The following is a 69308-nucleotide window of genomic DNA, read 5'->3' as shown; positions in this document are numbered from 1 at the left end:
CTTTTTCTTTTTTAATTTTTAACATTTATTATTTTTTATTCGGTTAAATTACTTTTATGCCCCATGAAAAATGTCACTTACAACGCATGTGACTCGTTTTGGTTTAAAAATCGATAGAAAAAGTAACGAGCTAGCCTATTTTTGCAGGAAGTTAAGGGCATCATGCAAATTTTGAAAGGTTAGGGTTACATATCCAAAAGGACCCCATGGTTCAGGGGCTAATTGCATGGATCTCTTTTGAAATTAAAGACAAGTAGCAAGAAGGAGTTCCTTCATCTAACTTTACGTTTCTATTTTATCCATATAATTTATATTATATTGTTTAAGAACCGTTAGATCAATAACATAATTTTGAACTTATACAAGAAAACTATCCACTCCCCCAATTGGCTTTCCTCTGTTTTCTCCTCGTCTCATGCGCAATTAAACGAAAAATGCTTTCCGCGCATAGCGCTGTTATATCATTTTTTATCAATAGAAAAATATGATTGGTGTCAAATTTAAAAGGAAGACGGGATGATATACCAAATATTATTGTGAGAAAAATCAATAAAATGTCGTCTCAGATTGGTACCTCCATATATAATGTAGATCAAACAATCACCGAAAAATTTCTCCATTTTAAAGGAGGGAATATCAATATATGAACTGTATGAGAATGTGGTAATTACCTGAAACAAATAGGTTTGAAATTCGACTTTCTTTATTTCTCTTTCCTTACTCGTAAAATATCCCCGCGAAATCTTCATGAGATATCGGTGGAAATATTTACCTATATAGTTTTTTTGAATTATTATCTATTTATTTTCCAGTTTTTTTTTCCTTCAATAAATCTTTCTTCTTTCTTGGTGCAAACCTTCTAATTCCCCTTTTACTACCAAAATTCCAATTTAGCACCAAAGACAGAGTCACTAAACGAGGAGAGTTCATCAGGTCGAACAGGCGGAGGCTGTCTGGAATCCGTGGCTTTGGTCTGGTACCGCTCCGCCATTCGACAACGTCAACGGAGTATCTCATCATCATGTCGGGAAACAGAGAACGCACAATGTTCATCGGTGAGCTTGCTCTCCTCAAGATTCTCCTCTTTCTCCCTTCTTGCTAACTGACCCATCTGCTAATTTGCCCAGCTGATCTTGTTCCCGTGGACTGTATTTCCTGGCTGGTGATAAATCAATCCAGGGTCGCGATTGTTTCGTGCTATCATACCAAAGCCCTAAACTTTTCTAGGGATAGCCGGATCTGTCACGAATTTGCCGCGAAATTTCGCGTCTTTTGTCTTGGTTTTGATTATCTTTCCGTTCCTCTGAGCCAAATTGTTGCTGCCCCACAACTTTGGGATTAGCGGTTGGCGTATTATTTTCGCTAGAGCAATTCTTCATTCTTGATTGTTACAGTCGGTGTTATTATCGTGGAGAAGTAGGAACTGGAATTTAACCGAGAATTGATCTGTGCGGGCCCGAGAGGTACCTTGTTTGGATACTGTCTTCTTCGTTGCAGTTGAGATGCCTGACAATCTTGTTTTGAACTGGGAAGCTGCCAATGCTGGGAGGGTTCTTATCAATTAGTATTGGGGATTGTATCATCTAGGACTAATTGAATTACTTAGTACAAGACAAGTGATCAGATTGCTGCTTTTACATGATTTTCATGGATTTATGTGTTCTAAGATACTGATTTGTTTGATTTGGGTATCCAGTTTCCTTTTTTTCTTTTGGCTTAAATTATTGACCATATTATTCACTGCGAACAGGTAATTTAGATGAGAGGGTCAGTGAGAGGGCGTTGTATGACATTTGCATACAAGCAGGAAGAGTAGTGAACTTGTACATTCCTCGAGATAGGGAAACGGACAGGCCCAAGGGTATTGCGTTTGCTGAGTATGAATCTGAGGAAATAGCAGAATATGCTGTGAAACTATTCTCTGGCCTCATTACTCTCTATAATCGAACGCTTCGATTTGCAGTATGTCCTCCAAATCTCACTTGTTGCTTGCTTCTCGCTCTTTCTTGCATCATGTCCTTTAAAAGAATCAGTACAAGTATGGAATTTCAGTCGCACGAGGCCTGTAGGCCTATTGACATTACTCTAAGAGGGATTACATTGCAACACATAGTCCGCTACTGTATTTGTGATTCTTTGATCTTTTAATGATGATGGTGCCATTTTTATTGCACAGCATCTTTTTTCAATGGTTGATAGAGTGCTTGTGCTTTGTGTATCTAGCAATCATTCTTGCTTTATAATTCTGTCTTCTTGAGCTTGACGGCGCCTTATATCTGTAAACAGATTTCTGGTCAGGACAGGGCCTCATCAAATGTTTCTGCTGCAAGCACAGGCACGCCCAACCAATCACAAAATTTGAGGGCGCCAACTGTGCAAAGTGATATGACGGAGAATTCCCAGCATCCTGCAGTGTTATCAACCCCATGTAGGTCAATGCCCTCTAGAAACTATTCTGAAGGTATCTCTCTCTCTTCCCCTCCACCTGCTCTTTCTCTTTACGTGGTTTGTTGTTTTCATTACCAAGAGTGCCTTGCTTTAGTTTAAGCACCTGTTTTTAATTCTTCAACTTAGTGGGCAGTACTTTCGTCCGTATTTGTTTATAGTTGCCTGAATGCTGAATAGAAGGTTTTCAATTGAATTCAAACTTCCTCAGGTGTGACAAACGAACCTGATGGTCATGGATCCCATTCCTATGGGCATAATTATGATTACAGTCGGAGAGTTTTTGGATCAACCTTGGATAGCAGTACCCGCACTAGATCAAGTCGCAATTAATCAAGTAACCCAGTGTCTTATCCCCCTTACTAGAGGACAAATTTGTTAATTTAGATATCCTCGTAATCTGTCCCTCTTGAACAGTACATGTTTATTTACAATCTCCTGTAAGTCTTGTGCTTGTGCTTTAGTGGACTTAGTTGCTCTTATCGATGATATATCCACCTTAATATGCTAACAACTGTTATGTACAGAACTGCTGTAATGGCTCTATGCGAAGATTGTGAACTACTTGATATCTTTTGCTTAGGCAATCTTCGTTTTAACTTAACTCTAAAAACATGGAGGAAATTTTTCATTTTGATTCGGGAACTCAGGTGAATGAGTTGATTCTATGTATTTTTCTCATTTGGGTGTGTTTGTTTTTTGAAAATTTTTTAACTCAACTCAACTCCACTTATCTTCAATTCAACATCACAATCATTACTTTTTTTTTTCATTTTTAAAATTTTTTTAACCATTCAATTCAATTTTTAATATTAAATTATCTCAACTATTCATTACTTTTTCACAATTCAACAACACAATTATTACTTAATCATTACTTTCTCTCAATTATTTATTACTTTTTCTCATTTTTTCTCATAATTCAACAATACAATCATTACAAACAAATTAAAATCAAAACTCAACTCTAAATCCAAACGCAAAACTTCTATCCTTTGAAAAATTAACGGTACAGTTATCCGTTAATGGTCACGGGGTCTTTGTCTATTAATTCCATACTGCAAAATGGCTGCCAACCCGTTGCACTTATTTGCTGTCTGACAAGAAAATATGTGTCTTTTCGGTTTTGGAACTTCCAGTTTTTCTACCTCTATTTCATTTGAGCCAGAAGATCATGTTTTTTATACATGCCTTTTCAATCGAATTATAAAAAAATCTGAAATTATAGAGAATGCTGCTTGTTGTGTTTTCCAACTCAAATAAGAAAGATTAGATGTTGTGAGGACTCATTATACATCTTTGCTTTCAACCAAGGAAAGATAAAATTTGTGAAATTAAAAGTATTGATAAAGCATAGAAATTGAAGTTCTTTGAGAAGCAAAGACAAATAAAACGTCAAGGGGACCCTTTTTTAAAAGATATAAGTGGACATTAGTATCCGAAACTCCTTGTTTAGGCGGTTATGGTGTTGTCATCCTTTACTTTCCTCAGGGTGTATTTGATCAATAATGCAAACTGATGATCGAAATTCCCTCAAACTTGCTACATGACATTGACCATCACTTTGAATTTTCTAGATCAGTTTTCTTTCTCAAAACTAGGGGTGACAATTCGTATTGTATCGTATCGTGTTTTTACGTGTCATGTCTAAATGAATTCGTGTCATCGAAGTCAGTACCCGTACACGACACGATTATTAAACGGGTCAAGTTTCATATACACGAACATGACATGTTTATATCCGTGTCAACCCGTACACGACACGTTTAAACTTATTTATCGAAATATGTCATAATCGGTACACGTATCCATACACGACACGATTATACTTGGATACCCAGACATGTTAATACAACCTGTTTATCCTATCTGGTTAACCATTCAAAATTAGGGTTAGTGGAAGGGTATTTTGGTAAATTCAATTAGACGGATTGACATATTACACGATTAAATAATACGATTAAACACGTCTAAATAAACAGGTATAATTGTGTATAATTGGATTACACGGGTTCAACTCGATAAAATACGCTTATTAACCGTGTTTAAACGGATTGGATCCGTTTAGACCGAATACTAAAAATGTCCAATCCGAACCCGTTTAACTTCGTATCGTATTCGTGTCGTGTTATCGTGTCGTGTCAGTTATTGTCGGCCCTACTCAAAACACGGTAGGTATCTTCCATTTACTCAAAATAAAAAAATCTGAAAATTTTGTCATGCCCTCATAAAAATGAATTTTGGGTCCAGTGCTTTGTATCTGTGCTGAGCATAGCAATGAGAGATTTCCTTTTGCTAGAAGTGTAATATTTCAATTAACTTAATAGATTAGGGCGGGTTGCTTGCCATGCCCTTACCAATTAATACATAAGCTTCCTACAATTTTGCTTGCTCTTTAATAGGCTGCTTTCAATCACCTAATAAGAGCACATCTATTTACACTTGTTTGATGGTGCTCAAGTTGAGTAGATTCCTGCAAAGTAGGCCAAAGGTCCAACAATGGCAGCATTAATGTAAGTAGCGGGTTCGGACTGACTATAGTCGGTTCTCTCATCCGAGTAGGCATCATTCTGATTTGGGCCCCCAACGATTGCTCCAGTTAGGATGTTGGGGTTCGGGTTTGAAGTATAGTAGCCCTGTTGGAAGCCTCCATCGCATCCTATTGCCTGTGGGTGGCTCGCCTGTGATGGCAAGGATGAACCTCTGTGGTGAATCCTCCTCGGGAAGTTCGCTCCGTAGCCTACCATGTACGACATCTTCTGTGGGTTTACTCCTAGTATGTAGTCCACCTGTATATAGATATTAATCAGACAGATTACTTTGGTGAATCCTAAGAAAGACCACACACACACACACAGAGGGACAGAGAGAGAGAGAGAGTGATAGGTTGTTTACCTGTTTCTTGGCAAGGTATTTTAGAGTACTTGGGGTCACCACCATGTTGCCGCAGCTAAAGGTGTGTTTTGCAGAGGACATATACTTGGAATATGTGGTTATTAGGGATGTTATCGATGTAACATACTGGAGGTTGCTTGCACTCATCTTATACATTAGTCCTCCTGTTTTTCAAAACCAAAGTGGGAAGTGATAACTTCAGTACTTGATCAAATATTTGTCAGCTTGAAATTAACGGCTTGGTTAGTAAATGTTCAAGGAGAGCTGAGTAAAAGGGCAGGCAGAGGTTCCTTTCTTTACCGGGGGTGTACTGTGTACTGGAAGAGGGAGAATTTGGCAGAATACGGCACATGAAATCTTCGGATTGTTGTCTGTACTGCTCGAAATTACTGTCCTTGTTCAGCAATGCTCTCTGCAAGAAAGGGATTCTCCTTTTGTTACCAGAAGTCGATGGGGAAGAGGACTGCACTTATTTTGCACAATCTGTGTTCAGGGTAGACTTGTACATGGTACGTAGAATATTACCCGAGATAGGAGAACGTATGCTCCTGCATATTTGTTGTCCCAGCTGAAGATGTCGGGAGAATCGTTTGCTCCCAAGGATTTGATGAAGTTGTAGTAGTAGACACTGTTCGTGGCTCTGAACAGCCATGCAGCCCCCCAAAGCAGCTCGTCCTGCAATTTTAATAGTAAGAGTCGAGGGTGGTTCTTGCTGTTTGGGATTCCAAGTTTATCTAACTGCCAGTTTTATTATAGGGTGATGTATGCGTTTACCTTGTAGCCAGAATAAGAGCAATAGAAAGGGCAAACAGCGTTGCCGAGGGAATCGCTGTAAGCGCCCCTATACTGTATTGCAAACTCCATCACCTTCTTTGCAGTCTTCAGCAGCCGAGCAGAGTACTTGGGGTCGGCCTTGCGGAAGACCAAGGAGGCAGCAGCAAGAGCTGCTGCAGTCTCTCCAGCCACATCAGAGCCCGGGTTGGAGGCAGATACAGAGTAGATGCTCCGGACAGTGTCCATGTCCTCAGGGCGCTCCCAGCAGTGGTGGTCGGCATTGGGGTCCCCGACTCCCACGTACAGCTTCCCAGGGGTGGCGGTAGCGCACTTGAGGAGGTAGTCGGTGGCCCAGCGGATTGCTGCCCTTGCATTTGGAAGCTGGCTCCCCAGGCGCTTCCCGTACTCGAGCGTGCCCCATGACAACATCGTGGTTGTGTACGCCATTGGGAAGTTGAACTTTACGTTGTCCCCTGCATCGTAGTAGCCTCCTGATAAGTCCACCTGCCCATGCCATGCCCGGTGCAAAATGTTAAGGACCATGCAAATGTTGCACTCTTTCTTTATGTATTTAGTTATATGATCAAGGGAGAGGTGGTAGCCCCCTAAGGTCTTGGTTGCCTAACCTATATTTCGATGGGAGTTATTTCTCGTGACCTTAAGTAAGGTTCAAGCTCGAGGCCATTAATATCGAGTTTTTCCATTTTGTTTATCGTTATGCCCAATCTAAGCTGACAACAATGTTCAAATTGATAACTGGTTCCTGCTCCATGTGGTAGGGGAGGAAAGATAAGCGCTTGCTGGAGTGGAAGTGAAAGGCTAAGGAATAAGCGCAATGCGTGCAAACTTACTTGGGCAAGATGGCCATCAGTGAGGCCGGAATTGGACCTCCAGCTAACTAGCTGGTTAACCGGGAGCCTCCCGGACCTCTGGCCTTGGAAGAAGAGTATCGACTTTGCGAGGGCGTCTCTGTAGTTTGGGTTGCAGTGGACACAACCAATCACATAAGCGACAACGAGCACCAAGAGGACCCACGAAGAGGAGGCTGACCTGCCCATATCTCGGCTGGCTAGCTAGTGGACTACTCAAGTCCGATAAGAATCTATGTAATGTACCAACTGATTAGGGCTTTTTTTTTTTTTTTGCTTAATTTAGGTTATGACTTTGGATAGAGAAGAGAACCCTTTATATATAGATTTGGATTGGATTAGGAGGGAAAAGAGACCCAATCAGCATCCGCAACCAATGGCTTTATTGAAATCACCCAAGTCTTCATTTCTAAGGTTTTGAGTGATTCAAAAGTGGATGAGGGGTTATGAATTTGTATAGTTAATTAAAAAAGAAGAAAATTTTGAACTCTTTCTTGTCACTTTATTACGAGAAAGAATGCGATCTATCTAAGATTCTTTTTTCTTGACTATCTTGTTTAAGGCGTGTTAATAATTGTTACTAGAGTAATTAAACGTGTTTTGTTAGTTAAGCAACGTGCCATGGCATGATGACTGGATAAGACATTACTAATTGTGTTTGGGGTGGGCCGACCGGCGCATGCAAACATGCAATCTTTAACAAAGGGATCAAGAAACTGTCTCCAACCATAAAAACCGCAAAGTTAACGGCTACTGCTTTTGAAAATAAAAATGAAAATTTCTTGGTAATTATTGTAAAATGCTTTTATTATGGGGTTTTTTTTCCACGTTGGATTTTTTGACCAAGAAATTAATGTAAAGCTGAGGCAGCGCGATTGGCGCCATTCATTAGGAGCACGACTAGACTAACCTTGGATCGCGCTAAAAGAAAGCGGCGCTGATTATATTAAATTGCAATCAAAATGAAAATCGAAAAAGAAAAAGAAAAAGAAAATTGATTCTTTTTTTTTTAATTAAATTTAGGAGCCTGTCTAGCAGCTTTCAACTTAAATTGGAACCACTTTCCTTAATTTCATATTCCTTTTCACCTGGACATCTTTTTATTTTCGTTGTAGTTTGCGAAATGCCGATTTCTTGTCACATCGTGTCGAATGCGATGCAGTAGTTTGACTCGTATAATTGATGGTATACATGGATAAGAGAATGAAGTATGGATCGTTTGAACAGAGAGGATTTTATATTCGGGTTGATCGAAGAAAGAGCTGGTCTCATCCGTTCATGTATCTCAAGTTGCTTCAATAATTGCATATGTTTACGTATATTCGACTATTGAGATCGATTGGGATGCACGGGTTGAATTTAATCGTATCTATATATATATAAAAAAGAAGAGTTTGTACGTCTTTTCATGCATTGCATTGTGCTTTGGGATTGAATACAATTACTTATGTCAAAAGGATTCTCCACACGAAGTTGCTACCTTCATCTTTACTCCTTCAGTCTTATCTCTATTGGGGAAGTACAATAATATCTCGTTATGATTATCATCATTGTCATGTACATGCATACATGTATACATACATACATACGTATGTACGTACATGGAAATTTACGTTCCCTATGTGGTTAAGAAAAGAAAAATTATATATTTTCCTTTAAGAAAACTACAACCAAATTCGAGATGGATGAGTCTTTCGAAAAATAAAATGCCGTATTTGGTACGACGGAAAGGAAAGTCAATAGAATCCTTGTAAATTTCGGGGCAATTTTATTTCGTTTCCTTCTTATAATTCACCTACTAACGAATATGTGCATATTGTGAGCTAAAAGAACCAATAATTAATTGCCAATTAGAGAAAAAGGGGGTGTGCTGGCACACGTACTTGTCTAATATCGAGAGATTTCATATTTGATTCAAAGTAGTGAGACTACTCATTATACTAGACCTATGGACATCTTTTATAACCGAAAATATTAATTGGCAAGATACATATGCATGTTGTGTATATAAGTCTACAACTATTGTATAGTTGACCGTGAAAATTAGTTGGGCAAAGCTAGAATGTTTCTCGATAGAAAGAAAATTGAGGACCAACATGAGTTGGTTCACGCGGTTCGGCGTTTATTCTCCTTAAGTAAAGTATCGGGTTCGAGTATTGTGAATGGAGAAAATCCACGTTTACCCCTTAGTGGGCCAACCCGCCTCGTTTGAATTAGTCGGAGGAGTGAACACCAAAAAAAAAATACGAAAATTGAGGTTAAGTTGTAGTATTTTCAGAATAATGACATGCAGATGGCTCCGTATACTCTTTTATTTCCATTTTGCTATCTTTTTCTAGACTCGTGAACTCTTTTTTGTATTCAAAAATAAGGAGAAAAAAAATGAAATACAGAAAGTGGGAGATGGAATAAAGAAAGCACACATATATGTGAAAATGGGTGAGGATACTAGAAGGGCGTACATGAAGATCCGTAAGGAGTTTAGGGAACATAATTGGAATATAAAATATTTTTTATGCGGAAAGGTTTGCCACAATAAAAAAATTCAAGCATATTCAAAGTCTATGAAGCCGTACACTTTACCTTTACTGCTCTAATCTCTCTTGGAGAAATATCATATGGATAATGATAATACACGCATATATATATATATATATATATAATCCTCAATGTATATATATATACATATACCTTAATTATGCTTCAAGTTGTCTTTTGCTATGGAATGATCGATAAAAAAAAAATCAGAAAATAAGAGCCTAATTGAGTTTCTCAATATCATGATTCACACCGAAAAAAGTAAAATCAGACATAAGCAGATCAAGCTGCTCAATTGAAAAAGGAAAATTACAAAATACCACTTGTATGTGAGAAAACGCTATATACTTTGATCGATTGTGCAAATAAGTTACTTTTCGACTGCATTTCGACGACCGAACGACATGATATAAGAGGGAAATGGGATGGGAGTTATAATCCCAAAGATAGACAACATCCTAGTAAAATCATTGGAGCGTGTAAAGTTTTGGAATTAGATATGCAAGTGCAATAACACAGATACCCTCATTTTTCATTTTCAATTTTTAGAATATATTATATTTTTTAAAATAATTTGTATATTAAGGTAAAAAGAAGAACTGATATGGGAGAGGGATGGAGGGTTCGATGCCAGCCACTACTACCCTGGCGAGGTCGCTAATGGCCCGGCGAGATCGCCAGTGGCCTCTCCTATAGTTGTGGTAGCCGACGTCGAGCCTGACCGTCCCAAATCAGTTGCTCCTCCTCTTCTCTTAAAGAGAGAGAGAGAGAGAGATGGGATGGGAGGGATCCGCCCTTCTTCTTTCCTCAATACTTCTTACAGTAGTTTTCGAAAATATTATCCTAAATCCTCCCTAAATCCACCTTATTATTGGGATTAACTTCTTAATAATTATATTCCGGTGAATTTTTGACCCAGTCCGTATCATGTCGTCACCGAATATGGGTTTAGGATTCTAGAAATTATCCTATCCACTCTATACTCGGCCGACCAAATGTGGCCTTGTTATCTTCACTGAGCAGTAGATGGTACTCTTAAGATTTCGAACTGAACATCAAATCCATTTTTATTTGGCCAAGAGAAATTTGTCGATGAGCTTTAAAATGCTAAAGCGTAGGAGAGATCCAGGGGCAAGGTCTCGATATTGTCCCAAATAACCTGCACTTTCTTTCTTCAGCTCTGTAGGCATTATTGGGCTTGTCCTGACAATTTTCTCTCCCATCGTATTTCGGCCTATGTATTGTTATCAGGCCTTTCCTCCATTCCAGCTGGGCCTCAAACTCTCAGTCCGGTCCCGGTTGTTCAGGATTTCCGGCGAGGGCAGCACCCGCTTGGACGGCTGGTTTCACTCTCATTTGCCGGAATTATTCGAGTTCAACCGGCAACTTCTATCATGAGGGCTATAGGTGTGTCATGAAGCTTATAATAAGATCGCAGATTTCAAAGCCAGACTATTTACTGTTCATGACCAGGAAATGTGCAGTTGTCACGGACTAGTCAGGAGTCTCACGACAGCATATAACTTCTGAGATATATGAACAATCATACGCATCCCTCAAATGAACCCATATAATTTATAGCTTCTCTTCCCCATCACATCTGCAGTCGATGGAATAGCATATGTGCTGGAAAGTGAGTTCAATTGTGAAGAACCTGAGCCGCTCCCGAGCTCTATCAGGCTTGATTTGGGGACAAATCCCATTCGAGCTTCCCAAGCTCCAGCCAAACTCGACAACCGAGCAATAAGGCTTGTGATTCGAACCGGTCTCCTTGATGAATTTAATGGATCAGTCAGTCAGGTGGCCCAAGAGACAAAAACATGTCGTTTTTATTTGTCTATAGCTTATTTCAGGAATCAAAGGTGGTACCACAGTACAATATCTCTCCGACTACATAAGCTTTAACTGATTCCATAACTAACTATAGCCGACTTGACGGTCAAGTCGTTATGAAAATGCGAATACCTACCTACGGACACACGCGAAGTTAACTTTTGGACTATAACTAGAATGAGTAGCCGTGTGAACTAGTGCACCATGCCGATTGCTAGCTAATCTCTGGTCAAGCTCAGAGGGTATGTTCCAGTGCTGCCATTTTGCTTGACTGCTGGGCTATTATGCTATTAGTTGACGGTTCCTGCGACAGCACAATCTCGTACCCATCATCATAAGAGTCCATCCCTTCTGCCAGTATCTGCCACACCAGTCCCCCTCCAAAAGCCCCTCCGTTCCTGGCGAGGTCGTAGATGTCTGCATAGACGGCACTCATGTAGGAGTCTCTGACGTCCAAGCTATAATCCGGGTCCTTCTTGGATTTCCCAAACTCGGTGAAGACCAAGGGCTTCCCTATTATCGTCCTGGAGTCTTCCAAGTGACTGTCCATCCACCGCTGCACAAAGTTTGTTTGAGCATTCTCGTCTTGACCAGATAACCTGCATGTACGTACTCATTGATCAATTACTTATACTATAGTCAGTGCATGTCTGTTTATAATTAGTGATATGGAATAGCTGATCATACCAAACATCAGGATATGCATGGATTGTTCCGAAATTGATCTCTTTAACAAGATTGCTCTTGATAAAATCCGTCCCAACTTGATATCCAGGATTGTATTGCTTCCTGTCGGGAACGGAATCTCCAAAGAAACCTTCCATTCCTACTGCCAACAAGTGCTTCTTGTCAATGGACTTCACATATGGTGCCATCTCTTGAACCCACTCCTGCATATATGCCCATAATCAATCATCATTCAGCATCAGGAGGAAACAGTTCTGATGCACGTTTTGATTATCCACATGTACGTATTGCTATATCGTAAAGCAAAGAAGCAATGTACGTACATTGACAGTGTTGCCAGAGTAATCCACTTGGCAACGAGGTTCATTCATGAGTTCCCATGCCATGACAGTAGGATCATCTCTGTACGCGATTCTAGTGATGGTGTTGACCCTCGTGAGCACTTTCTGCACGTGATTCCTGTAGTACCCCTTGACCACTTCATTCGTGTAGAAATCATCATCCCCGTCGATAGTTTCCCCAGCATTCCTGGCCCACTGGACATACTGAGGCCTTCCTCCAAAGTCATGGTAGTTATTGGTCAAGCTCAGAATCAAGCGGATCCCATATCTTGTGGCCTCGGATATCACAAAATCAAGTGCCTGAAATAGGGGAAGTACACGGCCATTTGGTACATTAACTAATTGTCATGCGGCGGGGATTTTCCTATCTATAGTACGGCAGCTTATATAAATAGGAAGGGCTGATGATAGTGGTATGATACAAAAGTAAATAAAATAGACACATAAATAAATATATGTATATAACCTAATCACCTGGAATACACGCTCATCATACACGGCAGGAGAAATCTGGAGAGCACCATCGCCACCATCGCTGAAGGCCCATGTCCGGCAGACAGTGAGCCCTGCTGCAGAGGCCTCACGAAATACATCAGAGACCTTGTTGCGATTGGAGGGCTCCGTGGCCACATTCATCATCCAGTAGGAGTTGAAGCCATTAAAGAGGAAAAGGGAACCATTGAGGTCAAACTGTGTTCCCCTAACCTGAACAAATCCTTCCCCAAGAGGAGTGGCCACTTCTTCATTATAGTTATCGTCATTGTTGTTTCTGTTATGATGATGCTTGTGAAGTTTTCGAGCATCAATGCAGCAAGCTATGGCAGCTATGATCACGAATAACATGATCGACCCCAGAAACAGTACCGATTTCAAGCCTGCCATGGTATTTGGTTTCTGGAATTAGAAATGTTTCCTTGGAAAGGGAAGGAAAGAAGAGGATTGGTGTGAGGGATTGGGGTGGGGATTGGCTGCTATTTATAGTGAAATTCTGTGGGCCTCACACGGAAAGAACGAGAGATTGCGTTAAGGGAAAGGTGGGAGGGTCTGTTAACATTGTACCGGCCGGAAGGGGATCGCCAGAGGGGAGAGCGAGAGAGGTAGATGACATTAATTATCTGCATGCACTGCATGTAAACATGTAAACGGGTTGTGCTGAGATTAGGGAGCAGAGTCGATAGAGTGAGAAGCTGTTGGTAAGAGAAAAAAAAAAACAAACCATAAGAAAATAACAACGAATGGATAAACATTAAAGAATGCAGTGCTGTTTCCAATGTGACTGCTCGGATTTCCTGTATTTATAACGCAAACTGAGGAAGGAGGCTTAGTGCAGTGTAATAGGTCGCAGGTTCTGAATCAAAAGGTTCCGGTTTGATCGTCTAACTTCCCATGTCCCTTTATCCCCATTTCCTATCCTTGTAATGAACTCAAGGGCTTTCCTTATAAACGACAGGAAAAATAACGGAGATCAGTTTTTCTTGTTGAACTTGTCCAACACAGGTGAGCGAGCCAGCTAGCTAGCGACACGGCAAGGATATATATATATATATATATTTAAAAACCTTTGGCATCAAAATTACCAGATCGAACTCTTTTACGAACCTTTAATTAATTACGGGGGGAAGAAGGAGGAGGAGGAAGAAGCCTTCTCGGGAATATGATGAGGGGTGAGAGAGGATGAGCCGCAACCGAGGATGGGCCCTGAAATTTGGTTGGTTATGCATGGGCATGCATTGCGGCTGCAACGGCTGATAACTTGCTCCCATGTGCTCTGATGATGCAAGCCATGTAATCCAATATCAACATATATGTTGATTCATTCCGATGAAACAGGCGATGCAAGATTCACTTGGACTTGGGAGCCCTTCGGTGCCAAGAATTGGCGCAAGTTAATAGTACCTGCAGATATTTTCATAATAGAACTAAGATGCATTTTATCAGAAAGACAACACAACTTGGTTTGCATTTCGAACGATATCCGGTATTTTTTTTTCCCTTCTACGCATGCGGTTTTATGAATGTCAAAACCGAACCTGGGTGAGTTTTATTGCAGTTCGACATGTATGTGCAATTGTGCATGCAGTAGCTCCTCAGAATAGGTCTAGAATCAAATGTTCCCTGCAGTTGGAAGCGGCCATTTGTGTACAGTTATAATCAAATAGCCTTTAATGCTCGATCTCCCGACTGGATTAGTTAGATCCCATCGGTCTCTGGATACCAGAGTACACACCGAAAAAAAATAATTATGTTCTATTATACTAGCCAACCATTCATGCATTGCACAGGTTTTTAATATGTTTCTTTTATTCAAAATTGCACTAAAATCTTTTAGAAAACAAATACCATAATTGAAGCATTTGCTATTCAATAAACTCGTATTCCAATAGATTTAACAAGACATTAAAAAAATTCATACATAATTTAATGTCATCAAATTAACATATGGAACAATTATTTTAAATTCTTTCGGCAAGTGATTTTTCTAACAACCACATAGTATTTTCAATTAAAAGTCGGAGATGTTGATAACTCAACCAATTAACTTATAAATTATTTAATTTAATTTTTAAAGAAATGATAAAATAATATTTAGACATGCCTAATATATTTTTCTAATTAACCTCTTTTATGTAATATTTAAATTACAATGATGTTTATATATATATATATGTAACTTTTATAAATTTGGAGATATCTTCATAAAATTATAATCAAAATCACAATCAACATCGAAATAAACACATGTAAATTTGCTACTAAAAAATTATTAATACTTTAAATTTTCTATAATGAACTATAAAGACAATATTAAATGAATTATTATATATACAAATTTCTTCATTTAACATGACTGATGTAAAAGTTATACAATACATATACTTAAATTATTGCAATGTTAATAAGAGCAAAATATCTACATACAACAATCACTTTAACTATTTAGAGCATAATCTCCTATTACAAAAGCTAATATCCATTCGGTGCATAAAAAATTTAAGATTCATTTTGTCATGAATCATTTTCGAGAAAACAAAATTCGAACCTCATTCTTCTGCAGTTGATGTTACGAATCAGCCTCACTCGATTGGTTCCAGTAGGGGACGCGGATGCTACTCCTACCTCAATTCTTGACTGGAGGGGACACCAAAGGCCTCTGCCCTTCCACCAGGGATGCGGCTCGGGCGTAGTGGTCTGGACGCCTAAAATTGACTTTTATAGAAAATAAAATTAATTGTTTATACTAATACATGCATAATAAATTGGACAATTCAACTTTTTTTTTTCGGTGTGAACCTGGGTATTTGGAAGCCCAATTGGACCCCGACTAATCCAGTCTAGCCCGGTCGACCCATTAAGAGGTAAAACTCTCCCAGTGTGGATTTTCTGCATTCACAATGACTCTAACCCAAGATCTTGTTTAAGCAGAACAAGCACTGAACCGCTTGAACTAACCCATGTTGGTTGGACAATTCTACTTTACATTATAAATTATAGATGTGTTGTGTAGTTAATTTCAAAAGAATTACGAAAACTAATGCCTTAGATTCAGAATGCTATGTTACTCTTTTCAGTTAAAAGGGAGGTCCATGATTTAGTACAAGGAAATATAAAATTTAATAAAGGGGTATGTGTGATTCCATGAGGAGAATCAAGCCTAAAATCGTACTTCACTACACCGCACCTCCATTCTCTGATATTCCATTGCTCTGAGTGGAGCCATCGTTCATGTACTATGGTCTTTTCGATCCTGATCAACTTCTCCTCATGATATCTTATCTTATTGAATTCCGCCGCCCTTACGTACATTGTTGCGTGGTATCCGTTTCTCAAGCTGCAATCCAAATGTCTAAGACTGAGAGAGATAAATCTAGCTTATAATTATAAGGGGAAATATTTCAATGCCCGGAACTTGTTCAGTTCGTTACGTTTTTGTTGTCAACCAATAACAACGCATAACAAATCTGGTAGTAAGAGGAATCACGCACAACGGTAGTGGTCTCAACTCATAGTCTTCCCCATTAATTTGCAGTTGATTGAATCTATATTATGTACTTGCCAGCAATACGTACTGAAGTTAATATCCTCCATGAATCATGCAGTAGAAATGCAAAATAACATGCTGTACATATTTCGAGAAAGCGGATTGAGATATATAAATAAGGCGCAAAGGCGATGAATTGGATGCAAATAAGTTGACCCGGGTGCAGATATAGTAATCGAAAAAGCCAATCCACATATCGAGGAGAGAATAACGTTGGTGAGAGAGCACATTATGGTGTGTTTGGTTTTAGAGTTAAAGTAATTTTGATTTTGATTGTGGAAAATGACAAATGATTGTGTAGTGTGTTGAATTAAAGTTAAATTAAAATTTTTGACTTGGAAAATGTGTATTTTTATTGTGTAGTGTGTTGAGTTAAAGTTAAAGTTAAAATTTTTGTGATTTTAACTGCGAAACCAAACGGAGTTAATATCTCTGGGCTTACAGGTAGAATATATATGTATGGAGACTTGAAGAAGACGATATATGGAAATCGGTTAGCAGAGTAAAATGCACATCCCACATGCACATATATATACGTATTACGAAAATAAGTATGTGATCTTCCAACTTGAAAATAAATTTAAAATAAACAAGCAACCTGCCTTTGCTATTCTTTTTTGGCGTGTACCATGATATCTGGAAGTCCAACGGGGCCAACTAATGCAATTTGAGCGGGATTGGTTCATTAAGAGGTAAAACTATTCTAATATGGATTTTTTCCATTTAGTATCCACATTTCAGCAAAATACATTAACAATATAAAAAATTGAAATCAATATAAAAATTTAAAAAATCTCATGGAGGGGGGTTTATGGAGAAAATATTAGATATGACTAACACACCAAACAGACATGTGTAAATTTCAATTAAATGTCAACGGAAATGCAAATGAAATAGGTGGTGTGAGCTCCATGTGATAATATATCAAAAGATCCGATTGGAAGTTAAATACCACACAACGATAATGTATATATTAGTCTCGCTTAATATTTTCTCGGGAATATGTGTGGAGGGTGGATGCGGTCTATTGTTTTTTTTTTTTTGTTTAAGTTAGACCCATAGATCTCTTTAATACATTGAAATAGAAATCATAACAGCTAATAAAGGGGTATGGGCAGTCCCCAACAAGTATCGAATCTAAAACTCATTGATTACCGGGTGAAAGCACGCACAACTGCCCATGAACCTATTGGTTTTTATAAGCCGAATATATGATATTCTCGTTTCCCCGGTTTCCAGCATTTTGCTGCTTTCATTTGAGTACATAACAGCGGACTTCTTGCGAACCAATCACATGGCCTTTCTATAAATAGTATTATCTGCATGGATGAATTTATTCAGGGATTACTACATGTATACTTACAAAAAAAAATAAAAAAAATTACTACATGTATACACTATTCGTTAATTGGTCGTACTTGGCGACAGTTTATTAATCTTTTACGGGCATACAAATAACAAGAAACTGAACGATATGCCCTTCACGATCGATTTGATAGATAAGCTCAAGTTGTCCGCTGGGTTGCCCATATGGAAAACAACTTACTGATCGAAGCACTGGAAGAAGATAAGAGATCATGAGGATAGTTGTGTTTGTGTCAATAAACAAGCGAGTGAGAACGCATGCAAATCTGTGTACCATTTTCTCTATGAACTTGTTTTTGTACCCGTACGTTGTACAGGAACATTTTTATCTGTGTATTTTTTTTATTCATTTATTTTATCTGGTGGAGAATGGGTCTAAGGAATTCTACTTTTTATTTATCAATAATATATTTTATAAGATGTATAAGTGTATGTCTTGTAGACATAGAAGAAGAAGAAGGATGTACGAAATGAGCATAAAAATTTCTTTTTCATTTTCATAATTTCCATAAATTAAACTGTTAAATTTTATTCAAAAAGTTCTTTCAAGTGTACTGAAGAAATTAGTAAATGGACTTATTTTACATTATTTATTTATATATTTATCCTTTTAACCTTATATTATTTTGACATTTGTCTTTCTAATTCTATTTAATGCGTTGTAAACAACCTTATATATATATATATATATATAAATAATGTGATTGACGTGTACATGCAGACGGTTGGATGTGATCATTCCCGAGGTGACTAATGGATATTAGAAATTAAATTCCTGTAAACCCTGGGATTGCATATGCTGAAATCCTTAAGTTGATGACTTAATTGGAAGCGCACCTAAATTCATTGCGGAAGTTGAAAGCACTGGTTAGTGGTCTTCCAAGTCTATACATATAACCACGGGTGGTTTCTCTCTCTAAGCAATATGGCCTCGGTAGAATGGTTCCTTTAACATATGACTTGAGGACTATAACCCCTTAATTATAGTTAATTATTTGAGGTTATTGTAATTTCAAATTTCTTCCATCATAAAATCAGAAATTATCTTTTGATATCATATCCCATACTCTAAAGGGATATCTTTTTTTTCCCCCCTGCTCGGCAATCAGTGAGTGTCCATTGATGACAAGAATAGATACACAGGGAAATGTCCAGAAAGGTATATTACAGAGACAAAAAAATACAATAGATCCTCCTAGATCACTGTAAAAGGAAAATATACGTGATTGAAGTACATCAATAAAACAAAGATGCAATTGCAGAAAGCGTTCCAGTTTCTATAATATGTTCTTAATCTCTTGCACCTACATTCTATATGGATTCCAATAAAAATTGGGAAGCAGAGCATAATACAAATCCATAAAGAGATTGCTACTACTGTGGAAACAGAGAAGCAGAGTCAAGGGGAGCCTTGGGCCGGTACTCGGTGTAAGAAACTTTCACAGATCACGCTCTTAGGCCAATATAATCAACTAATTCCTAAACAACTCAATCCCTAGATAGTCAAACCAATTCAGCGAGGATTCCTTAATTGTTCAAACCGGCGATAGTCAAACTAATTAAAACCAGCTAAACTAATAGACTAAGGTACCTAAGCTTTCTTGATCTGTTTAAACTAGTGAGTGTCGTCATGGAACCGAGACTTGAAAAAAAAAACTAACAAAAAAGGGCACGAACCACAAAAGATTGGTTTTCACAAGCAATTGGTAGGATCAATTAGGCTAAAAATACTATCCTTCGTAGTGGAAGGTGGGGATACTGCCGTGTGGGGAAGGCAAGTGTCCATAGAATAGAAGCCACCATCGGAGAGTGGGGGTAAAGCAATTTGGACAGGTAGGTAGGCAGGGAGAGGTAAGCGTCGCTATTGCCTTGGTTAGAGGCACACAATCGGTTAGGTTGCGGACGATAGGCAATTGGGGTTTGATCACGACGTGGTAGAACATGAGGCAGTCAGCCTGATTAGGGGCAGTCAGACCTTTGCTGCCGTTGTCGTTGGAACTAAGGAGCTGAAGGACGCCCTCACTCTCTGATACAGGTCAGGTCGGAGAAGGAGAAGGCACCAACCCGGCGGGGAGCGGGAGACTACTCTATCGAGGGACACTTCTAAGGAGTACAGAGAACAAAAAGGAGGAAGAGGATGGCCGTTGCGACCTACGAAGCGCCATCGAACACCTCCTCTGTCGCAGATGTGAGGCGGAGACTTTGGGATCATCATCAGTACCATTGACCTCCGGTGATGGGGGAAAGCAAGCCTTGGGTGCCACTGTGACCGAGAAGAGAAGAGAAGAGGAGGGAAAAAGAAGAGAGAGAGAGAGGGTCACCAGGAACGAAAGACACTAGGAGATAGATGAGGGTCCTGACTTTCTGATCTCGGTAGCCAGTGTTATTAAAATCGGACCCGATTGGCATGTTGAACCAGTCGGATTGGGAACCGACACCTCCACTGGTCCGGTTCTGTTTAAAGATCGAAATGCACATTCAAAGCCATGAACCCATAAACCGGTTGATTTCTCAAGCGAACCCCCTAAAACCAGCCGGTCAATCGGTTCTCTCCAAAGCTCTCTTATTGTGTTAAATGAGAAAAATTGAAGGGATATAAGGGGAGTCGAACACAAAACCTCTCAATCCCTCTATGTAAAGTTGCACACCCTCTAGATCATTAAGCTATCAGTTTATTTTCTGATGACTTTACCCTTTACATGATTTTATAAGCATTTTGTTAAGTTTTGCAACACAAATGAGTGGACAAAGATACTTTCTCTTTCTATTTTTTTAAAAATTTCTTCCTAATTATTATATACTTATCAATTATCATTACTAATCATAATTTTATTAGTAATATATGTATTATATAATTTTTAATTAAACGTGTGGTCCAACCCATTGAACCCCAGTTGGACCCATCGAACCTGTGATCCCATACCTCGTCCGGTTCAACATCCGGTCTGGTTCTGATAATACTGCCGGTGGCCATGGCGCCCGGTCGGTGCCGGGTCCGTCGGCAACGAGGTCTGGCTTAGGGTTTCCTGTGCTGAGATTTCGAGAGAGAGAAAGGGGAAAAGTAGCCTTTGAGATATGCTACAAACCTTCAAGTTCTAAAGGGATATCAATAAAGTCAATTAGTTAAAACTTAACTAGATCACATAGTCGAGCCAATAATAAAGGTAGCACATAATACATAATTGATTAATGTATATGTTGGATCATATTATTGAATAAAATTCAAAAATGAAAACTTGCAGCAGGGAATGAAACTCTTCAACCAGAGGTTATTTGACGACAATTCACCACACTTGATTTTAATATCAGAGACTACATTCTTGGAAAAAAATATATTATAGATTCGACATTCAAACCATGGTTTCCGAATGATCATAAATATGGACTAATTTTCCATTGATCGTGCTTAATTTCCTAGTATGAAAATGTACAAATCTTGAGGGCTGGTTCTAACCCCTGAATCTGAATGTCTTCATAACAAGTGCTACATTCAGCAAAGATGTGGTCATTCTTAGCGATTTTTTTGGGTTAGCCATCCTTAATGATTTTATCAATATGATTTTTGTTGCTGGGATTGAACTTGGAAGGGGAGAATGAATGTTACTATATGTGTTGGATTACATGGGTTACATCATTAGAGCACGTGGAGCAACTCATCAGCCATTGCAGCCGCCATGGGTGGCCACGACCGGAATTCGGAACTGATCCTCAGAAATTGAATCCTTCTGCAGTTGCGGCTTATCCTCTCAACCCTCGTCACATTCCTGAGAAGGCTTTCCCTTCTTCTTGCTCCTGGTAATTTTGACTTCAACTTAGATGGTGAAAGAACTTGCTCTGTTGATTTTGACACCAAATGTAAAAATTTAGCCTTGCTGTTCAATCAGCAAGTGCTTGCCTCTGGACCAGCCCGATAAGAAATATAGCTACAAATGCAATCGGATAGTCGCGTTGGAAAGAGCGCACATTCTTTAATGTTCTTCCTATTGGTTATTTTCTTATGGTTTTATTGTTGTCTCTTACCAACAACTTCACTCTCTGTATCTCTGCTCCCTCACCTCAGCAGAACCGTAGCATATGCTACATGCAATGCATGCATGTGGATAATGTCATCCCACATTCCCTTCACGCAAATGGGATTATAAATAGCAGCCAATCCCCATTCCAGTCCCTCACACCAAACATCTCCTGTCTTCCCTTTCCAAGGAAACATTTCTGATTCCGGAAACCAAATACCATGGCAGGCTTCAGGAAATCAGTACTGTTTCCAAGGACTATCACGTTATTCGTGATCCTAGCCACCATTGTGTGCTGTGGGGATGCTCGAAAACTTCACAAGCATCATCGTAACAGAAACAACAATGACGATGACTACAGTGAAGAAGTGGCCACTCCTCTTGGGGAAGGATTTGTTCAGGTTAGGGGAACTCAGTTTGAACTCAATGGTTCCCCTTTCCTCTTTAATGGCTTCAACTCCTATTGGATGATGAATGTTGCCACAGAACCTACTGACCAGAACAAGGTCTCTGATGTCTTCCGTGAGGCCCCTGCAGCGGGCCTTACTGTCTGCAGAACATGGGCCTTCAGCGATGGTGGCGACCGTGCTCTTCAGAGTTCTCCTGGTGTGTACGACGAGCGTGTCTTCCAGGTACGATCCAGCTATATATATTTATGTGTTTTTATTATGACTTTTCTATCATATTGTCGAGCCTTCTCGTTTATGTAGGCTGTCATAATATATACATATACATATATATATATATATATTATTAGTGCACCAATATTTCTATTAAGCTATCTCATGGAACAATTTGTTAACGTATCAAAGGCTCGTCCATCCTCTCCCTATTTCAGGCACTTGATTTTGTGATATCAGAGGCCAGAGGTACGGGATTCGCTTGATTCTGAGCTTGACCAACAACTACCATGACTTTGGAGGAAGGCCGCAGTATGTCCAGTGGGCTAGGAATGCAGGGGCCACCATCAACGGGGACGATGATTTCTACATGAATGATGTGGTCAAGGGGTACTACAGGAATCACGTCCAGAAAGTGCTCGCGAGGGTCAATACCATCACCGGAATCGCATACAGAGATGATCCCACTGTCATGGCATGGGAACTCATGAATGAACCTTGTTGCCAAGTCGATTACTCTGGCAACACCGTCGATGTATGTAGCTTTTTTGTCATAAATATGATATAGCAATTAATCCACTTCTTTCCCATTTATGCTAATTCACTATGGGCATGCAGGAATGGGTTCAAGAGATGGCGCCATACGTCAAGTCCATTGATAACAAGCACTTGTTGGCGGTTGGAATGGAAGGTTTCTACAGGGACTCCGTTCCCGAGAGGAAGCAATATAATCCCGGTTATCAAGTTGGGACAGATTTTATCAAGAGCAATCTTGTTAAGGAGATCGATTTCGGGACAATCCATGCATATCCCGATGTCTGGTATGATGAACTATTCCACATCACAAATTATACGCCAACATGTATTGGTATAATTTAAGTACTTAATCAATGAGTATGTGACTGCAGGTTATCTGGTCAGGATGAGAATGCTCAAACAAACTTTGTGCAGCGGTGGATGGACAGTCACTTGGAAGACTCCAGGACAATTATTGGGAAGCCCTTGGTCTTCACCGAGTTTGGGAAATCCAAGAAGGACCCGGATTACAGCTTGGACGTCAGGGACTCCTACATGAGCGCCGTTTATGCTGACATCTATGATCTTGCCAGGAACGGAGGGGCTTTCGGAGGGGGACTGGTGTGGCAGATACTGGCAGAAGGGATGGACTCTTATGATGATGGATACGAGATTGTGCTGTCACAGGAACCATCAACCCCCAGCATAATAGCCCAACAGTCGAGCAAAATGGCGTCACTGGAACATACACTCTGATCCAGATCAGGATCAGCAGTCGGCAGGACTCACTAAATTATACAACTCTTTGTTCTATCTATCGTCCAGCGGTTAGCTTCGCATTTTCATTACGACCCGACTATCAGGTTGGTTATAAAATAAGAATGAGCTTATGTAGTTGGGAAGTTACTGTAATTTATACCACCTTTGACATCCGAAAGAGCTAGACAAATAAAACGTCGTGTTTTTGCAGGCTAATGTTTTTCCTCAGATTTTAATATTGATGAAAAGTATAAATTTCTCTGTTCTTTCCATTGAGATTGGCTTAAAATAATAAATTTATCAAGGAAGCCTCATTCACTCGATTGTGAAGCTCTGCTCGTGCTCAAAAAGATCGAATCATCAGATCGGAATAGTCATGGAGTGGAGTTGAGAGCTCGCTGGCAGCTTGCATCGTTCGGTGTAATCACCTTCTGGTAATCCGCCGTGATCCTCCATCTGGAGAACTTCTCTTTTTTAACTGAAAGAGCAAAAAGCAGGGGCAAGAATCATAGTTAAGTAAACATATATCTTATTATATTATTTTATAATATTATTATTTACTTCAAATGTGTATATTATTACATTATTTTACGTAAAAAAATTTAACTTTTTTTTTATAATTTTGTATATTAAAAATAAAATATTTAATTTGCATAATAAAACGAAATAATAATGTGAATGCACTTATTTTTTATTCATCGAAAGTCAAATAGAATTACTAGAATAAAAATATTCGAATAGAATAAGTAGAATAAAAATATTAAGATATAATAAAAAATTTACTAAAATATAATCAAAATAAATGAAAATGAATCACAATCTCAAGAATACGAAATTCAAATCGTACTCTCTCCGACATCGCACGAAATAGCACAACTTATATATATATATATATATATATATATATGTAGGCAGATTAGAAATTATCTATATCCTCTGATGGATCCATACTCTATATAGTAGCTCAATAAAGTTGAATTTTCTTTATAAGTTCATGGGATAATCTAAATAATCTCCTTATAACTACATGAGGAGAAAAAAATTAGACAACTTAGATTATCAAATTTTCAAAATAGATTTCATTACAATTACATGGTGATTGGAGCAAGTTACAATTTGCACCATGAAGCTTAAGCAAACTGATTATTCTGACCCCAATTAAAGTTTTCCTCCAAATCATTTGCACTGCATCGTTCCGTTTAAGAACATTCTGCCCCCTCGACCTCAAACGATGGGATCTCACACCTCCAATGTTCTCTTCCATGTCTAAATCTTGACCACAGTCCACTTGCCGGCGAGCAACGATACTTGTTTCTATCATACAATAAGTAATGCACAATTAATCGTAATCCTGTGATATTCCTCTCCTTGCCATAGAAAGTTGGCTTCGTGATCTTTATGCTTAAAACCATGGCAAAATCAGTTCACTACAGGACCCAAATGGCCCCGCACATTCTTTGCAGGTACAATGATAATCGAAGTATCAACTCAATTTGATGAATAATGTACAAGACACATAACGTCTCCGGACAGTGCTATGGAATTGTTTCAGAAATGCTCTTTGTATCTAAAACAATACACGACTTCTCATGTTACAATCAATGATTGAAGAAGAGCCGATTATGGCAACTGCTATCAAGTACCCCTTTAGCAGTGATAAAGATAGCACAACAAGAGAAGGAAAAGCAAAAGAATAGAAGACCTTTAGATTGCTAGTGAGATACTTCGATGGTATCGGATGAGGATCTTCGGATGGAATCCTCATGTGCCTCCATGAGCAGAGAGGGATGAATATAGGGCTGAGGGAACAGCAGCTTTAGACGAAAAGCATCGACTCCATTCAAATAGTACCGGAAGAGCCTTTTTGCCCTTATGAACCCAAGACGACCGTAAAGTGCTAGTGCCCCTTTATTGGTAACTTCCGCTTCCAGGGTCACCTTAAGGAATAATTAAAACAGAGTGCACTAAGTAAGCCACGAGTTATTGTCTATTTCAATATAAGTCAACTGTTGATAACGAAGTTCAAAACATCCGTGACTGAGAAGACTGGTTTTGTTTGTCCAATCAAAAACTCCCCACCCATCGTCCACTCAGTCCCCCTATCTTCCCTTCATATCTCAGCTCAACCTCTTCTAAGACCCAAGAGTAATCCGTCTCGAACTTCACTGTTTCACCTCTGAGTTGAAAGTCCAGCTAGGCCAAAACAATTGAGATAAATGAAAAGAAACTTTGGTTTCTCGCAGAGTTTCAGTTTTGACATTAAAAGCTAACCAGAAGTGCCAGACCAATATATGCATGCTCCTAGCTAATAATAATCAGCAGAGCATCTTGCTCATGTGCGCATGTCATGACACCATGAGTTGGCTGATATGATAAACAGATGGTGCGAACATGCTTCAGAATACTGGCTTAAGATCCCACCCACTGTATCCATACCTCCAATTCTCCATATGATGCATAACACAATTAAGCAGCACACGTAAGACCTCTAGGACATGGAAATGATGCAAAAGTAACTGTATTTTCTTCGGTAAGCGAAAGAGAAACTATGTATAGTAATTATCAGCATCAACAACCAAGGGTAAATTATTTTCATACTAACCTACCTCTTCACAGCCCGACTCCTGCATAACTCTGATTGATCTACTTACAAGTTCTGTCGCTGCAATGCCAGAAATCCGCAGCCTCAGATGGGGGCAACGAACTACGTGTATAGAGAAACATATATGCATGCAATATAACAACACTAAGCTCGATAGATATTCCGACCCTAAACATGGATCCATAGACTGAAAGGAATAATTTCACCAAAAAAAGAAAAAGAAAAAAAACACATAAGATAAAGCCTAAAACTCTAGAAACAGAAATCTGGGACAGAAAAATAAAAAAATATGACAAACTAAAAATTCTAACATACATGTGCACTGGGGTAAAAAGAGATTGCAATGATAAAAAATGCCATCAAATCATAAAATGATACTAAATTAATTGTTCATGGGATTTGTCAAAATAATTTCAAGCAAACTTACCAATGCCTTTTCCTCGGTAAGGTTTAACGACCACCAGCATTGCAATGTAACCTCTATATGTACTCCGGTGCTCACCCATTTTGCACACCACAGTGCCCACACACTTTTCCTTGTGAAAGGCCTGCAGTACATAGAAAACAAAGAACTTAGAGATGTCCGTTTTCCAGGATATCGTTCATTCTCTCTGAGAACAGGGTTATCTAGATGCTATGGTGGCACTCACGGATCCACATTACAATTCATGCAAAAATTTAATTTGGTTCAATGCATCTCATCTATATCTTCATCATATACAACTGATTACTTTCAAAACGGGACCATGCCATTCGATCAAACCCGCTCATACATGTCAAGATTCAGGACATTGCTTTTCCTCTAATACTCAATAGACAGGTACAGTCCATATCATGGCTTATCGTTTCGTCGGATTAAAGTGATGTTTTGGAGATGCAAATTACTGTCAATAAACTCAAACTCGATACCTAAGGAAATATTCCTGGCAGAATGGCATCGAGGGATTCAGCACTGAAAGTCCATAAAATAACAATTCGAACATGAAATTGAACAAAACTTTTTAAAAGTGAATTACTCATATTTTTCAGATCAATGCGCACAAGAGACTGAGACGTTAAGCAGTACAAAAGATCAGGGCAATGCCATCAGATTCCATAGTGAACCCTAAATTACCTCTGTTCATATTCCGGAGATATTGACGCAACAAATTTGATCCAAATTAAGCAGGGAATGTGGTTATGACTGTCAATATGGACGTAAAGAGTAGTCAAAATTGAGGAGCTGTTTCTGGGAATGGGGAATAGCAGAGAGAGATAGCTACCAGGAAAGAGAGCTGAGGCCAGAGGTAGACGAAGTAGCGGTAGGTGAAGATGGAGTAGGGCTCGCTGAGCTCCTGGTCGACGAGGTTCATTATGAGCGGCAGGTGATGTTCCCCGCCGTAGCTAACGTAGGTTATCTCAGACGGGTCGAACTCTGCCTTCTCGTCTCCTCCTCCGCTGACGCCGGTGTCCATGTCCGGCAGCCGGGTGAGGGCGGCGCCGGCTGATTCTCCTGCAAGCCTTTCCAGAGGAGAGTCGGGGGCTGACCTACCTGACCAATCAGAGGAGAACCTTGCAACCTCGGGCAAGGTGGGGCGGTGACAACGATACTCGAATCGGCCGCGACGAAGAAGTGAGGGAGGCAGAGTCGGGGCCTTGGGGGAGGCAGACCTGTAAGCAGCTGAATTGAACAATTAAAAGGGGAAAAAATAATAATAATTTTATTAAATTGAAGGTAAGTAGATTTAAGTGAATTAGAGTAAAAGAAATTATTCCATTCCCAAGCAAAGGCCTTCGATTTTCAGTTCCTAGATCCTGCGAACCGAACCAAATCGAAGAGCATAAGTAAATTTTTGAAAAAACTTCTGATTTTTACTAAAATTTATAATTATATATAAATAAACTAAGTACTGTTTCTCATTTAATATAATAATGGGTAAATTACATCAGAGGTGCACAAACTTTACCAAATCGTAATAACGTGGTACAATTTCTTTCGTAACAATTTAATACAAGACGTTATGATTTAGTTGTAATTTGGCGGGGGCGGATCCACATTATAATTAGTGGGGTCAAGTACTTAGAAACCCGTATTTGTAAATTTTTCAAAATGTTTATTAAAAGCCCTTATTTAGTAAATATTTATTCACTTTGGTCTAATTAGTACTTAAGAAACTTGGTGTAAGATATAATTGTACCCACTTTCCTTTTCACTATCTTTTATGTATGGAAAATAGAGTATATATAATTAGGGTCAATTCCCAAAGAGTCCATAATCATTATCTCTAATATGGCAATTTTTATTAAATATAGTAAACTTTCCTATTACCAATGTATGCACTAAATATTTGCCATTAAGAAAATATATAATTAAACTAGGCTCGTGTGCCTCATTTATAAGTGAAAAAGAAATGTCATTAAGCACACCAAAAAAAAAGGAAAAGAAATGTCATTAAGGAAATAGATATGAGAACATAATCGAAAGAATGGACTTTCTATAGTTAGAATTGAATTAATAATAATTGAAATATAATAGAAAATTAAAATGCCACAAAAATTTAGTAAAAATTACAATAATTGACCAATTAAATGGGAGTAATGCCTAAAAAGTTTATCAAGAAATGAAAAGATTAGTCTATTATTTCAGTTGTAATTAATTAATTGCCTGCTATTTCTGATTAGAAAGAGGAAGGACTGAGATTGGATACAAATGAGTAAATTTAACTCGGAAACATTATAATTAAAAATAATATCTTTAGAATTTGTTAAATATTATTCTTAGAAAAAAGTTTAACTATTTTCATCTCAATTTTTAAAATTTTATTCATTGTGAACCAGATTTTTCTAGAAATTGTGTGTTAAACATCATTTATAACTAACCAAAAAATAAATTGCAAAAAAATACTTATAATAAAATTATATCTTGAACTTATTTTCAATGATCAATCATATAATAAAATAATTATATGAATATGTTAAATATCTCAGAAAATAATGAATATGTTATTTAACGAAATTCATCATGATTTTTATTTAACAACTTAATATAATAAAAATAAATTAATTAATATGCGCATCAACTCCGTGCAATACATCGAAGAATTTTAATATATTCTTTTTTTTGGGAATGAGTTTTCTTACCATGTTATTTGCAATAACTATAATTATGAAATTATATATTATATAGATAACATTTTATAATACAATACCCATCAGAATACATTTTATAATACAATAATATATTGTAGTTTGCACATATTAGCTTTCGGGTCCTGGATCCACCCTTGCAATCTAGTGCATTCTGTCATTTGCTCTAGCATTATGCTAGTGCATGAGGAATTAACAAAATTTAATTTATTTAACATTTATGGAGAAACTTTTTGATATATCGAGTGAACTTTCTTGCCAAAATTATTTTTAATATTTATTCTTGAATTGGTAAGTTTTTTTTATTTTTCAAGAAGATATTTTATATTTATTCATAAATCGAGAAACTTTTTTGTTATTTTTAACATAACAATTAAGAATGATTACAATTTTTCTATTAGTATTAAACTAGTGGTTTAACCTATGCATTTCACGGGCTTGTTTTAATAATTATAATGATTTTCTGTGATTTTTAAAGATAAATTTCATTCTTTTAATTAGAACAATAAGAATTCTAAAAATAGTTAAGAATTTATAGCAATAATTCTTATATATTAGGCAGCTTTTATGGCATATTGGTAAGTTTTGCAATAAATCATTTTATTTAATGAGCATTGCATATTTATTTTATCATCAAAACATTATATGGATTTATTATAAATATTAAGTTCAAATATACAAACTTCAATTTGCAATTTTTTTTAAATAATCTTTGTAAGACCGTTACTTTAATATGTTAAAGTTTTACTTTTCGTGTGATTGTAGTTTGTAAAATTTGTGTCTTGTGTTTACATTTTTTTAGAAATCAATTACCATTTCATTTAATATTCATTGCGTACTTTATATATTTGTCAATATAATACAAGAGTCAAAACTTTCATTTTTCTATATGCATGTATATTCTTATAATTAGCGAGTTGCGATAATTTGTATATATGTTTAATTAATTATTTTTAGTAAGAATTTTTCTAATATCTATTTACATATATAATTTTATTGTATTAATTTGTTTTTTATAATAAAAATATTAAGTATAATTGCTTCATTTACTATTAGGTGACCATAATTCATAAAATTACTGTCTTCATGGTACTTTTTGAAGGATATCACGTGTGTAAGCAACTGATATTTTATTTAATATACATGGCATACTTATAAATGTTTACTCTATATATTTTTGGATGCAGTTAATTATTTTGTCAGAATAATTTATATGTAGTTGCTATGAATGATTTATTGCAATATAACATATGAATATTTGAGCAGATAAGTTGCAGTTAAAAATATGTGCCAACACAGCAGGCAAGTCTGCAACTAGTTTATGTCCAATTTTATAAGGAGGGGGTGTCAGTTGTTTTTTATGAAAGTATAAGAGTGCCCAAAATTAAGAAAAAACTCTAATAAAAGAATATCGGTAGTTCCCCTAGGTGAATCAAATTCGGAATAATTAATGTGTCAGTGCACTACACATCCTTTTCCAATGTTCTATTGCCTTGAGCGGACCCATCATCCATGAAGTATGGTCCTTCCTCAGCTTCTCCTCATTATCTCCTATCCTCTAGCGTCCAATGTTATTACGTCACTACGTAGTTTTCCGTTTTTCAAGCTGCAATCAAAATATGACTGATAGATAAATCTAGCTTACAGTTACAAGGGAAATTAAAGATTTCAATGCAGATTGTCATATACGATGAGATTAGGAAGGAAAGTATGCTCGTTCCGTTACGTTGTTGCTCTCAAACAATAAGAAAAATGCATGTATAATATAAGGTCAAGCGATAAGAGCAATTACACACAACAGTCGTGGTGTCAACTCATAGTCTTCCCCATTAATTTGCAGTTGATTAAGTCTATATTATGTACGGGCCAACATTACTGAAGTTAATTTCCTCCATCAATCGTGCGTAAGAAATGCAAATTAACACGCTGTAAAAATTTCGAGAATGCAGATTCAGATATATTAACGAGGCAAAGATGATTAATTGGATGCAAATAAGTTGAACAGGACTCAGAATAATCTTTGGTGAAAGATAACATTATTAACTGTTGGCGTACAGGTACAATATAAATATAAATATATATATATATATATATATATATATATATATCTTGTGTGGGGAGTTGAAGAGGAGGAATCTATCTATCTATATATATATATATATATAAAGTTGTATCACCGTAATAAATAGGTTTAAAAAAGTAATATATTATATATAATATAAGGGTAAATGTAAATGTATAATTAGGATTAAATTAGTAAATGCAAGTATACAATTAAATATTTAATAATTTTATCATACAAGTATATTCTTGATTTAAAATATATAATCTCAAAATTTATTAATGGCTTAATAAATTAATTTACAATATAGAAATTTAAAAATAATTATTGTTGTAAATAAAGAAATAAATATATCCAAATAAATATATTAATCACTTATTGTTATTTTATAAATAAATAAATATTCATAATGTTAAGGATTTCATTAGTAATAATTATTCATAATTTTTCAGAAATTGGGAATTATTTAAAATTTTAAAAATCATTGTTATCTTTATGCAAGTTCAATAAAGAAATTTCACATCGAACCCATTTTATCTAAAATACAATTTATAAAATAAATTTATATAAAAACTTTTCGACATAATTAGTAACTACAAGAAAATCTACTATATGCAATGAGTATGTTTAAATATTGAACACTTTTGAAATAGTAATAGATAAATCTATTTAAAATTTATTAAAAATAGATGATTTACACTTTTTTTCTTAAAAAATACATGGAGGTCATCTATTACAATTTTTTAGAAGTCGGCATTTAAGAAAATGTAATATGTCATCTAAGTAATATCATTTTCTTCATCCATGTTTGGTGCTATAATTCATTTTCAATTATTCAGAATTTGTTATTGTATGCATTAATATTGAATGCTTTCCATTTAAGAATATATGCAACTTAATGAAAATTTCAATTGTGATGTCAAAATTTTTAAAAATTCATCTAAAAGTAATCACTCTAAATAATAACTCGTGCATCACATGAGCAAAAAAGCTAGTATATGTATAAACTTGACTATATATATGATAATTAATAAGGACATAAAGAAAAATGTTGTAACGTGTATTAATTAAGTTGAATACATTGTAATTCTTCTTTTTTTATAAATATAATATATTGTAATAAATAGTATTATAATTATATATATATAATTAGGATTAAATAGGACTAATTTAACCATAAATGCATAAAAATTAAGAGTTTAAAAATTTTAAAAATACTTAATAATTTTAATATGTATGAAATAGATATATATATATATATATATATAACTAGTGTCATAATGGTAAATATATATAATTAGGATTAAATAGGACTAATTTAATAATACATGCATAAAAATTAAGAATTTAAAAATAAAAATACTTAATAATTATAATATATATGAAATATATATAATTAGGATTAAATAGGACTAAATTAATGATAAATGAATAAGAATTAAGAGTTTATAAATAAAAACACTTAATAATTTTAATATATATGACATGAAATATTTTAAATTTAATATATCCTCAAAACTTAATATAATTATGAATTATCCTAAAACTTAGCATACAAATTTTTGACCAAATCGGAGGAATGCTAATTTTGAAAAAATGACATCACTACACCTTCTCTAATACAGTAGTAATATATACTTACAATTCCTTAAGATATTTGGATATATTACATGCTATAAAAAATAATTCTTTATTCATTTTTTTTAAAATTAACTAAAAATAATTAAATTTTAAATAGGTAAATACAATTATACTTGTAATGCGATCATAAGTACGACATCTTCCAACTGAAAATTACTTTAAGATTAATATACAGTAAAATGTGCATCCCACATACATAAATATGATCGTACGTACGTCATCTTCCAACTGAAAATTAATTTAAGATCAATGCAACCATCCTTTTCTGCCCTTTGTTATTAACTTTTCGGCGAAACAATTAAAAAAATAAAAAAATAAAAACATTGTTAAAATTGAAAAATCTGATGGTAGGAGAAACGGAGAAACTATTAGGTGTGACTGACACACACCAAGGAGGCATGTGCAAGTTTAAATCCAATATTAAGGAAAATACAAATGAAGTAGGTCTTTTAATAAACTCCATAGAACCATATATGTCAAGTTCTGATTGGGAGTTGCATGCCATGATGTACGTGTTAGTCGAGGGTGCATGTGGCTGGTTGGTTCGTATGATGACGCGTATATATGTGAATATATATTCTCATTTCCCCTATTCCCAGTATGCTGCTACCTTCATTTGAATACGTATACCAGCGGACTTCCTGGGAACCAATCACATGGGGCCTTTCTATATATAGTATTATCTGCATATGCATGAATTTATGCAGATATTCAATTTACTACAAGTATAATATTTCATTAAGTGGTCGTACTTGGTGACAGTTTAATAATCTTTTTACGGGCATACAGATAGCAAGAACTAACGACTGAATTAATGCCCTTCACGATCGATTTGATAGAGAATCTCAAAGTGTCCACCCGGTTGCCGAAATGGAAAAACTAATTAGTGATGAAAACCACTGGAAGAATTAGATAACGGATCATGAGGTGCGTCAATAAACAATATGCTCATTTAGCGAGGAAGACAAAGATACACATGCAAATCCGTCGACCATTTTCTTAATGAATTATGTAATAGACATATATACACATACAAGAGGTTAGATGTGATAAGTGTTTTCCCGATGTAACTAATGGAAATTTGCAGCAGAGAATTAATTGCTTCAACCAGTGGTTATGGGACGATAAATCACCAGATTCGATTTTGATATCCAAAGACAGCATTGATGCACAAGGTTTAATGTCCAAATTCGTGGGAAAATTGCGTGGATAATCCACAAATTTCTTGTAGAGATTGTCGGAAAAAACAAATAGATACGATATCCAAACCATGGTTTCCGAATAACCATAAACATGGACCAATTTTCCATTGATCAAGCTTATTTTATTAGAATGAATATGCACTAGTCCTGAGGGCTGGTTGAAATCTCTGAATCCGATTGTCTTCCTGTTAAGTGCTGCATTCAGCAAATATGGAATTTTATTACTATGATTATTGATACTGGGATCGGACTCGGAAGGGGAGAAAGAATGTTACTGTATGTGTTGGATTACACAGGTTACATCATCCAAGCACATGGAGCAAGTTATCAACCGTTGCAGCCGCCATGCATGGCCATGCTTAATCAATCAAATTTCAGAGCTGATCCACAGGAATTGAATACTTCTGCAGTTGCGGCTTATTCTCTCACCCCTCGTCATATTCTCGAGAAGGCCGTCCCCTTCTTCTCGTTCCCGGTAAGTTCGAGTTCAACTTAGAAGGTAAAAGGACTTGCTCCAGTGATTTTGATACCAAATGTAAAATCTAGACTCGCTGTGTAGACAGCTAGCTTGCATCCTTGGACCAGCTCAGTAAGAAAAATAGCTATAAATGCAGAAACCTCAATCGGATAGTAGCGTTGGAAAGAGTACACATTCTTTGTTGTTCTTCGTATTGGTTATTTTCTTATGGTTTTATGGTTGTCTCTTATCAACAACTTCACTCTTTGTATCTCTGCTCCCTTACCTCAGAACAACCGTAGCATATGCTACACGCAATGCATGCATGTGGATAATGTCATCCCACATTCCCTTCACGCAATGCGATTATAAATAGCAGCCAATCCCCATTCCAGTTCCTCACACCAAACATCTCCTTTCTTCCCTTTCCTAGGAAACATTTCTAATTCCAGAAACCAAATACCATGGCAGGCTTCAGGAGATCAGTACTGTTTCTAAGGACTATCACGTTATTCGTGATCATAGCCGCCATTTTGTGCTGTGGGGATGCTCGAAAACTTCACAAGCATCATCGTAACAGAAACAAAAATGACGATAACTATAATGAAGAAGTGGCCACTCCTCTTGTGGAAGGATTTGTTCAGGTTAGGGGAACTCAGTTTGAACTCAATGGTTCCCCTTTCCTCTTTAATGGCTTCAACTCCTATTGGATGATGAATGTTGCCACAGAGCCTGCTGACTGGGACAAGGTCTCCAATGTCTTCCATGAGGCCTCTGCGGCGGGCCTTACTGTCTGCAGAACATGGGCCTTCAGAGATGGTGGCGACCGTGCTCTTCAGAGTTCTCCTGGTGTGTATGACGAGCGTGTCTTCCAGGTACGATCCAGCTATATATATTTAAGCGTCTTTATTATGTCTTTTCTATCATATCGTCGAGCCTTCTCGTTTATGTAGGGTGTCATAATATATATATAAATATATACGTATGTATGTATTATTAGTGCACCAATATTTCTATTAAGCTAGCCCATGGAACAATTTGTTAACGTACCAAAGGATCGTCCATCCTCTCCCGATTTCAGGCACTTGATTTTGTGACATCAGAGGCCAGAAGATATGGGATTCGCCTGATTCTGAGCTTGACTAACAACTACCATGACTTTGGAGGAAGGCCGCAGTATGTCCAGTGGGCTAGGAATGCAGGGGCCACCATCAACGGGGACGATGATTTCTACACGAATGATGTGGTCAAGGGGTACTACAGGAATCACGTCCAGAAAGTGCTCACAAGGGTCAATACCATCACCGGAATCGCATACAGAGATGATCCCACTGTCATGGCATGGGAACTCATGAATGAACCTCGCTGCCAAGTAGATTACTCTGGCAACACCGTCAATGTACGTAGCTTTTCGTCATAAATATGATATAGCAATCAATCCACTTCTTTCCCATTAATGCTGATTGACTATGGGCATGCAGGAATGGGTTCAAGAGATGGCGCCATACGTCAAGTCCATTGATAACAAGCACTTATTGGCGGTTGGAATGGAAGGTTTCTACGGGGACTCTGTTCCCGACAGGAAGCAATATAATCCTGGTTATCAAGTTGGTACAGATTTTATCAAGAGCAATCTCGTTAAGGAGATCGACTTCGGGACAATCCATGCATATCCCGATGTCTGGTACGATGAACTATTCCCCATCACAAATTATACGCCAACATGTATTGGCATAGTTTAAGTATTTAATCAGTGAGTATGTGATTGCAGGTTATCTGGTCAGGATGAGAATGCTCAAACAAACTTTGTGCAGCGGTGGATGGACAGTCACTTGGAAGACTCCAGGACGAATATTGGGAAGCCCTTGGTCTTCACCGAGTTCGGGAAATCCAAGAAGGACCCAGATTACAGCTTGGACGTCAGGGACTCCTATATGAGCGACGTCTATGCGGACATCTACGATCTCGCAAGGAATGGAGGGGCTTTCGGAGGGGGACTGGTGTGGCAGATACTGGCAGAAGGGATGGACTCTTATGATGATGGATACGAGATTGTGCTGTCGCAGGAACCGTCAACCACCAGCTTAATAGCCCAGCAGTCGAGCAAAATGGCATCACTGGAACATATGCTCTGAGACTGACCAGGGATTAGCAATCGGCAGGACACTAAATTATACAACTCTTTGTTCTGTTATAGTCCAGAGAATAGCTTCACATTTTCATTACGACCTGACCGTCAAGTAGGTTATAGCTCCTTATAAAATAAGTATAAGCTTATGTAGTTGGAAAGTTATTGTAGCTTTCTACCACCTTTGATTTCCAAAAGGAGCTAGGCAAATAAAACGTCGTGTTTTTGCTGGCCAACGTTCGTCCTGATCAGATTTTAATATTAATGAGAATCGAAGTATTGGATATTTTCTATTCTGTCCACTTAGATTGGCTTATAATATTAAATTTATCAAGGAGACCGGTTAGGATCAAAAGCCTCGCTCAATTGTGAAGCTCTGCTTGAGCTCAAAAAGATCAGATCAGATAGGAATAGTCACGGAGTCGAGTCAAGTATTGCATATTCTTTCTATTCCTCCAATGTGGGACGACAATTCTCAGCAAAGGGCATTTCGGTCATTCAGTCTTGTTATCTGTATGCCCATAAAAGAATATTGAACTGTTGCCAATTACAAGCACCTAACGAATAGCCATGTGCATGCAGTTATTTTATCGGTTACAAAGGAGGCTCAAGACTTAATATAATGAAAGAGCAATCATAGATAACTTATAAAGGGACACGATTAATCCCACTAAATATCGAACCTACAATCTCTAGGTCAATAGACGAGAGTGCGTGTCACTACGTTACACTCTCTTTTGATTGGTTGTAGTAATTTATTACCTCCATAAATTCATGCATGCAGATAATACTATATACAGAAAGGGCCATGGGATTTGTTCCCAGGAAGTCCGTTGGTATGTATTCAGATGAAAGCAGCATAAATGCCGGGAATAGGGAAAATGAGAATTATGTGTACGTCATCATACAAACCAACTTGGCCACATGTACCCTCCACCCTTGTATTATGGAGAAAATATTAGGTAAGACTAACACGTGATTCATTATGGTTATGTGAATTTTAACTTCCAATGGAATCTTGATATATTGCCATGTGGAGCTCACAGTACTCATTCGTATTTTCCTTGACATTTGAGTGGAACTTGCATATGCTACCTAATTATATTAGTCACATCTAATATATTCTCCTTCTCCCTCCATAATGTGTTTCGATATTATTATTTCTAATTATTTTTGTGTTTTTTTAATTAATTTACTGAAATGTGGATAATAAAGGACAGAAGAGGAAGGATTGCCTGCTGATCTTAAATCTATTTTCAGTTGGAAGATGACGTGTTTACACCAACTAAATTCTATAATAATCCTCTTCTTCAAGTCCCTGCACATATACATTGTCCACCCGCAGATAATGAATGTTATGATTCACCAAAGGATATTGATCTGCGGTTCGGCTATTTCGTTAAAAGTATCTGTGCGCAGTTCCAACTTATTTACATCCTATTCATCACTTCTGCCTCATCATATATTCTCGATCCACGTTCTTAACATATGTACGGTCTGTTAATATGCATTTGTACTGAACGACTCATGGATAAATGAACTTCAGTGCCCGGCATGTCCAAAATATTCTCGATCAACTGCAAACTAAAGGAGAAGACCATAAGTTGAGACGACAATTATTGGTTGTGATTACTCTCAGTCTCACTGCCAGAAGTTACTATACACAGCTGTTATGTGGCTGGTATATATTTTCCTCCCTAATCTTAACCCCCAGTTGTATACGATAATTCCGGCGTTGAACTTTGGGTTGCACCTTGAGAAACGGGAAAAGCTACGTGCTACTGATGAAAAATAACGCATTGGGAGCTTGAGGACAAGAGATCACAGGGAGAAGCTGAGGAAGGACTTTTTCCGCAAACAGATGATGTATTCTGAAGCCGAGGCATTACTTTCCTTTTCAAAACTATAACACCTCTGTGTATAGAAGATTATTTGCTTTTTATCCGAAACTATGTACAAACACAGTATTAAAGTACTATATATAGTGGTGTTGACGATGTTCCCCTCTATCCAACTCTTCAAGCTAAGCTTGGTAGCTCGGCTTCCTATTCCAGGGAACATTTATTGGACAAGCGGTGAGAGCTATAGCCAATCGTTCATACCCAAGGAATCCCCAGTCCAGGTAAATCTCGCTTCAATCTCTATACGGATTATTAGAGCACCATCTGCTGATTGTAAACTGAAAGGTCCTTGTTATGGTTGTCTTTTATTGGAATAATGATTTTTCTTATATATTATGATACTGAATTACATGGGTTACATCATCAGAGCACATGGAGCAAGTTACGACCCATCGCAGCACCCCATATGCCCATGCAGGCCCATGTCTAACCAACCAAATTTCAGGGCTGATACTCAGGAATTGTATCTCTTGGCAGTTGCGGCTCATCCTGTCATCATCTTCAAGTTCCCGAGAAGGCTTCTTCCTCCATGTTCCCAGTAATTGCAAGTGTAACTGATAAGGTAAAAGAGTCTGCTCCTTTAATTTTGCTATCAAGTGTAAAAACATGAGTTCACGGCTGCATAGCCTTAGAGCATTTCTAGCTAGCTTGCCTGCATGGACCAGTCTTAGAAAACAAGTTTGCGTAACTGCGTTATAAATACAGAAAATCCGAGCAGTCGCATTGAAAACAGCACCACATTCTTTAATGTTCTTCCCATTCATTGTTATTTTCTTATGGCTTGTTTTTGTCTCTAACCACCAGCTTCTCACTCTATCGACTCTGCTCCCTAATCTCAGCACAACCCATTTACATGTTTACATGCAATGCATGCTGATAATTAATGTCATCTACCTCTCTTCCCCCCCCCCCCCCCCCCCCCCCCCCCCCCCTTGCTATCCCTTTCTGGCTGGTACAACGTCAACAGACCTGCCCACCTTTCCCTTCACGCAATCTCTCGTTCTATCTGTGTGAGGTCTACAGAATTTCACTATACATAGCAGCCAATCCCCGCCCCATTCCCTCACACCAATCCTCTTCCTACCCTTCCAGAAACCAAATACCATGGCAGGCTTCAGGAAATCTGTACTCTTTCCAGGGTCAATCACATTGTTCGTGATCATAGCTTCCATTGCTTGTTGCAGTGAAGCTCGAAAACTTCACAAGCATCATCATAACAGAAACAACAATGACTAACTATAATGAAGAAGTGGCCACTCCTCTTGGGGAAGGATTTGTTCAGGTTAGGGGAACTCCGTTTGACCTCAATGGTTCCCCTTTCCTCTTCAATGGCTTCAACTCCTATTGGATGATGAATGTTGCCACCGAGCCTGCTGATCGCAACAAGGTCTCTGATGTATTTCGTGAGGCCTTTGCAGCAGGGCTCTCTCTCTGCAGGATGTGGGCTTTCAGCGATGGTGGCGACCATGCTCTTCAGATTTCTCCTGGCGTGTATGATGAGCTTGTCTTCCATGTGATTAGGCTATAGACATATATTTATTTATGTGTCTATTTTATTTACTTTTCATCATAGCAATCATCAGCCTTCTGATTTATAAACGCCGTCCCACTATAAATAGGAAAATCCGCATTGCGCAACAATTTGTTAATGTACCAAATGGCCGTGTACTTTCCCCATTTCAGGCACTTGATTTTGTGATAGCGGAGGAAGGCCGACCAGTATGTCCAGTGGGCCAGGAATGCCGGGGAAACTGTTGATGGAGACGATGATTTCTACACGAATGCAGTGGTGAAGGGGTACTACAGGAGGCATGTGCAAGAAGTGCTCACAAGGGTCAACGCCATCACTGGGATTGCGTACAGAGACGATCCTACTGTCATGGCATGGGAACTCATGAATGAACCTCGTTGCCAAGTCGATTACTCTGGCAACACAATCAACGTACGTGGATTGCTCTTCTGTTATATGATAAGCAATATTAGTCCTTGTGTATAATTTCTGCACAAAATCACTAGCTGATGCTGACTGATGATTAATTATTGGCACGCAGGACAGGAATGGGTTCAAGGGATGGCGCCATATTTCAACAAGCACTTATTGGCTGTGGGAATGGAAGGTTTCTACGGGGATTCCATTCCTGACAGGAAGCAATACGATCCTGGATATCAATTTGGGACGGATTTTATCAGGAGCAATCTTGTTGAAGAGATCGACTTCGGAACAATCCATGCATATCCTGATGTTTGGTATGATAAACTATTCCATATCACTAATTATAAGCTGACATGTATTGACTATAATGTATGCTATTGATCAATGAGTACGTACATGCAGGTTATCCGGTCAAGATGAAAATGCTTAGACAAACTTTGTGCAGCGGTGGATGGACAGTCACTTGGAAGACTCCAGGACAATTATAGGGAAGCCCTTGGTCTCCACTGAGTTCGGGAAATCCAAGAAGGACCCCCATTACAGCTTGGACGTCAGGGACTCCTACATGAACGCCGTCTACGTGGACATCTACGATCTTGCCAGGAATGGTGGGGCTTTCAGAGGGGGACTGGTGTGGCAAATATTGGCAGAATGGATGGACTTTTATGATGACGGATATAAGATTTTGCTGTTACTGGAACCGTCAACCAATAGCGTAATAGCCCAGCAGTTGAGCAAAGTGGCAGCATTGGAACATACTCTCTGAGCTTTACCAGAGATTAACTAGCAATAGGGATGACGCACTAGTTCACAAGACAACTCTTTGTTCTAGTTATAGTCCAAAGGTTAACTTTGTGTCTGTAGGCAGTCACATTTTCATAACAACCTGATTGTCAGGTTGGCTTAAGGAGTAAGTTTAAGCTTATGTAGTTGGAGAGATATTGTAGCTTTTATAGAATAAGTTGATTCCTGAAAGTAGCTAGACAAATTAAACGAAGCCTTCCCGATTTTGCTAGCTAATGCTCTTCCTCTTAGTTTCTAAATATTAATGAAGCCAAATGTTTTGCTTTTGGTTTACCTGTATAATGTAACAATATAGTATCTCGAATCAATGGTACGGACTATCTATATGTCATGCTTTAAGAAGGAAGAATGCTATTTTATGAGCAATCCCGTTATCCTAGTTTGTTTTCCAATCACTGTAAAATGGTTACTAAGGAACAGGCTTGGTCTTCTTTGGGTCACTGGGCCATATATATATGTCTCTTCGGGCCACTTGGATGGCTGATCTACTAAATTTATCAAGGAGACCGAAAAGCTCTCAAGCCTTACTAGCTTGATTATGAAGCTCGGCTCGAGTTTGAACAGTCATGGCATCGATTTGGGAGCTTGGCCAGTGGCTTGCGTCATTTGCACGTTGTAATACCTTCCTGTACCCCCACCATGCTCCTCCCTCCCTCCCTCGCTTTCTATCCAGGAAACTTCTCATTTAACTGAAAGGGCAGGAACAGGGGCCAAAAAGCAGGCAGAAAAACTTTTAAAAAAAAAAAAAAAGAAAGAAAGAAAATCGATTCAATCCAAGGTCAAGGAGTGAGAAACTGTCCCAATTGCAGTTGGCCTTGTACAATGACTTGGAGTGCAAGTTATGGTCCTACGGATAATATTTGTTTGGACATGGAAGTCCAAAATTTAGAAGTCCGTGACGGTCCCACTTTCATGATATAGGAGTCAAGTGTCAATTAACCCAGCTTCAGCCTTCAGCAAACGGTGGACGGAAATGAGCTGTTATTATCCTGAAACAATACCGAGAAGACGCCGTGACAGACTCTTCCTAGAAAAAGCAGGCAAAAGGTTCTCCAAAAGTCAAGGGTACAATCACCTCTGTTAGCAGTTAACCTTTGCTTTCTACTGAAAAGATTGGCGTCATCCGTATTTTCATAAGGTGCATACATGGATGGGACCTGTATCTGCTTCTTGTCGACATTTTTGGGGAAAACACACGGGAATCAAATTTCTCGAACCCAGGTACTTGCCCTTTCTCATCTATAGATGCTAATATCCTTTGCAAGAATGGGAAAGTTAATATTGGTGGCTACGGTAAACTGTATGTACTGCTCATAACAGTAAAATTTAACCCAGTGACGGCAGTAGAATTCCATATGCTTGCAGCATATAAATTCATTTCTTCAGAATTTAATGCTACTGCCCCCAAATTGATCTCTAAATTGTCGGGAAAATGTCAACCCAAACCACGGTAGCTCCGGAAGTAATGATGATGGAAACATAGTTCATCATCCTGACTTCTCGGATGGACAGGGCTACTGGCATCCCAACTTCTCTCATGGATATGTGGTAAATTCTGTCCACGATTACCCTGAGCGGATCTCACTGAAGTCAGCTGGAAGATTCGCTGTTTTAACAAATCGGAAGTGGACTTGGCACTGCTTGGAACAGAACATCACATCTGGAATTATTCAAGGCGCATGTTACATGCTTGCTGCTTTTGTTGACATAGCAGGACGTGTTCAAGGCCTCGCTGAAGTCCTGGCCTCATTGAAGATTGATTATGAGGGCTCGAATACAACTCACTATGTCAACATTGGAAAGTATGCTATAACTATTTACTTCCCATCACATGATGAGAAGCTGCTTCCACTAGTTCAACTTTGCATTTGGAAGTGACTATACATGTTTTAAGGTATATGTGTCAAAGGACGAATGGGAGGATTTGCAAGGGAGTTCCTTGATATCAAACAAGCCGAGCCATGTCGTACTCTACATTGAAGGACCCCCAGCTGGTATTGACCTGCTTATAGAATATGTCAAGGTTACAAAGGTCAGTGGATTATTACATAAAGAATCAACATCGAACAAAAAGCTCTCCACAATTCTTGAATTTATTTACTTGATCTGCAGAATTAGATATGTGAACTAATTCCTCATTTGCAGTGGGTAGTATCGCAATAAAATCTTCAATAACCAATGCATACCGATATGATGAAATGTCTTGGTATTCACTTTCAAAAGAATCCCTTTTCCAGGATCTCTCGAGTCCCATATGCCTTATGAGGTAGATCCATGGAAAGAATGAGTGTTCATTGTTAGAAGAATTAAAATTTATTTTACCTACAAACAAACTCTGTTCATGTATTCTTGACAGAGCACACATCATGTGCTGGATGGATTTCCGGACCCCTCTGTTGCCGAGAATATCATATCAAACCCTCTGTTTGATGCTGGCCTTGCTTATTGGTCGGCAAGAGGGTGTCAGATGGAACTGGGTGATTCCACCATAAGTGACACTATTCTTCCGCTATATGGAAGATTCTTTGTCAAATCAACACGAAGTAAACTCAAGAGCAGCGGCATTCAGCCAGATGTCATAGGAAGACTGTGGAGGAAGATCCCATACCAACTCACAGCAGTCATGCAAATCTCCGGCAGTGGAGGCAAAGTTATCTACGCAGATGTGCGTGCCACCTTGAGGATCAAAACTATGGATGGAAGTTTACAACATGTCCCCATAGCAAAGTCGGTTTCTTCCTGATTTGATGCAAGCATATGCTGCACATGCTTACTATGCTCATCCTCTTTCTTTTTCGATCCGTGAATACCAAGGAGACAGAAGAGTCGTGGAAAAATGAGCAGAAATGGGATTTGGTGAGTGAGGTTTGGATGGAGATGCTATCTTATGCGGCTTCTCAGTGTGGGTGGAAACACCATGCCCAACAGCTTCGACGAGGGGGTGAGTTGCTTACTCATGTCTGCCTTATCATGGCACATCTCGGGCTCAATGAGCAATTCCAAATATCACACTGTGAAGCCAGAATGTGAGTTTAGCCCGTAACGCGTCGAAGTCTAAAAGAGCAAGCAGCTTCTCTGTTTGGAAAAGTTCTCACCATAAGAGAGGGCCGAATTAAAGGGCGGAAAAGAGAAAAGGAAACTCCGACCTAGTTAAAGCATATCCAAAGTTGTCTTTTAAGGACAGGTTAGCCTTTTAAGGACATGCCCAAATTCTGCATTGAAAATGGAATAAACTTAATGTTTCAACAAATATTTGAAGTTGATAGCAGTTATGCCTGATAGTAAGGGTTGTGAACGGCCACTGCAGAGAGATCATAAAATATTTCTTTTTACCAATAACCACTGTATTTTTTGCTTGAAAACATTCCCGCGAACTGATTGTACCTAGGGCTTTATTTTTACTATGATCTCGACAGTGGAATCGTTTTCAAATGAAATTGATTTCAAGATAATCTCAAGTAGAGCAACTGCGAGTTGTCTCATATATAGGAACACGCTTGTAGCAGCTTGGGTTTTCTGGAAGTCCCTCATGGTCCTTCGTAGCATCATCAAAGTTGTAAGGATAACACGACAGGTAACTCCCCCTTGTCGACCAAGAGCATCTTGACTACTGTCTTGGAACCTCTAGCGACTTCAACCCTGTATGTTCCTTGAAATCCCCCAAACCTGAACTCTCCGTCCTGATCAACACTTCCTGCAGTCTCGGTCAGCCATTCCTTCTTCAGACTAAGAAATCTCTTTCCCACCTCATTGATATCTCCTTCAGCATCGATGAGATGGGCATCCCCTCGTGCCATCCCAAGCTCCCAGAATCCCCAGAGGATAATGCCCTCCACAGCAGGGTGTGCATATGCCTCCCGCAGCATGACCTCTAGATCGTCTGCTCGCACGTGCTCATTCTAAGAGGATACATCCAGCTTAGTGAACCAAACTGGCAGGCCCAGCATGCTCAGCTTGTCAAGTGCTGCGCATATTGTCGACCCAACTGGGCTAGAGATGTGCTCTTGTATGCCTATTCCTTCAACCAGGGCGCCTTCTTGCTGCAATTCCCTTACAAGTTGAATGCACCTATCTGGGGTAGAACTTATGTCCTGTCCATCTTCGACGTGAGATTCGTTCAGAGCAGAGAAGCTGATGGGTCAAGCTGCTGCGCCATTTTGAACATGCTAGACCAAACAGCTTTGCCCAGTCTGTCCTTATATAAAGAACCATGCAACATGTTGTTCCTCACAACATAATGCTAGAACTTGCCTTTGAAATGTGCAAGCAGACCGCTGAGGCAGTTTTGAGTATATGTCATCCGATGCTCTCTGATCCACGGGTGATTGTCCTTCTCTGGTTCCCAGAAAATGCAGTGTCCTCTAGTCTTGATTATGTAGGGCTCTTACCCCATTCCATGAGCTCATCAGCATCCTTAAATTCAAAGTAGAGCCTACCCCTCCTAGCTTCTGCTGTACCCCACTTCAGTTGGTAATGGAGCACTGTCGAGTTGATCCTGGAAGACCACCTCAACTCATTCACGAACACAGCCCAGTTGAAATTCTCTACAAAGAATTTGACAAGCCTTCATGTTTAGGTTTCGCTCGTCTCGCTGGGTTTGACATCGTAAATTCGTAGAAACGATCGATTCGGGTTAAGAGACTGAAAGAGGAGCGGGTCCTCAAGGAATTGGTCCACCGTCCTCGCATCTTGGTTAATCGGACCATGATGACTGGTTCGCCGCGTGAACCGAGCCCATGACTCATGTGGTCCTGCTCGTCTTAGGGATTTAGTAAGCTGACTCGACTGGTTCCGATTCTCAGACCTCGCACTCGCCAACTGGGATCGCTACATAAATGAATATACAAGTAAATGCCTCGCGATGTACTCTTAAATAAATACAATAACAAATGGATTCCAGTCGGTTCGCATTCGATCAATATTCTGCTCATACTCGCTGAGAGATTGGAAGATCGGAATAAAAATTATAGCGACGGGGGCTCATTAGAGCTAGCCGGTAGACCAAAATGGGGTGTTGATATTGATTAAAGATCGATTGACAGTCGCAAGTTTGAACCAATCTTGGTGCCCAGCTACTTAGCTGCTTTAGCTCCTTAGGTTTCATTGTCTAGGATTTATGATCTATGGTGAGATCTGAGATCTTGCGCTCGGATACTGGCCGAACACCCTGCCTGTTCGACTTTTTTTTTTTTTTTGTGAAAGTGGAACTTCCCATGGATTATGGACAAGGCTGAGGATGTTGGATCTGTTCATGTACAGCTTGACCTGTGCAGGTTGCATGAGTTACCGGATCGAATGTCTCGTAAGTACTTATATCGCCCTCTTGATTAAAAACTGAAAGGGCAACATATAAACCGAAATGCTGACTTGTCTAAACAAACAGAAGTTCGAGGTGAAAAGATTCATCTAATCTGATGTTACAATGATATAACACCATAGCATTGGAATGTTGAGCATAGATTCGAGTTCGGCCGAGAAAGATCGTATCACGATTCACGAGCAGGTTCATTTTGTATGCACCTTAATTAATCGATTTTCCATGACGAATGAGAGGCAAGCCATCTATGTTCTGGCTGATGGATTCGTGAGCATAAATTACCGGTGGCCTACCCTCCGAAGGGATTTGAATACGGTTGGCTTCGGGTAGGCTTCCCCGACCGAACAATTGGTACCGTACATAGTCGGGATGGTAAGCTGCGTTTGTTTTCATAGTCTGATTTTAGAATCATGATTTTGATTTTAACTTTACCCACTACACAACTCAAATTTATAATATCATCTCATTTGTCATTTCCACAATCAAAATCAAAATCAAAATCAAAATCAAAATCAAAGTTAATTTACTTTTGAAATCAAACGGACCCAAATTTTCCGATCGATGGCATGTTGGCTCGAATATCTTCTTGGATGAACCAGTGGCAGTAGTTAAGGGGTACAAAAAGTAAAAACAAGTCTTTCATCTGCCCGCCAAAAGAAAAAAGAAGAAGATGAACATGGCAGGTGGCGGGAGGAGCAGAACCGCCGCACAGTTCGCAGATCTATTGCAGTCTTGCATCGACAAGAAATGGCTCTCCGTCGGCAAGCTTCTCCACGCCCGTCTCCTCCGCCTCGGCCTCCACTCCGACACCTTCCTCTTCAACCGCCTCATCGAGCTCTGTTCCAAGTGCGTCGAAACCCTCTACGCCCGCCGCCTGTTCGACCAAATGCCCCACAGGGACGTATACTCTTGGAACGCCATGCTCGGGGCCTACTGCAAGTCCGGGAAGCTCCAGGAGGCGCACGACCTTTTTGGCCGGATGCCCGAGAGGAACGCCGTCTCCTGGAACAACGTGATCAGCGCCTTGGCCAAGAACGGGCTGGAAGATAAGGCGTTGGGCGTCTTTTCTGGGATGGTCTCGCAAGGACTCGTGCCAACCCGTTTCACCCTAGCCAGTGTTTTCAGCGCCTGTGGTGCTTTGTCCAACGTAGCTTATGGGAGGAGGTGCCACGGGCTTGTCGTGAAGATTGGCCTCGACAAGAATGTGTATGTTGGGAATGCTCTGTTGGGCATGTATGCTAAGTGTGGATGCTGTGAGGACGCAGTTCGGGCTTTTGGAGACGTGCCTGATCCCAACGAGGTCTCCATTACAACGATCATGGGCGTGCTGGCCCAGACTGAAAGGGTCCAAGAAGCTCTGCATATGTTCAGGTTGATGCTTAGGGAAGGGATTAATGTAGATTCTGTCTCCTTGTCGAGCGTTCTGGGCCTGTGCACTGAAAGGGTTAATGAAGAGCCTGATGCTGTAGATGGTGAAAGCAAGGAGTTATCCCATTGTATGCTACAGGGTCAACAGATACATGGTCTATCTATTAAGCTTGGCTTCGAAAAGGATCGTCATTTGACCAACTCATTGCTCGATATGTACACAAAGAATGGAGACATGGGCAGTGCTGAGAGAATCTTCAGTAATCTTCTGCCTGAAGAAGTGAGCGTCGTTACCTGGAATGTGATGATAGCTGGATATGGCTACAAATCCCGAAGTGACAAAGCCATGCTTCTGCTGCAAAGGATGCAGTCCCTAGGTTTCAAACCGGATGAAGTCACTTATATCAATATGCTAGTCGGATGTGTCAGATTGGGGAATATCGGAACTGCTCGGGAGATGTTCGATAACCTGTCATCCCCGACATTGAGCTCGTGGAATGCCATGATATCTTGCTATTTCCAGAGTGGGAATGAGATCGAGGCATTGAGGCTTTTCAGAAGAATGCAGTTTCGAGGTGTCCAACCCGATCGGACCACTCTAGCTGTCATACTTGGCTCTTGTGCGGGGATGGGGCTTTTTGAGTTTGGGAGGCAGGTCCACGCAGCTTCATTGAAGGGAACTTATGCTATAGATGTGTATGTTGCCAGTGGTCTCATTTCCATGTACTCAAAGTGTGGGAAAGCAGAGTTGGCACAGGTCCTATTCAATAGGATGACTGAGACAGATATTGTTTGTTGGAACTCCATGATGGCAGGACTGGCAATTAATTCCCGAGATATGGAAGCTTTTGCATTGTTTAAGGAGATGCGAAGAAAGGCAATGGTTCCTACCCAGTTCTCTTACACAACCATCCTGAGCTGTTGTGGGAAGCTGCCTTCTTCTTCAGTTCAAGGGAGACAGGTTCATGCTCAGATTGTGAAAGAAGGATATGCAAATGACGTGTTTGTGGGAAGCGCCCTCATTGACATGCACTGCAAGTGTGGAGACGTAGATGGGGCCCGGAAGTTCTTTGATGCTATGCCTTTAAGGAACACGGTCACATGGAACGAGATGATACATGGGTATGCCCAAAATGGCCGTGGGCATGAGGCAGTAGCTCTATATCGAGACATGATAGCTTCTTCACATGAGAGGCCCGACAGCATCACTTTTGTTGCTGTGCTAACTGCCTGCAGCCATGGAGGAATGGTCGACGAGGGCATCACTATATTTAATTCAATGCAGCGAGAGCATGGAGTTGAACCTGCTTTGGATCATTACACATGCATTATAGATTCTCTGGGCCGAGCTGGTAGGTTTAATGAGGCAGAGGCATTCATAGATAGGGTTCCAAGTAAGGATGATCCAATTATATGGGAGGTTCTGCTTAGTTCCTGTAGAATCCATGGCAATGTAATCTTAGCAAAGAGAGTGGCTGAAGAGCTACACCGATTGGATCCTCAGAATTCATCCCCTTATGTGCTTCTAGCGAACATCTACGCTTCTCAGGGAAGATGGGATGAAGCAAGGGCAGTGAGAGAACTAATGGACTCTAAAAAGGTCGCCAAAAATCCAGGCTATAGCTGGATTGATATTAAGAGTGGAGACCAAACTTTTCTTGAGGATGATTTTCAGGCATTGGAAGGTTGAGAATCAAATTAAAGGATTCTCTGCAAGGCAGCAGCAGGTCCATTTCTGGAGGAGATAACTATTCTTCCGAGGGCAATCCGTCTGCAATATTCATAAGTCAGTCAATCCTTTGGTCTGTGGCTCCTGCGAGAGGTAATTTATCCATTTATCCTCATCATTTCATCGTTGGGTTCACATCTCTGTTCTCTGAGTCCGTATTACCCATGAATGTTGCAGCAACTACTACTTATTTTGACCGCGATACATGCAGCGAATGTCAGCAAACTGTTTGGTCCACCTTGGAACAATTGCAAGTGATTTGACTAGAAGATCTATCTATTGGTAGTAAATGGAGCCGGGGGCCAAAAAAAATTGGACGGGGTATGGAGACCCCAACTAAAAAGGATACCCTTCGGAGGACAATGAAAAGTATGTAAATTGTGGTGGAGCTCCAAGGATTCCCCAAGCGAGCCAATCAGCTCAGACGTTGCCTTACTTGATACCTGTGAGTCACTTGGTCCTGTCAATCCTTCAAGGATGACTCTTCATATAGCAGAAATCAATGAAGAGATAGATGGAGCACAATATTGGCAAGCGATTAGGTTCCGAGCAATTTACGAGTCAACCTCAACATAATCCTTTTGAATCGAAGAGTCTGGCCAGCTACAGACCTGACTTTACGCCCCATAATTCGGCAACAACTGACCTGGCTATATTGATATTCTGAATAAAGCCGCCCAGCCACCAATCGTCCTCATCGTGGATGAGGCCCCTGGCACCAGGCAGACCAGGATTGCCTCGAGAAGCTCTGTCAATATCGATCTTGACCCAATTTCTTGGGAGGATGGATCCATCTAATCCAATTCCACTCCCTAAGGTTGTTTAGAAAGAGTTCGAGAATGCAGCTCCGATTGCAGGACGTATGAAAACAATGTTTGAGATTAGAAGTTCTGTTGCTGAGAAATACATGTGCCTCGACAGAGGGGTCAGTTTGCACCCTGAGAGGTTGGTTTCGTGATTTCCACATCTCGGTAGAACAGGACAGTCATCCCCGAGGGGATGGATCATTTGATGCATGAACAATTTAAAGTTTTACCAGGCTACTATATTTTCATTCCAGGCAGTTATCGTATTGTTAGAACCGCAGTCAGTTGGTGCGACCGGCATGACGCTTCAAGAGAATGAAAACCATGAATCGCTTTGGCTCCGCGTAAAAGATGGAGACTCCTTTGCTCATAGTGCCACCAACTAAAAGATGAACAATAAACAACGGTTTCCCTTCTTTCTTTCCATGGTAACATTTGAAATTTAAACGAGCGAAACACGAACCATTCCATACGTAACTTGTGTCCTCCGACAATTACAAATCGAAGCTGTTACTCATTTATTGCCGTCTGATCCTCTGGAACAGTCACCGAGTGCCACTGTTAATCTCATGCCCAAAGAGACGGGTTCATTTCATTTCCATGTTGGCATTGCTGAGGCACATTATTCCGAAGGATTACGGTTGGATACCGATTGCTCGGAACCTCGATCCATATTTAGCATCAGTAGAGGCAAGTAGCATTCTGTCTAGGAGCATTACACGCTAGGCCACCAGTTCGGTCACTTAAGATTAAAGATCACGAGAGGCATTCTTAAACCGAGGGAAGAATCGCATTGATTCGTGAACCAAGTTCGTATCGGTAATGGGACCGGAATAAAGAGATGAAAGCCCCCGCTCTCTCTCTTCGGCAATCAATTGATTCAGTAAATTCTTCAACCATCTTGCAGCAGATTATTATTGACAAAAGGATGAAACAGTTGGGAGCAGACAAAAGCTAGTGAAGGGGAGGGAGGACCACATTAAAATCCATAAAAATTTAAAAATAAAATGTTAGTATATATAGAAATATCCGTAGATGTATACGCGTATATAAATAATATAAAACCTTATCTACTACTAAAAAATAATAATAAATACAAATAGCCATTTGGGAAAAAATGACAAGCAAGTCAATATACAGACAGCCACACGTTTCAGGGAAGAAGGGAAGCGATGAAAGAAGAGGTTGGGAGTTGCCTTGTTCCCTTCAACTTTAACTTGAGAATCACACGCCTTTCACCAAAAGTATGGTAGGAAAAAAGAAGATGACAATCACATGCCCAAGAAAACCGAAAAAGTAAAAGGCACAAGACCAAAAGGGAAATTCAAAAAAATAAATAAATTGTACAAACGAATTAGTTCCCGCTTCAAATACATTAGCAATGGCAAAGGAGGCAGGGAAATGAAGTTGCTCCGGCATGGAGTTGAGCAAAAAAAAAAAACCGCATCCATCTATGTCTAATTCAGGCAGTAGCCATGCTAACAACCCTACTAACTTGCAGGTTAAGTGAACACGGAGATAAAAGGCATCAACTAATCAAAATCAAATAGTAGGGTCCACCATTCATAAACAGACATGTAACAAGGCGATGTTCGAGAGTGAGTTATTATACACAAGAGCAAGTGCCGTATCGCTTACAAACCAAAAGCAACAACTGGAATAACACCATGTACTTTTACATTGGACTTACTTTGCATTATCGCTTGCCTGGCCATATAACTATTTAGGAGGGGATGGGGAGGCAACAGAGAGGAGAGGAGAGGATCGTAACTCATCTGAGACTCATCATGGGCCATGATGGAGCGACCCCAGCTGCAGGACTCGGGAGGGCTGGCCGTACTATGGGGACCCGCCTCACCACCGAAAATGCTTCGTTGAGACGCGCAGCACGACTCATGAACTGGGACACCTTCTGCATTAGAGACGCTTCTAAGTTAAACATGTGTTGATCTCTTTGCAAATGCAGAAGTGGACCAACGAGGGACACAAAAACTCAATGAGTGATCATAATATCATATTAAGTCTTAAAAACCATTCTCGGAAGAGCATGACATGCACTCCAGCTAAGAGCCTCTTTCGACTTGATGAAGTCTGCAGCTCATTTCATTCTTACACGGTAAAAATTGAAAACCAAAAACAGATATCAGAGCATTAAGGTTCCTCCCCGCTTACAATTTAAGGAAAGCTTCTAGTTGGCCTTAATATGGGCACAACACCAGAAAACATAATGAAATTCCCGAAAAATTAATTAAAAAAAAAAAGCAAGTTAAGCTATATTAAAGTGATAATTAGTCCACAAGGAGGCATGGGGACATCAAAGGAATATCCAGGCCAATACCTTCTTCTCAAAGATAGTGTTATGCTTCAATCAGAACAGCCTAAATGTTTCACTAAGCCAAAAACAAACTTCCACGGGAGAAAAACCCATTACTTTCGACAGCATTAAGAGATCCATAAAATGGCCATATATTCCTCCAAAGTTTCCGACAATACTGAGAAATGGAATAACACTTTAAGCTCATCCTCATCAAAACCACTGCCGTAGCAGGACAGGAAAACAGGAAAAGAAAATAACTTTTTTAAGAGGACAAAGAATCTCCAAACAGTTGACAATCTCGGATTTTTCAGATGCGAGACTCTATGGAAGTAAGCAGTAAAACAATCTCCGATGGGTACTAACAATATAAGTTAACAAGGACACCGAGCTTTCATGGCGTGAATATGATATCCCACATGACCGTTTCAGCCCATTTTCATAGACATGAAGGCCAATTAGCACACGATGCAAAAACTATATACATTTTCTAGCAGGTGATGAGTAGTTTGGAGGGAACACCATCTGACAAAGATCCAATTTTCTAATAATACAAAATGAAGAAAGGCACACAACATGTGAGATCGGAAAAATAATATACACATCGACATTGCACGGATCATGTGACAATAAAATCCGCAACGACCAAGCTACCAGTAAATCTCACCAAAGTACGACAATGTTAGCATCATATAAATACAAGATGAGATCGGGAAGAAATGGCGAACCTTATCATCGAGAGTAACCTTGAGCTGCAGGGTACGGCTCTTCTGCTTCATCTTGTGCAGTCGCCGGCCCAGTATGACGAGCCCCACCACCGCAGCCGCCACAGAGAAGGACCAGACAGGGCCGACCCTCAGCACGCAGTATCTCAGCACCTCAAATGGCACCTTCCACCACACAATCCTCCTCCTCTCGCCCCCAGCCCCCACAGTCACCTTCTCTATTGCCGTGCTTTCGCCCTCATCCTTTGGAGCTTTTGGCTCAGCCCTCGATTCAGCAGCATCGAATTTCTCCTTGTCCAATCGGTCTCCGCCAGAATCGGACCAGAACTGGTTGCCGCCAGAATCCCGACCGGGCGCCGTGAATTCTCCCAAATCCCCTCTCACGACTTCACTCTTCACATCAAACTCGCTCAATTTGCCACTGTCGAACCCGAACCCCACATCCCCGTCCTTGGCCCCCGGTCCCTCGAACGCTCCGGGATCCTTCTTGCCCTCCGCGGGCCCGAAATCAGAGAACTTCCGCTCATCAGAGAGATCGCTGCCGGAATCAGACCAGAGCTCGGCGGGGTTCCTCGCCGCGAACTGGGAGTCATAGCCGGGGTCGACCCAGCTGGGGTTGTCGGACTCGGCGGAGTCGGAGGGGGCGAGGGGGGTCTTGGCGTAGAGCTTGGAGCCATCGATGGAGAAGTAATCAGCCCGAATCATGCCCTCGGAGTCATCCTCGATGGGATCAAAGCCGCGCTGGGCCTCGACGGCGGGATGGGGGGAGTCGAGGAGGAGCTCCCAGTCGTCGTGGAAATCGACAGCCTCTCCTTCCATTGATGAGGGGTGGAGGTTCGGGGATGATTGCTGAGAGGACGAACCCTAGAAAGAGATAAAAAAAAAAAAAAGGAAGAGAGAGAGAGAGAGAGTGAAGGAAAGGAAAGGACCGTTCTCGTTGGTAGTAAACCACAAAAGAGTGGGAAAAGGCTCAGGCAGACAGTTGATGTGTTCGTACCACAACGTATCCAACACTCTCTCTCTCTTCTGTGTTGTGTTCTGTCGTCTCGCTTCTGTGCTCTGTGTTATCTGTGGGATTCGAGAGACACAGAGACAGAGACAGAGACGATGATAAGGGAGGGAGGGAGGGAGGAAGGAAGGGGTCGACAGTATTTTTCATTTTTTTGTGTTTTTCATTTTTTTTGGGGGGAAGAGAATGGTGTCGTGTCAGCTGTCAGAGAATGGGTTTGGTCAGACTCTCATCAGACTCAGCCACCCCTCACTCACTCATAAATACCTCATTTACTCTGGTGACCATCGAATTCTCAATTTCTAATCCCTCCTAAACTAATTGTGTTCCTGCGTTCGATTCGTGTTCTAGATCGCTTCCATTCGAGTGGACCAAACAAATGTGTTTTCGCATTTAAATCGATGCTCTGCTTCGTGTCGTTTCCTATTTTGGACCGCACGTTTCAAGCGGAGCAAAGGTACTGGGTCGGGGTCCCGGCATTTAAGTTTATATGTTCGGGATAGGCTGCTGCTCGAGCCGTCTAAGTTTGGTGCGTAATTAATTTTATGCCTTTCTTAGCTCAAAGAGGGGAATCCAAGAATTTTTAATTCTGTGGGCAATACGAGGAATTTCAGTTTACCTTCAACCATATGCAACTGCAAATCTAGTGGCAATTAAAGAAGTCGAGCTAAAGTTCGAGTTGGTTGCAAGGATGTTCTCCTCATGGTTTATGGTTGGTATTGGTCCCGAACCAGCGATATCTATCAAATCGGTGTCCATGAATTGTCGTATGAAAGATGGGGCGCGTGCCGTCGAGTTTCATGGGAGCCTTGTTTCGAGCATAATGCAATATAATTAGCCACAAAGGGAAGGGGGAGGGGATAGAATAAAGCAATTATCGATGGAGGCCGCAATCGAAAGGGAATATATGGGCCAAGAAGACTATGGACAAGAGACGAATATAATAAATCTGAGGAAACCGGGGGAAAAGATGCTCGAGGTTTCAACAATGGTCAAGGCAAGCAAAACCCTGAAACAAAAAGTCAAGTATCATCATAAAAAAAAAGACTTACCTAACAAAGAATTTACTGAACAAGTAAGCAAAAATTAGACACGTTAAACGTTAAACACACGATACCGCTATTCGGGTTGATACCGCTTTCAAACTAGCAGGAGCACACAAAGTTGTAAAAATTTGACCAAGATTCAGTCGGCAATTCGGACTTGCACGGCAAGTATGTATCATGTCCAATGGAACTTCCTGTAACTATCTTAATTGACTCACTCTGCCGTAATCTGGACGTGCTGTATCGCGCGCTATATGTGAACTGGCAGCACCATGTACAGTGTTAATTTCGGCCAAATATATAGTAATGACGGTTGAATATAGTGGCCATCGGCTTACAAGGTGGCTTCTCTGATAGTTAACAAGCGCTTCTTAACTTCTTCAACCATTTGAGTCCTCGGGATGACCTCTTCCTTGGCGGCCTCGATATCTTTCAGTTTCACCACTCCTTCGCTCAGCTCCCTCTCGCCCACGAGTACCATGTAGGGGATCCTAGAATCTTTGGCATGGTCAATGTGCTTCATCACTCGCTTGTTGAGCATGAGCTCGGCTTTCACGTTGGCCTCCCAGAACTCGTTCACCAATTCCGTGCCCAGGGGCAAGTCCTCTCCCAGGAACCCCACCAGAACCTGTGTCTCGGTTGCTCGAATTGTCTGCTTGATTCATGAAAAGGTCATATGTGAGAAGAGTCTACGGAGCGGCTGAACTATTTAGTTTCTATTCCGTGGCAGAGACACCCAGATCGCGTGAGAACGTCTGTGTGCGGTCGTGCTTGCGTGGTATAAAATATGAACAGTATATATGGAAGGAAGTCCATGCATAAAATATGAATAATACGTATGGAAGGAAGAAAATCCCTCACTTGATTTTGGTCTTTCTGATTTTGCTCCATTATGGCAAATACTCTCTCAATTCCTAGACTGACACCAACTGCTGGAACCGGCTTTGAGCCAAACATTCCTATGAGGTCGTCATATCGCCCACCGGCAGCAATTGAACCAACCTGCTAATGTAATCGTTTAATACCACGATATTATGTCAATAGAGCTCAGACATTGGCCAGTGAATTAGTAATTGCTATTACCTGTGTAAGGCCCTTAAAAACAGCCTCATAGATAACACCGGTGTAATAATCAAGACCTCTTGCGAGACTCAAATCAAAAACAACTTTATCAATGCACTTTGCCTTGTCAAGAGCTTTGAACAATATCTCCAAGTCGTTCAGCGCTTGGACAGATCCTTCATTCTCCAAAAATTTGCTGCCCTTCTGCTGAAGTTCTGAGAGTAACTCTAAAGGCCGTCCCCTCTTCTTCACAAACTCACCGATTCCATCTGCCATCTCAGGAGTTAAACCCTTCTCCTCCACCTAATATAGACATATTAAAAAATATTATGAGTCTCATCTATTTAGCACTTGACCTAGTATGAGAGAGGAAAAAAACATAAACAAGTCAATAAAGATACTACTATTAAAAGCTGAAGAGAAAATCATTCCTTCCGAAGTAAATATACTTTGAGCATACCAAAATCGTGCCAAAGGAGACAACAGAGAGGATACTTGCATCAAGCATGTGCAAAAATAACAGGATCACTTCCCATACATCCAAATGATAAGTAGGCCAAGCAAAGACATCTCCCATATCTTGACAAATCCCCAGTTCAGTCTTGCAGCCTCAGTGCAAGGGCTTCAATTATAGTTTACTACCACAAATATCTTATAATGGCGGAGCTATTAGTTTTACCATATGAATGGCCAATCTTTTCTCTATATCACATCCCACATAAGTCCTTTTTTAAACAAATTTCAATAAATTTAATAAATTTTAATAAAAAGCTCAACAAATTTTAATTGTTCAAAACATAAAATAATTTACAGGCACCTGTATACCCATAAAATAAATAAAAAGCAGATTCATGACATACTCTCAACATGTGCATTAGTTTATTTTAGTATTCTCTTCTTGTGCATATGTACTGGTAAGTTCCTCACCATCTCCTTTCTAATCTGGTCAAATGACTGCTTGTCTAACTTGTCAACACTTGAGCAGATAGTTCTGAATTTTTCTGGAGGCACTCCACATATTTCCAGCATCCCATCGAGTAGCTTTCGGTGATTTAACTTCACCTGAAAATGAAAGTGTGAGGATGAGATGGTATTATAGCAATTAATTAGACAACCAGTTAGACGAGGTTGCTGAATATAGCAGTAAACTGATCACACAGCAATCAGTTTCCATTTATTGGACAATGTCAGCAGTAACCTTCAAAACTAGAGATTAAATTAAATTCAAGCGACAAGGTAAACTGCGCTCTTAAGGCCTACCTCATATTCTCCAATGTTCAGTTTATCAAGCAGTTCAGTCATTATCTTTATGACCTCTGAATCTGGTTGCATTCTTGCATACGGACCAGCAATGTCAAAATCACATTGGTAGAACTCACGATATCTTCCCTTTGACGGGTTGTCCCTTCTGTACACCTTAGCAATTTGGTACCTTTTCATTGATGTAAGACCATTCATAGCCATATATCTTGCGAATGGGACAGTCAAGTCATAGCGTAGGGAACAAAGCTCTCCACCCTATTACAAGAAAGAAGACATAGCGCGATGTCACGGGGCCAGCTAATCAACTAGAGTGGTTGTGAAGATAATTTGAGAATCCTTCCAGAAAATTCCACAGCTCCTATTGTTATTAAGCAACTCCTTCCAAAAGTCAAAACTTAACCTCAAAAGGGTAATTGCACCTGAAATTGCAAATCATGTTTACCTGATCAGCAAGATCATAAATCAACTTTGAGTCCTCCCCGTACTTTCCCATTAGAGTCTCTCTCAATTCAAAAACAGGAGTATCAAGGGCAGTTGCTCCATGCTTCTTGAAAACCTCTGTAATGATAGAGAACGCTTTCTCTCTTATTGCCATTTGCTCTTTCGCAAAATCACGAGTACCCTAAAATAGCATTGCACACAAAATATAGATTAATGAAAATATAAGCACACAAATGTAAAATATCCATATTCAAGCAAACAGTTTGAAATAAAGGACGGCATCACACTATTCGTAAAAAGATTAAGAGCACATCAACACAGCAGAGGTGATCTGATGCTATGGAACTTTCATTATTCCTATCAATAAGTCCATAATGGGCTATACTTTTCAAGTTTTAATATGAAAATCAACATTAATAGAAACCCTATAGGAGTAAGAAAGAAGATCATATTCACTTTCTACCATGGTGGTCATCAAAGATCGCTTTTATGTTCTGGGTTTGCATTGGCCATGATTAGTCCCAAAAAATCATAGCATCCAGTACATCGGCTTATACCAGATCTAACAGTTTTTTCAATTGTATTCAGCTCCAACCCATATGGCTCAGAGAAAGCGTATGATGACAAGCAAAGGCAAATATATAAGGATAACTGTACTAAAATTACAGTGATTTATTATAACCTTGGGAAGCTTGGGCAGCCTTCTACTTTCATTGCTTTCTAGGATGTCTTGCAGTGTCTTCAACAAGACATCAAAGTGCTGATCTTTCGTGTCAAAAAATAACAAAAGATCCTCAACAAATTTCTCCACTATATCAGCAGCATTTCCTCCGATTCTCTGCAATATGTCAGTAATCACGTGCACCACAACAGCAGTCCCCTTCCCCAAAACGACCTTCTTCTTCTTCTTCTCGGTCTTTTTATCCACTTGTGCATTCCCCCCAGTCACGTCGCCTTCAGTTTCCTTTCCTGTCAGCTTGGCCCCTTCAAGTGCAACAAATGCACTCACGGCCTCCCAAGCTACTATTTTCCAAACAGAACCAGAAAGGACATACACCTCGTGCACAAAATTATCATAATCCCTGCCATAGTGGGTGTCCAGTATAACTTTGAATTTGCCCCTCAAATCATCAGCAGTAATACACTGCCTCTCGAACATATGCACCAAACTGCTTCTTAAAGAGTCAGCAGTAATCAAATCCAAATTCATTTTGGTACGCAACAAACTACTCTCACCCACACTCTGAAGCGCAGAGGCCAGCGGCAGCAGCGCAGTCGCCCCTGCCACCACAGCTCCATCCTTTCCCGAGCCGGCTTTTCCAACTTTCACAGCCGAGTTCAAATTAGCCCGCATTTCTAAGTGCAGTGACTTCACCACTTTTCTCAAAGTCGCATGTATTTTCAGAATACTGCGAACTGCTTCGACCTCGACCTTACCCACCAGCTTAGATCCATTAAGCAAAACCTTCATGTCACTGCTAACCCCTATCTCATCCTTGGGGGTAAAGCCATCACCTGCATCCACTGAATTGAACACTGAGACATCGGCCTTGATGGCTTCGCATGACAATGCAGCCACCGCATCCACAACCATCGACAAAAAAGTCGATTGGTGATCCAACAGGGCGCAAACACCGTGCAAATTGGTATCTGATTTCTCCAATATACTCAGTTCTTCCTCGGTGACATCAAGTTGTCCGAAGTCGAGACTCTCCCTAGAATTCAATGAGCTGGAGAACAATTCTGGGAGGACCGGACGCGTACCTGAAGCACCGGAGAGAACGAGCTTACTGAGGAGCACAGTGAGGGAAGCTCTGGATTCCTCCGGAGTGAACTGGGAAGGAAACGGAATCTGGTAAGTAGCGGACGGCGAGCTCCGACTGGCGGCGAGGCGATCGTGGGCCGATGAATCGACCCGCACCTTCGCAAGCCCATTTGCCACTGCGAACACGGAAGACGGAGCCAGGGCGGAACCCTTGCCGCCCAATGTAACGGTCGTTGCCTCACCGTCAGGCATAGCTGGGTCGCGGCGCGGAGAGAAGCGTCGGCAGTGATTGGAGGACGCAGAGCTCTGAAGCAGCTTCAATGGCGGCTGCCGGTCTCGAAATGGGCGCGTCAATTTCACGCTTGGACCTCAATGTAAAACTTGCCCAAAACCACTGGAGGGTTTTATTATTATAAGTGGCTCGGTAGGGTAAATAGGAGACCTGCTTAAGTATCCGCTTTAAATTTAGTAAAATTATTACTCTACTCTACATTACGGGGATAAAAATAAAATAATTAGAGAAATTTATTATTAAAAAATTAATTATAATAATTATTAAGAAAAAGTATATGAAAGAATTTATTATAAAATTAAAGAAAAAGATAAAATAATAATGATTAATTGAGAATTTAATATTAATAAATTAATTATAATAATGGTTAAAAAAATTATATGAGAGAATTTATTATTAAATTGAAAAAAATATAAAAAAATAATGATTATGTTGTTGAATTAAGAGAAGAATATAGTAGAGTTGAATAAAATTATGATTTGAAAACCAAACAAAGTCTTGATTTGATACAATCTTATTGAAATACCGAGACAATACCAACCAAATATTAAAAAATCTGAAAGATATTCCTAACTTAATTGATTTGAGACAATTTTATTCAAATATTATGATTCCTTTACAGCCTCTGTCATCTCCAACCCCTATCATCATATTCACCATACACCGATATCCCTCTGCCATCTGCATCCCCTACCATCCCTCTGAACTGAGGCTTAGTGGTGGACTGAAGCAAAATAAACAGCAGCGACAAGTTCGAAGAGCTGAATGGACATAGGCAACAATGGACAAGCCTCCAAAGCTCAGACAGGTAAAACGAGGAGTCACTTTTGGAAGCCAAAACTATCGATTGGCCAAATAAGCTTTGCCCTCCTTCATTATGAAACGAGGAGTCGCCCACCAATGAATGCATGCGTTTGCTTTCGTGCATGGCAGTCGAGTAATGATTGTATTTTCCCTTATAAATGACGTAGTTTCTCCCCCCTTAATTCATACCGTCCTAGCCCTGAATTCAAATTCTGACTTACAGGAAGGAAGAAGATGGACGGAGGAAACTTATTTCTGGATCTGCGTGAGGAAGAGGAGAGAGAAGACGAAGAAGGCTCCGGCGACTCCTTTTCTTCCTCAGATGCATGTACTTGAATTCAAGTATTCCTTCTAATAATTTAATTTGTAGTGCAGGACATACGCATGATGAGGATGGGGCAATATACACAGGAAATGTTATTCATATTTTTTGACATCTTGTTACTGGATCTTTTTGTATTTTAGGATTATTAAGTACGCTTTTAAAATTCTTGTGTAACTAATCATTCTTGGTGTTTCTTTTCTTTTTTCTTTGTATTGGAAGATTCAATGTACTTATTGAATTTCCATTTAATTAATCAAGATATTGAAATAATATCCTTTATACTCTTAAATGTTATTAATATTATTTGCATACACATTGTCACTTCTTGAGGCTATAAAATACGGTCCAGAATTTCGTTCAAGTATTGCATTGCTTATTTCGTTCTCTCGTAAACACCAAAATTCTTTACGACAAATAGAAATTAATTATGACTTCCCAATCCGGTCATTAAGGTGCTCATGATTTGTCACAATTTTCACTTATATGAAGTTTTAGTGATTATAAGGTTTTTGGCGACTAATCCATTCTCATTTCGCCCTAAAGATCTCTCCTTTCAGTGATAGTTATTCTAGTTTGGTCACAAAATACATTTAGCCACAAGGCTTCTAGTGACCGGCTAGTGACAAAATTAGTTTTGGTCACTGATACATACAGTGACAATATTTTCATATTTTTTACTATCTTTTTGGTAGCTAAAACCTTACTTTCTTTTAGTGAGATTCCTCGCGTCGTAAGAAACCTATAACATTTGATTGATCATAATTTCGTTACACGGTTTGAGAAATATCGCTATAGAAGTTTCTGCCTTGTGAGTAAAAATCGAATTTCAATAGTACTTTTCTAGCTTGTTTCTGTGCTTTTTGGTTCGAAACTTGATTCTAAATAGTAGTATTGTGCATAAGCTTTTTATAGCCACCAAGAACATGAGTATCAAAGGTCTGAACAATGAGAACGAATGTTCCAAAGCAGGGGCGAAGCTAGGATTTCCATTTAGGGGGGGCAAATTCATACTTTTGGGGCAAAATTTAAAAATTTTAAAGTTCAGGGAGGCAAAATATTAATTTTACATAAAAAAACTCATAGTTTTGGGGTAAAATTGAAAAAAATCAAAGTTCACGGGGGCAATTGCCCCCCTGCCATTACATTGGCTCCGCCCCTGTTCCAAAGTGAGCCTAAAGAGCTTATCCATAGAGAGGGACGAGAAGAAAAAGTTGGAGAAGACCAAGAGTGACCTTTTGATAGTGGCCTGCAAGGACCTTTCTTATGCAAGATGATTTTGTGTTCGAATAACGGTTGACCAAATGGAGGGGCGAAATTGATGTTAATAGGGACCCAATTGATGCTAAGAGGGACCAAATTCATGTAAACACAGACCATAGTAATGTAAAATTAGAGTAGTGACGTTTGATGCAACTCGTCCATCTCAATGACCAAATTGATAGTTTTCTCTTTCTATGTTCATTGGGAAAAAAAAAAAAGAAATCATTTTTTAATTCTCTATTTTCACTACGTACAAAATCGTTAAAATAAATTACTTTTATTCGTTAATTTAGACAATACATGAAACCGATTATCAACTACAAATGTTGAAAACTAGTTAATGACCCGCGCATTGTGCGGGCGCGATTGAATAATTTTTTGTTGGAACTAATCTAAATAATTTTACACATTATGCATAAATAAAATTATTTAAAATTAAATGAATTATGTTAATGATATCAATAAATTATAAAAATTCATTCATATCGACTAAGCAAAAAAGATATATTTACTTCAACATCAACTAAAGATACTTTGATGAGAGTATAATTATCTTGATAATTATTAATTGTGCATAAACTCCTTTTCAAAGTAAGTTCTAAAATAGATTAATCTAATATTTTTTTTATACTTATGTATCAATGAATCATGATTTCAATAATAAGTTAGTAATAATTTAATTTTGATTAATAAAATAATCTGCTTAGTCAAATGCTCGAAGTATACCTCTTTATCAAGGAAAATCATCTCAAAATTGATAATTTCGTTACTTCTTTCGGTCCCAATTCTTTTAATATATGATAAACCATTGTACCACTTCAAAATCTATTAAGGTGTAGACTAAAAAATAAATGATAAAGAAAAAATTTTCATCCCAATATAGTAGTTCTAAGCAAATAATAACGCACCAAATAAATTAACATCCAATTAAAAAGATAACATCCTATAATTAAAAACATGAATTTGACGATCATGGATTTCGACAAAACCTAACGAAGCCTAGTAAAATACTAGTGAAGCCTTGCGAATCGACCAAATCGAAGTAAGATATCGGTGTTAATATATCGAATAAACATGTAAAGTGTATATATATAGGGCAAATGTCATGCATATTAATAAGGAAATTTCCTACCGAATATTAAAATTTCAATATAACGAAATTTTTATCTTAGAAAATAATAATCTATGTTCCACTACACGATATATACGGTATATATACAATCAGTAATAGTAGTCTAAGTCCCAATATATGATATATATACTACAAATATTTATATTTCTAAAACTAAAATTGTATGTATAGGTTCTAGTATATATTACTATAATGTAAATATATATTACACTTGTATCAAACGACATATATAAAAATATTTATATCCCAATAATATAAGATTTATATGTTAACTTTATATGTGGATATAATCTATATATTTTATTATATAAGGCAAATAAGAAAAATGCTATGTATATATTTTCTTGGTGGATAAATAGTTCCTCATAAAAGACTATAAAAATTTCATTACTACATAAGTGATGACGTGGCATTGCGAGAGCTCCGTTTTATATTTTTGATGATGCGATGGCGTGAGAATTCAAATCGGGACTTTGTAAAAAAAAAGGGTTAATTGCGCCATATAGCCTAACGTTTGAAGGAATTCTTAGTTCTAGTCCAAACTTAATTTTTTACCTGAGATATCCCAACGTTGACGTGTTGATTTCACATCTAGCCCGACGCTAACTTTACGTCCAAAATTAATAGAATTGCACACGTGGCATGTTAACTTTGTAACACATGTAAGCAAACAAAGGAGAGAAAAAAAACAAGCTCACAATGTTGAACTTGTCTCTAATAGCTCAATTTTTTTCCTTATTTATTTTTGAAATTCACCCAAAATAATTCAAAAAACTTATATTGCCAATTCTACTGATATCGCTTGAGGTGGAAATAACCGTTGAGAAAGCCACATTGGCTCCATTGGCCTCAATGAATTCTAGCGAGTTCCAATAGTAGCAGAGAGTTTTGGAAGTGAGGTTAGTTAAGTCGTCTTGAGCTTGTTGGATTTAATGGAGACCAAACAAGCCTCTACTGTGGCCAAATATTAGGAATGAGTTATGGCAGGTTCAACTCGAGAGGCGAGTAAAGATAAATAAAAGTAGAGCATGAGGCACGTGGTAAACAGTGAAGAAGGCATGTTGACCTTGGTCGAGGGAAGGGGGTTGCCCTCATTAGATGTCTAAAAAATTATAGATTTTTTTTTACAGATTTTTATTTAATTGTGTACATATATCTATATATATATATATTCTTAATTTCACTTTTTATTTTTTAAAATTTGTAAAAATTTATTAATCCGTTTCTATCTTTTTTTTTATTTTTTTGTAAATTTCCCATTTTTATTGAACATTTCTAGAATTTTTTTATATTTCTGTAATTTTTCCTTTTCTATTTTTATTGTTTGTATTTTATTTTTTGTATCTTTTTATGAATTTGTTTTGAACTTTTCTAAAATATTCTTAATATTTTGTAATTTTGAATTTTTCTTATTCTTTTGAATTTCTTATACATTTCATATTATCTTGAATTTTTAATACCATGTCAACAATCTGGTTTGCCACATTTGGGAAAATATAAGAAAAAAACTGAAGGATGCCAAATTCAAGAAAAAATGGAAGTTGATGTATTTTTGTGATAAAAATATTTTGGGTTAAACTTGGGAAGATAGACAAAATTCATGATTTTTTGCTCAATCAATTGTAAGTACAAATCTTACATTGGTTGCTGGAGTTGTAAAGGGCAAGTTAGGTTGTATTTTCAGGTTGCGAATTTTTTGACGGATAATTTTGAGGATAAAACCCTACAATGCAAAAAATCAACCATTAGTTGGTTCTCCAATAACACGATTTTGCAAGTTAAAAAAATGCTTTTAATTCTAAAAGGAAAAAAAAAGGAAAACAAGGAAAAAAAAACACAATTTTTACAAAACACCTAATGGTGTTTTCTCCATCCTTCTCATCTGTCATCACATTAAAAAGGGAAAAAAAACACAATCGTAGCACAAAACACCATCAGTTACATCTCAATGTACTCGTCGCAACATTTGATCGACTCAATAATTCACTCAAAAGGAACAAAAAAATTAATTAATTAATGCAACAAACTTAGGTAGCGCTTCATAAATGAAGTGTTTAATAATTAACTAAATTAGTTATGTAAATAAGTGATAATAATCAAAGAGGTGTACAACAGTGGCGCATTCCCTTGCTGGTGACTAAAATGTTGAAAGTTCGATATTCCGATGAGACTATATGTACATCTTTGTACTACGCTCATGAGCCTCTCATATTCCCTCATAACTAACTTTAACTAATTTTAAGCACTTATTTAATTAAATTGAAATAAAGACTACGTTAATTTATTGAATTAGGGCAGGGGGAGGAGATCGAGCACTGAATGGGTTAGGTTTGCTATTTTATTTTTTCTTCTTAATTTAATAAGTTGAATTTTAGATTGATTAAAGTTGGTTCAATTCGGGTTAAGTCAAGTCCTGTCGAGTTGCCTCTCCAGAACCCGAAGCCTGACTCGACAATAGACATTGAAGGACAAACCCGACCTAATTACTAACCAGGTTTTTGGGTGTCGTTTTTTTCCGGTCAGCTCGGCTCGGATTTTTATTTTTATTTTGGGTTCGGGTTTTTTGAATTTTCTCTTTCGGATTTATACGGCTGCAGTTTATACATGATGTAATGTCTAAGTTGAATCATTCAGCAACTTATAAGTTACCCGACTTAATATCGCTAAGATCTTGGTGGAATTGGTGTTTCTCTGTGTCGGAATTGAAGTTGAAGTTCCATCTACCGCTAGGGATTGATAGTCGACCGGAAAAATGAGAAGAGAAACAATGGATTTGAGAAACGGGACACAAGCTTCGTAATCCAAAAGAAATCTTTTAATGGGTACAGACTCCATTCAACTCCCTAACCAGGAACAGCAATGCACATATCACCATGTACTTATCCCATAGTCGGAATCGGTTTTGCCCATATAAGACATTCTTTGGAGCAGGTATTTGTATGCTGAACCGATTGATGACACAGTTTACATTCTCGAGATCGGTATAGGCTTTTTTGCCCCCAAAAGCAATCATTCACATAGAAAGAGAAAAATGAAATCAATGATCTTCATGTTTAATACTTATATATATCCGGAGCTAAACAATGGCAATCTCTTCAGCTTCCATGCAAGGCCTGATTCTGACTGTTGTGGTGTTGTCTGAAAGAGACACTACATCACAGCACTCTGCTCTTCCTGCCTGTGAAAAGACATATATACAACCGAATTGAGGATTGAATCGACTGTCTGTTGAGGCTGCAAGTTCTTAATAATAATCGGGGGGGCTCGTGTACCAAATATGGGAAACAGTTTAAAAGCGCATGGAGATGGATTAGGAATGAGCTCTTTCACGAAATCATGAAAACCTAGTATTGATTCATCTTTCAGATGCATTTTCAGACAGGTAAAAAGCTCCTAATGTTAATCAAGTGGAGGATAATTTGATCAAATTGGTTTGATTGAGAATAGGGAAGCCAATTGAAACAGTTTTATCCTTCATTTCAAGAACCAGATCATCCTAGCTCATCCAACTATAAGATCGGTTCAAAAGCGAACTTCCAAAACAGGCTGTAATAATCCTATCTAGCCAGTGATCGGGAAAAAACCATTTTGATGTAAGAAAAATGAAATGATCAATGGTTTCTAATTACCTTTAGGCGTGTTTTCGCAGGAGAAAACACCTGAACTCTGTTGATACGATCTGCAGAGTGGTTCCCACCAAGTGAGCAAGGGCTGAGTCGACGCTTCTCTGCTCTAGTGTAAGTCGTAACATAGACATCCTTGTTCTCGCTCTCTATGGACTCGAAGAAGAACCAATGCGGAGTCTCACAGGGGTCATTCTTAGCCGGCCTTGTGTTGAACATAAACATGGGCCACTTTGCATTCTTGATCCAAGGCCTGAACGTCTCAATGGGCATCTGAAGAACGTATCGAGGCACTGCAGTCTCATAAATGTGGACGGAGTAACCCCAGGAGACAGAAATGGACCAATTTTTCTCCCTTTGGTAGCATATGGTTTGCTGTAAGAGTCGGGATTGATCGACTCCTGCAGGCTTCATGAGGTGGCTGATCGACTCGGATCGGTTCATGGATGGAAAGATCGGATCCACCACGTTGATGTGGTGGAGGGAAAGGATAGGAGACTGTGGGTGTGATGACAAGAAGCCTGCTATATTATCATGGAGATCAATCTGCAAGGAATATGAATTCAAAGATTGCAGCGTCTGAGAGTGTCAAGACAGAAGCATCGAGTTTTTTCAGATATATATATCTCCGCGTACAGTAAAGATCGGACAACTTGGAAAACATTTTACATACCTGGTGAAACCCCTTTTGCCGAGATATAGCAACTCCTAGGTCGAGTATGCATATATAAATAAGATGGTCGGACCACATGTTTGGGTATCTCTTAATACACCCATCTAATTTTTTGCCATCGCTGCCACCAAGGGGTAGCTTAGGGCGAAACTGGCTCCTCCAAAGCCCATCTCGAACGACATGTAAACGTTTGAGAGAATAGATTCCGAGCTGGCACCAAGGTAGTAGTACTTGGTGTGGTCGTACTTTGACAGCACTTGTACTATGTTGTCCATGAAGAGCTCCGAATCGTCATCTGCCATCACGTACCATCTTACGTCATTATCCCCCTGCCTGAATGCCTCCACGATGCTCCATGCTACGCGGACTGATACGGGGTACTTGAGCAATGGGTAAATCTTCCATTTTCTGATATCCTCGTTTATCAGAATCCGGGGACAGGTATAGGGGCAGAAGGACTCAATATCCGGGCGTCCATCTAGGAAGAGGTACCCCCGGCTAATATTCGGCCGCCACCAGGATTCAAGGTAAGCCTTCCTGCCTTTCCATGTTTTCAAGGAACCAACAATCCCGAACACGACGTGGCTGAGGTTGGTCGGAGTATCGGTGTTGGTGTGGCTATAACAACTTGTTCAATAGATCTTTTGGGGTATTAACAACAAAATGTGAACTCTTAGAGGGTTACATTTCAAGAACCAGATCGTCCTAGCTCATCCAACTATAATATCGGTTCAAAAGCGAACTTCCAAAACAGGCTGTAATAATCCTATCTACCAAGTGATCGGGAAAAAATGATTTTGATGT

The 69308-nt window shown here is 39.1% G+C and overlaps 11 protein-coding genes and 3 pseudogenes across 14 annotated transcripts in view; 6 read left to right on the top strand and 8 right to left on the bottom strand.

The window, feature by feature from the left end:
• The first annotated feature begins 822 nt into the window (after positions 1-822).
• LOC116202370 (spliceosome-associated protein 49) lies at positions 823-3032 on the top strand. 2 transcript variants are annotated; one of them, XM_031533907.1, is made up of 4 exons: positions 823-1055; positions 1751-1962; positions 2287-2461; positions 2657-3032. In XM_031533907.1, the coding sequence occupies exons 1-4, from the start codon at positions 1022-1024 to the stop codon at positions 2776-2778; spliced, it is 543 nt and encodes a 180-aa protein (XP_031389767.1). In that variant the 5' UTR covers positions 823-1021; the 3' UTR covers positions 2779-3032. The 2 variants fall into 2 exon arrangements, 1 of the variants encoding a protein (XP_031389767.1); XR_004156054.1 differs by lacking the exon at positions 1751-1962 and having other exon boundaries at positions 833-1055.
• A 1703-nt stretch (positions 3033-4735) lies between these two features.
• Positions 4736-7264, bottom strand: LOC116202769 (endoglucanase 3-like). Its single transcript, XM_031534381.1, has 6 exons — positions 6966-7264; positions 6115-6618; positions 5866-6015; positions 5641-5752; positions 5341-5504; positions 4736-5234 (listed from the first exon to the last, which is right to left on the bottom strand). The coding sequence occupies exons 1-6, from the start codon at positions 7170-7172 to the stop codon at positions 4902-4904; spliced, it is 1470 nt and encodes a 489-aa protein (XP_031390241.1). The 5' UTR covers positions 7173-7264; the 3' UTR covers positions 4736-4901.
• Positions 7265-11331: 4067 nt separating this feature from the next.
• On the bottom strand, positions 11332-14407 carry LOC116203358 (mannan endo-1,4-beta-mannosidase 5-like). Its single transcript, XM_031535047.1, has 4 exons — positions 12857-14407; positions 12365-12682; positions 12042-12244; positions 11332-11953 (listed from the first exon to the last, which is right to left on the bottom strand). Exons 1-4 carry the CDS (start codon positions 13262-13264, stop codon positions 11590-11592), a joined length of 1293 nt encoding a protein of 430 aa, XP_031390907.1. The 5' UTR covers positions 13265-14407; the 3' UTR covers positions 11332-11589.
• Positions 14408-22020: 7613 nt separating this feature from the next.
• Positions 22021-23979, top strand: LOC116204146 (annotated as a pseudogene).
• A 743-nt stretch (positions 23980-24722) lies between these two features.
• Positions 24723-27969, bottom strand: LOC116205972 (N-alpha-acetyltransferase MAK3). Of its 2 annotated transcripts, XM_031538682.1 has the most exons (5): positions 27559-27965; positions 26724-26844; positions 26301-26356; positions 25397-25631; positions 24723-25008 (listed from the first exon to the last, which is right to left on the bottom strand). In XM_031538682.1, the coding sequence occupies exons 1-4, from the start codon at positions 27748-27750 to the stop codon at positions 25407-25409; spliced, it is 594 nt and encodes a 197-aa protein (XP_031394542.1). In that variant the 5' UTR covers positions 27751-27965; the 3' UTR covers positions 24723-25008; positions 25397-25406. The 2 variants fall into 2 exon arrangements, with proteins under 2 accessions (XP_031394542.1, XP_031394543.1); XM_031538683.1 differs by lacking the exon at positions 24723-25008 and having other exon boundaries at positions 25151-25631; positions 27559-27969.
• Positions 27970-35228: 7259 nt separating this feature from the next.
• LOC116205886 (mannan endo-1,4-beta-mannosidase 5-like) lies at positions 35229-37148 on the top strand. Its single transcript, XM_031538578.1, has 4 exons — positions 35229-35659; positions 35866-36183; positions 36266-36468; positions 36556-37148. Exons 1-4 carry the CDS (start codon positions 35249-35251, stop codon positions 36917-36919), a joined length of 1296 nt encoding a protein of 431 aa, XP_031394438.1. The 5' UTR covers positions 35229-35248; the 3' UTR covers positions 36920-37148.
• Positions 37149-39980: 2832 nt separating this feature from the next.
• LOC116206143 (mannan endo-1,4-beta-mannosidase 5-like) lies at positions 39981-40372 on the top strand. The gene has a single exon (XM_031538921.1). The coding sequence runs from the start codon at positions 40042-40044 to the stop codon at positions 40339-40341; it is 300 nt and encodes a 99-aa protein (XP_031394781.1). The 5' UTR covers positions 39981-40041; the 3' UTR covers positions 40342-40372.
• Positions 40373-40470: 98 nt separating this feature from the next.
• LOC116204145 lies at positions 40471-41763 on the top strand (annotated as a pseudogene).
• A 3335-nt stretch (positions 41764-45098) lies between these two features.
• On the bottom strand, positions 45099-45416 carry LOC116204144 (endo-1,4-beta-xylanase 3-like). Its single transcript, XM_031536221.1, has one exon. The coding sequence runs from the start codon at positions 45414-45416 to the stop codon at positions 45099-45101; it is 318 nt and encodes a 105-aa protein (XP_031392081.1).
• A 2067-nt stretch (positions 45417-47483) lies between these two features.
• On the top strand, positions 47484-51023 carry LOC116203595 (pentatricopeptide repeat-containing protein At4g20770). Of its 2 annotated transcripts, none has more exons than XM_031535393.1 (2): positions 47484-50057; positions 50176-51023. In XM_031535393.1, the coding sequence occupies exon 1, from the start codon at positions 47538-47540 to the stop codon at positions 49923-49925; it is 2388 nt and encodes a 795-aa protein (XP_031391253.1). In that variant the 5' UTR covers positions 47484-47537; the 3' UTR covers positions 49926-50057; positions 50176-51023. The 2 variants fall into 2 exon arrangements, with proteins under 2 accessions (XP_031391253.1, XP_031391252.1); XM_031535392.1 differs by having other exon boundaries at positions 50142-51023.
• Positions 51024-52291: 1268 nt separating this feature from the next.
• LOC116203596 lies at positions 52292-54983 on the bottom strand. Its single transcript, XM_031535395.1, has 3 exons — positions 54807-54983; positions 53813-54673; positions 52292-52682 (listed from the first exon to the last, which is right to left on the bottom strand). Exons 1-3 carry the CDS (start codon positions 54966-54968, stop codon positions 52542-52544), a joined length of 1164 nt encoding a protein of 387 aa, XP_031391255.1. The 5' UTR covers positions 54969-54983; the 3' UTR covers positions 52292-52541.
• Positions 54984-55779: 796 nt separating this feature from the next.
• On the bottom strand, positions 55780-60787 carry LOC116204728 (histidine--tRNA ligase, cytoplasmic-like). Its single transcript, XM_031536979.1, has 7 exons — positions 59313-60787; positions 58632-58811; positions 58187-58444; positions 57854-57988; positions 56948-57229; positions 56726-56866; positions 55780-56516 (listed from the first exon to the last, which is right to left on the bottom strand). Exons 1-7 carry the CDS (start codon positions 60645-60647, stop codon positions 56199-56201), a joined length of 2649 nt encoding a protein of 882 aa, XP_031392839.1. The 5' UTR covers positions 60648-60787; the 3' UTR covers positions 55780-56198.
• A 6497-nt stretch (positions 60788-67284) lies between these two features.
• LOC116204143 overlaps positions 67285-69308 on the bottom strand; it is a 2308-nt pseudogene continuing 284 nt past the window's right edge.
• LOC116202453 (probable LRR receptor-like serine/threonine-protein kinase At3g47570) overlaps positions 69033-69308 on the bottom strand; it is a 4227-nt gene continuing 3951 nt past the window's right edge. The window contains exon 2 of the mRNA XM_031534015.1: positions 69033-69308. This exon is cut by the window's right edge and continues 953 nt beyond it. The gene's annotated coding sequence lies outside the window, so the exon portion shown is untranslated.

Source organism: Punica granatum, chromosome 4 (genome assembly GCF_007655135.1).
Source record: "Punica granatum isolate Tunisia-2019 chromosome 4, ASM765513v2, whole genome shotgun sequence".
Taxonomy (NCBI): Eukaryota; Viridiplantae; Streptophyta; class Magnoliopsida; order Myrtales; family Lythraceae; genus Punica; species Punica granatum.
Note: the sequence above shows the minus strand (reverse complement) of the source record. Positions and strands in the feature narration are given on the sequence as shown.

Coding starts and splice junctions, on each gene's coding strand:
- LOC116203596 (XM_031535395.1), bottom strand. CDS start 54,968: ATGAAAAATACTGTCGACCCCTTCCTTCCTCCCTCCCTCCCTCCCTTA. Junction 54,674..54,806: donor AGAGTGTTGGATACGTTGTG/GTACGAACACAT, acceptor ATCTCTTTCTAG/GGTTCGTCCTCTCAGCAATC. Junction 52,683..53,812: donor AGGTTACTCTCGATGATAAG/GTTCGCCATTTC, acceptor TCTCTAATGCAG/AAGGTGTCCCAGTTCATGAG.
- LOC116203595 (XM_031535393.1), top strand. CDS start 47,538: ATGAACATGGCAGGTGGCGGGAGGAGCAGAACCGCCGCACAGTTCGCA.
- LOC116206143 (XM_031538921.1), top strand. CDS start 40,042: ATGACTAACTATAATGAAGAAGTGGCCACTCCTCTTGGGGAAGGATTT.
- LOC116203358 (XM_031535047.1), bottom strand. CDS start 13,264: ATGGCAGGCTTGAAATCGGTACTGTTTCTGGGGTCGATCATGTTATTC. Junction 12,683..12,856: donor ATGATGAGCGTGTATTCCAG/GTGATTAGGTTA, acceptor CCCCTATTTCAG/GCACTTGATTTTGTGATATC. Junction 11,954..12,041: donor CATGCATATCCTGATGTTTG/GTATGATCAGCT, acceptor ACGTACATGCAG/GTTATCTGGTCAAGACGAGA.
- LOC116202769 (XM_031534381.1), bottom strand. CDS start 7,172: ATGGGCAGGTCAGCCTCCTCTTCGTGGGTCCTCTTGGTGCTCGTTGTC. Junction 5,505..5,640: donor CAGTACACAGTACACCCCCG/GTAAAGAAAGGA, acceptor TTTGAAAAACAG/GAGGACTAATGTATAAGATG. Junction 5,235..5,340: donor AATACCTTGCCAAGAAACAG/GTAAACAACCTA, acceptor ATCTATATACAG/GTGGACTACATACTAGGAGT.
- LOC116204728 (XM_031536979.1), bottom strand. CDS start 60,647: ATGCCTGACGGTGAGGCAACGACCGTTACATTGGGCGGCAAGGGTTCC. Junction 57,989..58,186: donor TGAACATTGGAGAATATGAG/GTAGGCCTTAAG, acceptor TTTCATTTTCAG/GTGAAGTTAAATCACCGAAA. Junction 57,230..57,853: donor ACCAGATTAGAAAGGAGATG/GTGAGGAACTTA, acceptor TGTCTATATTAG/GTGGAGGAGAAGGGTTTAAC.
- LOC116204144 (XM_031536221.1), bottom strand. CDS start 45,416: ATGCTGCGGGAGGCATATGCACACCCTGCTGTGGAGGGCATTATCCTC.
- LOC116205972 (XM_031538683.1), bottom strand. CDS start 27,750: ATGGACACCGGCGTCAGCGGAGGAGGAGACGAGAAGGCAGAGTTCGAC. Junction 26,845..27,558: donor GGCCTCAGCTCTCTTTCCTG/GTAGCTATCTCT, acceptor TATGTACTGCAG/GCCTTTCACAAGGAAAAGTG. Junction 26,357..26,723: donor TTACCGAGGAAAAGGCATTG/GTAAGTTTGCTT, acceptor CTGGCATTGCAG/CGACAGAACTTGTAAGTAGA.
- LOC116205886 (XM_031538578.1), top strand. CDS start 35,249: ATGGCAGGCTTCAGGAGATCAGTACTGTTTCTAAGGACTATCACGTTA. Junction 35,660..35,865: donor ATGACGAGCGTGTCTTCCAG/GTACGATCCAGC, acceptor TCCCGATTTCAG/GCACTTGATTTTGTGACATC. Junction 36,184..36,265: donor ACTCTGGCAACACCGTCAAT/GTACGTAGCTTT, acceptor ATGGGCATGCAG/GAATGGGTTCAAGAGATGGC.
- LOC116202370 (XM_031533907.1), top strand. CDS start 1,022: ATGTCGGGAAACAGAGAACGCACAATGTTCATCG. Junction 1,056..1,750: donor AGAACGCACAATGTTCATCG/GTGAGCTTGCTC, acceptor CACTGCGAACAG/GTAATTTAGATGAGAGGGTC. Junction 1,963..2,286: donor ATCGAACGCTTCGATTTGCA/GTATGTCCTCCA, acceptor ATCTGTAAACAG/ATTTCTGGTCAGGACAGGGC.